The sequence below is a fragment of the Petromyzon marinus genome, unplaced genomic scaffold, assembly GCF_048934315.1.
Source record: "Petromyzon marinus isolate PM22_M1 ecotype Great Lakes invasive population unplaced genomic scaffold, UKy_Petmar_22M1.pri1.0 PM_G_Scaffold_15, whole genome shotgun sequence".
Lineage (NCBI taxonomy): Eukaryota > Metazoa > Chordata > Hyperoartia > Petromyzontiformes > Petromyzontidae > Petromyzon > Petromyzon marinus.
This window is the reverse complement of record NW_027422706.1, coordinates 2,716,111-2,788,199: the sequence shown is the minus strand read 5'-3', so window position 1 is coordinate 2,788,199 and position 72,089 is coordinate 2,716,111. Positions and strand designations below refer to the sequence as shown.

General features: G+C 47.8%; 3 protein-coding genes across 3 annotated transcripts; 1 reads left to right on the top strand and 2 right to left on the bottom strand.

Annotated features, from left to right (window-relative positions):
• Nucleotides 1–12,351: 12,351 nt before the first annotated feature.
• LOC142910728 (uncharacterized) lies at nucleotides 12,352–21,927 on the top strand. The gene is made up of 2 exons (XM_076060124.1): nucleotides 12,352–12,445; nucleotides 20,891–21,927. Exon 2 carries the CDS (start codon nucleotides 20,905–20,907, stop codon nucleotides 21,925–21,927), a length of 1,023 nt encoding a protein of 340 aa, XP_075916239.1. The 5' UTR covers nucleotides 12,352–12,445; nucleotides 20,891–20,904.
• Nucleotides 21,928–33,303: 11,376 nt separating this feature from the next.
• On the bottom strand, nucleotides 33,304–38,096 carry LOC142910743 (putative RNA-binding protein 46). Its single transcript, XM_076060138.1, has 2 exons — nucleotides 38,056–38,096; nucleotides 33,304–35,424 (listed from the first exon to the last, which is right to left on the bottom strand). The coding sequence occupies exon 2, from the start codon at nucleotides 35,259–35,261 to the stop codon at nucleotides 34,122–34,124; it is 1,140 nt and encodes a 379-aa protein (XP_075916253.1). The 5' UTR covers nucleotides 35,262–35,424; nucleotides 38,056–38,096; the 3' UTR covers nucleotides 33,304–34,121.
• Nucleotides 38,097–40,351: 2,255 nt separating this feature from the next.
• LOC142910727 (uncharacterized) lies at nucleotides 40,352–68,501 on the bottom strand. Its single transcript, XM_076060123.1, has 3 exons — nucleotides 68,381–68,501; nucleotides 54,408–55,547; nucleotides 40,352–40,372 (listed from the first exon to the last, which is right to left on the bottom strand). Exons 1-3 carry the CDS (start codon nucleotides 68,429–68,431, stop codon nucleotides 40,352–40,354), a joined length of 1,212 nt encoding a protein of 403 aa, XP_075916238.1. The 5' UTR covers nucleotides 68,432–68,501.
• Between the last annotated feature and the right edge of the window lie 3,588 nt (nucleotides 68,502–72,089).

The following is a 72,089-nucleotide window of genomic DNA, read 5'->3' as shown; positions in this document are numbered from 1 at the left end:
CAGATAAGCATCCGTATGGGTAGCTTTCCTGTAGACAGAGTGGCTCATTGAACCATCAGGTCTCTTTTTAATTAGGACATCCAAAAAAGGTATCTTGCCATCTATTTCGACTTCCATGGTAAATCTGATGGCTGGGTGTATGGAATTGATGTGGTCGAAGAATTGGTCTAGAGCAGGCCGGCCATGTGGCCAGATGACAAAAGTGTCATCCACGTACCTCTTCCATAAGGTTGGGCGCAGAGTGGCAGTCTGGATGGCGTCAGTCTCAAATTTCTCCATGAAAATGTTAGCTATAACTGGAGAAAGGGGGGAGCCCATTGGGGTGCCCTCAGTTTGTTTGTAGAAAGTTCCATACACCCAGCCATCAGATTTACCATGGAAGTCGAAATAGATGGCAAGATACCTTTTTTGGATGTCCTAATTAAAAAGAGACCTGATGGTTCAATGAGCCACTCTGTCTACAGGAAAGCTACCCATACGGATGCTTATCTGAAACCGGATTCCCACCACCATCCATCACAGAAGAATTCTCTCATCAAGACTCTGTATCATAGAGCCCAATGCATATCCGACCAGGAACACATAAGCAGTGAACTCAAGCACGTACACCAAGCTCTTAGGGCTAATGGTTACTCCGACTATACAATCCGCAAAGCTATCACTCAAACCATGAAGAAGAACCCTCTTGAGGAGCCTTTCAAAACCATCACTTTACCCTACATTGCTGGGATCACAAAAAAGATCTCCAAAATCTTGAATAAACACAAGATCCAGGTCCGTTTCAACACATTACATAAAATCCGTGATCTAGTTCCGTCTGTAAAAGATGTGATTCCGGACATACAATACCCTGGTGTCTACAAACTAAGTTGCCTCTGTGGTAGTAGTTACATTGGAGAAACCAAACGCCATATCTCGGACCGCATTCGTGAACATAAAGCAGACCTTAAACACGGTAGGACCAACACCTCGGCCGTAGCAGATCATTGTTCTAATTCAGTAGGCTCACATGCCATTGACTTTTCCAAGACGGAGGTTCTTTGTAAGCCATCTGGCTTCCATGAGAGATTCGTTCATGAGGCTATCCACATATACAAACACAGAGACAATTTCAACCGAGAAGATGGATTCTATCTTAGCAATCATTGGAAAGATTTGATAAATCATTTCAGTTCTTGATTGATTGTTCACGCTTACAGTGGCTTTCAGACAGCATACATAAAAACAAATTTCGTCTCCCCCCTCCTCTTTTCAAAAAAAAAATAGATGGACTAGTCCTGGCAAACAGCCAATCGTTGCGCGTGACGCAAACGTTATTTTTTTATATAAATAAATAAATATGCCGTTTTCAAAATAAATTTATGCAAACCGACACACCTGATGATGACCGTTTGAGCTATGGTCGAAACGTCGTGAGAATTTTTTTTTATATATATTTTGTTATTTTGTTGTTTCTCTTCAACGTGACTTTACCGAAAAAACTAAGAATATGAATTACTGCAGTCACGAAAGCTTTAAATCAAAATATAATTTATTCAGTTTGGAGAGCCGCTCTTGGGAGGGAAGTGACGTCATACTACTTCCTGCTGTCGCGAGGCAACAGGAAGCTGCCTTGTGCGCGCTTGCACTGAAATCCGACGTGAGAAATTCTCATCGTTGTGGTGGTGGTTGTTGTTGTTGTTTACCAAGGTAGAGCCTCGCTGTCTCTCTCGTAGGGATGTCAGTTGAGTAGCAGCGAGCATGGGAATCGATGTCCAGGGTGGAACTTTACAGCGCGGGGCCTAGCCACGCGGGGCCTTGCCTCCTGCCCTCGCCTGATTGCATTCACTTTAATTATCTCGCTTAAATTTAATTTGTCTTCACCCGGCTCGTCACTTTGTAACTTTGTTTTATTGTAAATATTCACGCAGTTTTTATTTTCTTTTGTTAGCAGGCCAAGCCCGCTTGAGCTGCTATACCGCTCTTGTTATCAGAAGCGACCTGCCCACAACAACACAAGGTGAGGCTTTGTCAACGTGTGTGAATGTTTTGACTTAAAACTTTGGTGACTGCAGGAATTAATATTCTTGGTTCTTTCGGTAAAGTCACGTAGATAGAAAATAAAATTGAAATAACATAATATTTTTTCTTTTTTTAAATGAAGCAAAAACCCCACGACGTTTCTATGGCAACATTAATGTTGAAGATGCGAGGGCTTACAGGAATGTTTATGACATTTGCCCTCTCATTGCGTGCCATGACAGTGCTGTTTGCACAGTCACACATAGTCACTGTAAGATGATTTTCTTGGTCGTGTTTTTGTTTTGTTGCTTGTTGTGGTTGCACCCGATTCAAGAGCCGAATGGCTCATGGGACTATAACCAAAATAAATCAAACTGAAAATCAAAAAACTGAAACCGCGTGATCAATTTGGTGAAGTTTTTCACTGCATCTCCAAATATATATAAAAGGCAAAGTTGTGATTGTGTGTTGTCTGTTCAAAATGTTTAGCGTACTTCCTGACATGCAACAAACTGGAAATTTGCCATGTGGGTACTTTCCAGACTGTACACCGTACAAACATTATACAAATACACTTTTGGTTTTTTTTGGGGGGGGGGGGAGGGGAGCTCAATAATGTATAGATTTTTTGCACGGCAAGTGAGCTGTGACGTCAAATTTGTCACGTGACCCTCGCACGTGGAAGCGAAACTCATTGTAGTGTAGTAGTTAGCGTTGTCTGTGTGTGTCTGTGTGTCTGTGTGCGTGTGTCTGTGTGTGTCTGTGTGTTTGTGTCTGTGTGTGCGTGTGTGTGTCTGTGTGTGTGTCTGTGTGTGTCTGTGTGTGTGTGGAAGAGTAACGCATTGTAGTGTAGCGGTTAGCGCTACGCTACGCTACAAACCCGGCGACCCGGGTTCGATTCCCGCTCACGGCCAACACCAGTGACGATTATGTGAACCGGTCTCGGGCCTCCCCTAGGTCGACTCAGCCTCAAATGAGTACCTGGTGCGGTGTGTAAACATTGCCACTAGGGAGACAAGGCGGTCGGGCGTGGTGCTGGCCACCCACCCCCTCGTGTACCGTTCCGGCCTTCATAGGTGCTCGCTAACAGCACTTGCCCCAACAGTCTGTCAAGGCTATACGGGGGATATTTGTCTTTGTGTCTGTGTGTGTCTGTGTGTGTGTCTGTGTGTGTCTGTGTGTGTGTCTGTGTGTGTCTGTGTGTCTGTGTGCGTGTGTCTGTGTGTGTCTGTGTGTTTGTGTCTGTGTGTTTGTGTCTGTGTGTGTGTGTCTGTGTGTGTGTCCATGTGTGTGTGTCTGTGTGTGTGTACGTGTGTGTGTACGTGTGTGTACGTGTGTGTGTACGTGTGTGTGTACGTGTGTCTGTGTGCGTGTGTCTGTGTGTTTGTGTCTGTGTGTTTGTGTCTGTGTGTGTGTGTGTCTGTGTGTCTGTGTGTGTGTGTCTGTGTGTGTGTCTGTGTGTGTGTGGAAGAGTAACGCATTGTAGTGTAGCGGTTAGCGCTACGCTACGCTACAAATCCGGCGACCCGAGTTCGATTCCCGCTCACGGCCACCACCGGTGACGATTATTTGAACCGCTTCTGGGCCTCCCCTAGGTCGACTCAGCCTCAAACGAGTAACTGTTGTGGTGTGAACATCGCCACTGGGGAGACAAAGGCAGCCGGACGTGGTAGATCCAAGTCCCGGGCGAAGCCGGGTAGTACAGCTAGTCATGAATACGTAAATGAATATAGACGTGTAAGTCACGTGTGACTGTATATATTCATTCCTCCATGGCTCGATACTGACGTGTAGATGGTGTGGATATTCTTATTTTCTGTCTGCAGCTGACGCTGGTCTGATGGAGCAAAGGCAGTCAGCACAGCAGCTGGGTACGACAAGTCAACAATGCGACCAGCGTGCATACAGCACGGATCGGACTGGACATTTGACACAGCACCAGAGAACTTGCACAGGAGAGAAACCCTTCAAGTGCACTGTGTGTGACAAGGCATTTTCAGATTCATCGACTCTTAAAAAACACCAGAGAACACACACAGGAGAGAAACCCTTCAAGTGCACTGTGTGTGGGAAGGCATTGTCACAGTCATCTGCTCTTAAAATTCACCAGAGAACACACACGGGAGAGAAACCCTTCAAGTGCAGTGTGTGTGGGAAGACATTTTCAGATTCATCTGCTCTTAAAACACACCAGAGAACACACACGGGAGAGAAACCTTTCAAGTGCAGTGTGTGTGGGAAGGCATTTTCAGATTCATCTACTCTTAAAAAACACCAGAGAACACACACGGGAGAGAAACCCTTCGAGTACAGTGTGTGGGGGAAGGCATTTTCAGATTCATTTGCTCTTAAAACACACCAGGGAACACACACGGGAGAGAAACCCTTCAAGTGCAGTGTGTGTGGGAAGACTTTTTCAGATTCATCTACTCTTAAAAAACACCAGAGAACACACACGGGAGAGAAACCCTTCGAGTACAGTGTGTGGGGGAAGGCATTTTCAGATTCATTTGCTCTTAAAACACACCAGGGAACACACACGGGAGAGAAACCCTTCAAGTGCAGTGTGTGTGGGAAGACTTTTTCAGATTAATCTACTCTTAAAAAACACCAGAGACCACACACGGGAGAGAAACCCTTCAGGTGCAGTGTGTGTCGGAAGACATTTTCAGGTTAATTTGCTCTTAAAACACACCAGAGAACACACACGGGAGAGAAACCCTTCAAGTGCAGTGTGTGTGGAAAGACATTTTCAGATTCATCTGCTCTTAAAACACACCAGAGAACACACACGGGAGAGAAACCCTTCAAGTGCAGTGTGTGTGGGAAGACATTTTCAGATTCATCTACTACACACCAGAGAACACACACGGGAGAGAAACCCTTCAGGTGCAGTGTGTGTCGGAAGACATTTTCAGGTTCATTTGCTCTTAAAACACACCAGGGAACACACACGGGAGAGAAACCCTTCAAGTGCAGTGTGTGTGGGAAGACATTTTCAGATTCATTTGCTCTAAAAACACACCAGAGAACACACACGGGAGAGAAACCCTTCAAGTGCAGTGTGTGTGGAAAGGCATTTTCACAGTCATTTGCTCTTCAAAGACACCAGAGAACACACACGGGAGAGAAACCCTTCAAATGCACTGTGTGTGGGAAGACTTTTTCAGTTTCATCTGCTCTTAAAACACACCAGAGAACACACACGGGAGAGAAACCCTTCAAGTGCAGTGTGTGTGGGAAGGCATTTTCACGGTCATCTGCTCTTAAAACACACCAGATAACACACACGGGAGAGAAACCCTTCAAGTGCAGTGTGTGTGGGAAGGCATTTTCACGGTCATCTGCTCTTAAAAAACACCAGAGAACACACATGGGAGAGAAACCCTTCAAGTGCAGTGTGTGTGGGAAGGCATTTCCAAATTCATCAAATCTTCAAGTACACCAGAGAACACAGAAGCATCAGAAGATCCACAAGGAGTGGAGTCTGAAATCAGCTTGTGAAAGTCAAAGTGCCGCAAATAGCCCATCCCTCATGAAACACGAACCGGAAGAAAATCCCAGCTTGGACACTTTTAAAGGTATCGAGGTGCAATATGAAGAGGTGATGGTGAAATGTGAAGAAGTGATGGTGAAGAGCGAAGAAGTGAAGGTAAAATGTGAAGATGAAGATTCAACTCCAAAATGGGACCTTCACATCGATGGAGGCAACGTGAAGCAGGAGGTGAATTCTGACTGTGAGGCAGAGCGAGGCAACTCCCAGCAGTTTGTGGAAGTGGAGGTGTGGGTGGACTTCCTCCGAGACAATACAAAGTCAAGTGGAGACCCGGTAGATGTGTAAGCCAGAGACGATGTCGCTCCAATAGATGCACCTTTGTCATGGGTCTTTAATGACAAGAATGTGAAGTTGAACACTCATTTCCTAGGTTCAACCTGCAGAGTAAGGGCGGCCAGTCTTTGTGGACCTGTGGGTTGGGTAGATCTCTCACCCGGAGCGAGAGACAAGCCCCCAAGCATTCACTATGTTCTAATAATTGCATTTACACGGTGCTTGCTTAACCGCCTCAGCAACTCGGAGTTTTGTATCTCGTCTGAAGCACTCGAAGAGCATCCCCAAGTAGCAGCTGCCCCTGTGTGGCACAAGGTGGTGGCCCTGCACCAGCCTGCATGTGGACAAGAGCCTGTCAGTAGGGGGCGATGATTGATGCGTCATCTGAGTTGTGTAGTTTGTAGGCAATCTTGATTCGAAGCTTTTGTGACTGCAGGAATTCACACTCTCTCTCTCTCGTTATTTCGGTAAAGTCACCACGTGGGTAGAAACATAACAGATCACGGCGTTTAGATCACAACACAAGCAATCGTCATCAGGTGGGACAACCACAGCAAGAGAAACTGCTGAAGTAGTAGGCGCCTACTACTTCAGCAGTTTCCTCTTATTGTTGCTGTGCTTGTCCTACCTGATGACGATTGCTTGTGTTGCGATCTAAACGCCGTGACCTATTATTTGTAGTGTAATGTTTAGAATTTGCTACATTTTGACCCAAACGCCAGCATGCAACGGCCTACTCGTTTTGAATGCCGCAATAGTACGTTGTACATACACTTTTGATTTAAAGCTTTCGTGACTGCAGGGATTCATATTCTTGGTTCTTTTGGTAAAGTCACGTAGAAGGGAAACAATAAAATAATACAAATATAAAACAATAGAATTCTCACGACGTTTCGACTGCAGTGAGAATTTTATTGTTTTATATTTTTATTATTTTATTGTTTCCCTTCTACGTGACTTTACCGACAGAACCAAGAATATGTACATACACTGTTAAGCAGACGGTGCGTATTTTTAAAAATAGCTTCTTGTGAATACGATGGAACCTGATCCAGGATATTTCACTGCAGTAATAAAATTGTGTTAATATGCCTGTCAATAATTAAGAATGAATACTTGTCTGATTGTGCGTGTACATGTAAAAAAATTTCTATGAGTGTCAAACATTGATTAAGTGTTCAAATCTAGATCAAGTGATGTTAGGACAAAGTGTGTGTGTGTTTGGAAGTAACCTGTACAGAGAACTCAGGTGAGACACGTTGTTCTTGTGATACAGGTCAAAGGGTACTTTTGTGTTTCACGAAGCGTCTGCCTCTGGAGCAACTCATTGTCTTTGAAATAGGGAGCACGCTCAGATCATTCATCAGTTACAAGGCATACCACTTAAAAGTTACACATAGCGGAGATACATTTTCTACAACACGAAGTAGTTTTGTCTTACGTGTTGACGTAGATATTGTCTAACTAGGACTAGAAATGCTCCTTGATGATTGACGTCTGGATGTTCGTTACCCATCGGTTGAAGCAAACCCCACTGCTGTTGTTGAGACGCTGTGCACCAATAAGGGTCCAACATATTGACGGCCTTCAGGCCAGTAAAGTCACAACATTTGCACATGACGGACGCATTCACGCAAGTACCCCATGCTCCGTTTTGAAGTTTTAAAATGAAGCATCTTTGAATTGTGTTGTGTTTTGAATTAGATGATTTTATTTCTTCATTAAAAGCTTGAATCAATTTACATCTGGAAGGCTTCATTGCAAAGGACATTTCGTGTGAATTTTCTCTCGTCGTTAAGTAGATGGCCTTGCCGGGGGTTCGGTTCGATGCGGACTTTCACCTGTTTGGGATTGCAGGATCGAGATAAGGCGACACGGAGCTGCTGGCCGTCTGCAGATCGATTCCAACGTAATCGAACGTCTGTCCCTGCGCCTCCGTCGTCCATGCAGGGGGTGCGTAGGTTTGCAGCGCCCCCTGCATGAAAACAACGGAAAGTGCAGCGCTCATCACAGATAGATAAAGTTGTGCGCTTATATTTAAAATGTTATTCTTTTATAAGGTGATGTTGAAATCGAAAAGTGTTTGGCCAGGTCATGATTTCAATCAGATTGATTCATTTATTATGAACCACATCTGAGCTTTTGTGGTCCTGTTGAGCTAAAGTTGGAAAAAGTCCGTGACTATAACTTCGCTCAATATTGTAATTGTGTTTCTATTATTTAGTTATTGTTTAATACAAACTACTTCAGATAATGGGTTTCAAGATGTACTTGAATGGCACGTTCGTTATTCCGGTGTTTAATGGCTTGGACGTCATGGCAAATGGCTTCCATCGATGTGGAAGTCAATGGTGGATGATAATTTGACATTTCGGTGTTGATTTGGAGTAGATTGTTTAACTGTTGCATACCGAGAGGTGAAATGCTTTGCCGAGTACCTGAACTGTTTGACCAAGTGAATTCATGAAGAGTTCGATACGAGTCTGAGCGTTAATATTCTTGCGGAACGACAAAGGTCTGATATTTTAAACATTCCTGATCGTACGTTTATTGCGACAATGTTCAAGGGGAACACGTGTGGAGGCGAGTTCCGGGTGAAGTCTCCCCTTACCTGGCAACCATGGTGGCTGTCCGCTGATCGCTCTCGCTCCGTCACAGCTACTAGCTGTAGGGATCGGGACTCTCCATGCTGGCGCTGTTTTAATTCACAGCGCCAAGAGCGGAGAGCCTCATCCCTGCAGTGCCCTCCTGTTGTGCCGCAGCATTTACCGCGTAACGAGGCAGTGTTTTCATGAGCAGTGCGTTCCAGTACACACCCACACGAGCGAACCATGTGCAACAGTGTGCGTACATACAGACACGAACAAACACGCGGGTGCACATACACACACGAGCGCTTACTTGCATACACGGATGAGTGGAGGTGCACGCACGAGTGTGGTCACCACCTGGCTAGCTACACTAGTCACGTGATAACTAGTATACTAAACTATACACTACACTATACACTACTATACACTTATACACTACACTATACACTACACTACTATACACTACACTATGCACTACACTAAACACTTATACACTACACTACTATACACTACACTATACACTTATAGACTAAAATATACACTACTATACACTATACAATACACTATTATACACTACACTATTATACACTACACTATGCACTTATACACTACAATATACACTACAATATCCACTACTATACACTACACTGTACACTACACTATACACTACAATATACACTACACTATACACTACAATATACACTACTATACACTACACTCTACACTACAATATGCACTACACTATACACTACAATATACATACACTATACACTACACTATACACTACTATACACTACACTATACTATACACTACAATATATACTACAATATGTACTACTATACACTACTATACACTACACTATACACTACAATATGTACTACTATACACTACACTACTATACACTACACTATACACTACACAACTATACACTACACTATACACTTATACACTACAATATACACTACAATATACGCTTCAATATACACTACACTATACACTACTATACACTAATATACACTACACTATACACTACTATACACTACACTATACACTACTATACACTACACTACTGTACACTACTATACACTACACTATACACTACACACTCGTACTGTACTAGTATACTACACTATACACTACACTACTATACACTACTATACACTACACTATACACTTATACACTACACTGTACACTACTATACACTACACTATACACAACTATACACTACACTATACACTACTATACACTACACTATACACTACACTACACACTACTATACACTACACACTATACACTACACTAGTGCTGCACACACACTACACTAGTGCTGCACTAGTCCCCAAACTGCAAAGACAAAGGCTCCCCAATGTAGACTGACGCATCCACAGACCCACACGTGGACCCACGGACTCGCACAGAAACCCACGGACTCATCGACTCCCACTGGGCGTGCGCTGTTAGCGAGCACCGGTGAGGGTCGCGATGGAACACCACCAGGGGCTGGTGTGGACAGAACCACGGCTGGCCGCTCGTCTCTCAAATTCTGATGTTAGCACCCCCACCCACCTCACCACCTCCTTAATTATGGCTGAGTCCACCTAAGTGACGCTCAGGACTGCTTCAGGTAAGGGGCGGACCTTAAATGACGTCACGCGATTTTAGAGGATTTTTGACCCCCCCCCCGCCCCCATCGTCACACGACGTCACAAAGTCAGACCCCTCCCCCTCAAATATGACGTCACAAAGCTCTGCCCCCCTCCGCCCTCCCCCCCCCAAAAAAGGTAAAACATGCTTCAAATCGCTTTAAACTATTGTTGTCATTGTAGTGCGTAGTTAATGTGGCGCTGCATACTGATGTAGGTAGAAAACATTTATTACAAAGTCTTATTAAGTAGAACGTGTTTATATTTATTTAAAGTTGCGCAATTTGATGTGACGTCACTTTTCTCAAACCCCCCCCCCCCCTTGTCACACATCGTCACAAACGTCTGACCCCCCCCCCCCCCTAGGTGCGTGACGTCATTCACGGACGGCCCCTAATTGTCGCTGGCATTGGCCGTGAGCGAGAATGGTGCAGCGCCGCTAACCGCTACGCCGTGATGGTGCCCTTACCTGCATGAACGGAGACGCGGTCAGACGATGGGTGAGCCGTTGGTGCGGGCAGGACGAGTGATCTCGGGCGTACCTCCTGACGTGGAAGGCGAGGGAGGTCGGAGTGCGCGTGTGAAGAGAGACGGCAAGGGGCGGGAGGAGAGGGGGGCCATCGGACTGAGCGGAAGCAGGAGGACGAGGGCAGGAGAGGCAGCGGAGCCGTGGAGGAGTCTGGGCGCGCTTGATGGTGAAAGTTGACGTGGACGCACGCTGCGGAAGAGAAGAAAATCTTCACGCTCGGCGCCACACACAGCCAGACGTAGCTCACCTCATCCGTCTTGCTGACGATGTGAAGGACGACTAGACTCTGATTGTCTTGTAGCTCTGTGGAAAGAAGGAGAGGTGTCTTGGGTCCAACAAGGCCCTCTGCCACCGGTGTGGGCGGGGGGGTACCCTAGTGGAGGGCTGAGCGTGGGAGTGAGTCGAGGGGAGGGTGAGTGGTGGTTGACATGAATTTGAATTCTTATACATGCTATGTATTGTAACGTTTATTGTCGTATGGGTTTACATATGGTAGAACATATAGGCTATTAGACGAGGACCAATTCAGTGCTAACATCGTTAACACGGACCCAAAGCGTCATCAGGGACCAACATCGTCAACAGGGATGCTCGCCTTGTCAATAGAGACCCACATCAAAAGGGACGCGCTCACCTCTTTAATCCGGACCCATATCTTCAATCGGGACCCATATCATCAACAGTGACCCACAACATGAATATGGACACTCACCTCGTCAGTAGGGACCCACATCGTCAACAGTGACCCACAACATGAATATGGACACGTTTTTGTTTTGTTGCGGTTGCACCCGAGTCAAGGGCCGCACGGCTCACAGGGCTATACACCTGACACGTGAAACTTAAATTAAACTGAAGACGACGTCTCGCCAGCATGCATCTATCCTCCACGCGTGGCTTCTGTCACGCGGCTTCCACGATTTCGCCTGAGAGTCTCCCGCCGCGTGCCCCCATAGGTCTTCTCCATCGGTCGCTCGACTCACGTAGACCATTCATCCGCGTGGTCCACGTGGTCAAAGAAGAAGTTGGTACCAGCCAAGACAGCACAACGCCAGTAACACAGACTCATGTTAATGGTCGATAAGAGTGAAGTACAGTACGTCATAACCCACTCATTTCAAATGCTTGCCACATTATTCGTTGCTATTGGTCACCTAAAGAACTTGGAATTGCTAATGCTGTGCCACCTCAGGTTCTAAGGCAAAGTGAAATGTCTGCTCTGGGCCGGTCAAGGACACCATTTCTGGGATGAAACTATCACATTCACGACACGTGATAAAGCATAAAAGCGGTATGCACTGCTGTAACCTTAGCAGGTACCACCACAGTCAGTATGCACTGTTGTAGTGAAAGCAGGTACCACCACAGTATGCCCTGCTGTAGTGAAAGTAGGTACCACTAGTCAGTATACCTGCTGTAATCATAGCAGGTACCACCACAGCCAGTATGCACTGCTGTTATAATAGCATAAAAAATATAACGATACTATCATAGAATGTTAACTAAACGAGCATACATTTTTAACTAATTTAGGATAAACATTAAACTTAATGAGTATGGATAAATGTACCGCATTAGCATACAGATTAAAATTAATTAGCATACCAAAATTTGCATAGGACAACCGTTGACCAATCGCTGCGCACCATCGCCCGAGACGCTCCCAGGTTTGCCTCTCGACCAATCGGATCGCTGGCCCTCCCCCCCTCCCCACTTTGGCACGCGGCGACCAATCAGATCGCGGGAAGGACGCTACCATTTTTAATGCCCTACGCTGAACGCCGCGCGCCCATGTGCGTGTGAGTGTTTAGTTTTAATTATTTTAATCATTAAAGTTCGCGAGTGTCAAGGTAAGCTACGTTGACTTTGTTTTTTAAAGCATTTTCTCAAGAGAACCGTTGTTGTTGCTGCTGCGGCTGTTGTTGTGAAAGGCCCGGTACACCCTGAGGCCTTGCCTAGACTAGGACAGCCTTGATGTCACGTGGGTCCACACTCTTTGTGTCTTTCGGTAAAGTCACGTTAAGTTTAATTTAAAATTTTAATTAAGTTGATTGAAACTTATACCTACGTATTTTTTTATAAATGAATATTTTTATAATTTAAATTAAGTTTATTTTATGTTATACCTACGTTAAATTAAATTTTGTAATAAATTAAATTTCATTTAAATTTATTTTATTTCATACCTATGTAAAATAAAATTGAAAATTTTAATAAATTAAATTTATTTAAATTAATTTTATTTTCTACCTACGTTAAATTACATTTTTAATAAATTAAATTTATTTTATTTAAATTTATTTTATACCTACGTTACATTTTTTATAAATCATTTTTTAATTTATTTTATTTTATACCTACGTTAAATTAAATGTTTTAATAAATTTAATTTATTTTATTTAAATTGCATTTATTTTATTTAATACCAACGTTTAATTTTTAAAATAAATAACATTTTATTTAAATTAATTTTATTTTATACCTACGTTAAATTAAATTTTTAATAAATTAAATTATTTTATTTAAATACTTTTTTTAATAAATTACATTTATTTTATTTAAATTACATTTATTTTATACCTACGTTAAATTAAATTGTTTTAATCAAATTTATTTTACATGTACAGTCATTTTAACTGCTCTGACTGCTACAAGCTAAGTGAGGCCTGGAAGCATATTATTAAGTAATACATTTTACAATTGCTTATAGAGGAACCCCATACTAATGAACTGACTACGTATCTATATAATTAAAAGACCGCATGCAGATATCGCAAAAGCGGACCCCGTTGTCAATGATATAATTCGATGTACATACAGCAGTTGCTGTATGTTGCTGTATGTACATTAAAATTACACCGATTGTAATACGTCACCAAAGACGACACAATTTTAATTTGACCCCCGGGTCTGATCGCGTTAACTGTGCAGGTGGCGGGTCGAGAGGTGACTTGCACGTGTGTGCAGCTTGTTGAATATTGACGTGCGATGACTTGTGGAGAGGGAGAATGATGATGATGGCGATGCAAGTCTTGAAGTCTGACGCTGTTCTCCGAGTCGTGTAGCCGACCGCGTGCCACTTTGGGGATTGCGTAATGTCATTTTAGTTTCCTCTGTGGAACTTTTTATTTTGTTGATCCTAACGATGTAACTAACGTAGGGCGGGCTTGGGAGCGGCGTTGACGATGTGTTTTGGCGTTGCACCAACCAGTACCTTTGCATTCAGAAGTTGGAGGTGCTTTGATTGTTACAGCGAGAGGTGGAATCATCACCGCCATCGTCATGGGTTTAAGTGGGCACGGAGCCCGTCAAGGGAATGGGTAGGTAGAGGAATGGGGTTGGAGAGTATACACAACTTGCATTTCTAGTAATTTCAACAATATATGGGCATGCACATCATTAACAGTATCCTGATTGATGAGCAAAACAAAATCGCAATTTAATCGTGAATCTATTGTCATAAATGAGTCTGAAATATGAATAGTCATGCTCAAAACTGCATTCCTATTATAAAAAAATCATTGTACCCCCATTCATGATGACAATTCCAATATGGTCATTATGATGCTCAGAATTACACTTATATTCTCAGAATCATGAACATTTATTAAAACAGCAGTGTGCTCAAAATGCTCATTTAACAATTTCAACATGTACACAATCAATTCCAAGATTCTAATCAAAGTAAGTCCTATGTATCGTGGTGTTTTCATGCTTATACATTATTGCGCGCCCCCCCAAAAAAATATACAAAAGTCTATTTTTATAATGTTTGCACGGTGTACAGTCTGGAAATTACCCACATGGCAAATTTCCAGCTTGGTGCGTGTCGGGAAGTACGCTAAACATTTTGAACAGACGCACACATTCACAACTTTGCCTTTGGTATATATGGAGATTAGTAATAAATTGTTAATTTAACTACTTTCAAGTTGACGGATTGGAAATAGGAATAGCACTGGCTCACCACGGGGCTTATCGCGTGGTATCTGGGCACTTTATTTGAAACGTAAACCCCACAGTTTGTGAGTACAATTCCTCGCAAGTTGCGTCCACAGAGACAGACAGACAATGAGGTTTCTAGGTAAGAGTAAGAAATTAATCTACGTGTCGAGGAGAGACGAGAGAGCCAAGAGGTCACCTCGGGAGACGGGGCGACGCGTCAACCTTAGTCATGTGACTGAAGGAGTGTGGGCATGCCGTGCGTACGTGTGTGTGTACCGTGTTGGTGTGGGCTACTCCAGAAACAACGAAAAGCCACTACGGGTGGCCACGTGGAATGTTCGAACGCTCACTGCAGAGGAGAGGCTGCCACTCCTCTGTCGGGAGCTGGACCGGTACCGCCTGGATCTATGTGGCATTCAGGAGGTCCGGTGGACCGGCTCTGGCTCCTGCCACCATGAGGGGTGGACAGTCCTCTACTCGGGGCAGCAGACTGCCAAACAACAGGGTGTGGGTCTTCTTTTGAACAAAAGAATGAAGGGGGCGTGGGAGCGTGGCGGTGAGGTGTGGGAAGCTGTAAGCCCCAGGCTACTTTGGGCTCGCCTTCCCATCAACCGGAGGCGAGGAATGGTGGTCATGGTTACTTATGCCCCCACCGAAGATGAACATCCGTGGAGGGATGCAGGCAAAGCCGATGAGTCAGATGCCTTCTATGACCTCCTGTCACAGGTGCTGGCTAAAGTGGCCCCTCGGGATAGAGTCATCATGTTGGGTGACTTCAATGCCCGAGTTGGTCATGATACTGGCACCTGGTCTGGAGTGATTGGAGGGCATGGGCCAGATCAGCTCAATAACAACGGTAGGAGGCTGCTAGATTTTTGTGCAGCCCATGAGCTTGTAATTACCAACACGCTGTTCCGGCATCGGCGCATCCACACAACATCATGGATGCATGCCGGGTCCAAGCAAGAACATCTGCTGGACTACATAGTGACGGACCAGCGAATGCGAGCCCATGTCCTTGACACCAGGACCTACCGTGGAGCTGATCTGCCCACTGACCATCGTCTAGTCATCTGTAAGATGCGCCTGCCATTCTTCCACTCCGGTGGTGGGTGTACACCCAGGACCCCATTCCAACCTAAAGTGGCCTGGTCTCAGTTATCTGATGAAAGTTGCAAGCGAGAATTTCATCATCGCTTGTGGCTGGGATTAGCATCGTCCCCGACTCCTCCTGATGTCGAGGGTAAATGGGCGAGGTTTAGGACTGTGACTCATGCAGCTGCAATGGCTGCTTTGGGAACGCGGTCCAGACCTCCCCAGACACCCTGGATGACAGAGGAGTTGTTCAGGATGGTTGAGAAAAAGCGACAGGCCCACTGTCATCGGCTACAGAATCCCACGTCAGAGAATGAGGAGGCTTACCGCAGCCTTCGCTCGGAGGTTCGGAGAGCCGTGAGGCGCTGCAAGGATGGGTGGTGGTCGCGGGTTGCTGAGGAGATGGAGTCTGCCTCAGTGGCCCGTGATCACAAATCTCTATTTAACTCCATCAAAAAAGTAACCTGCAGCGCCACACCTATTACCATCATTAGGGGAAAAAACGGTGATCCAATTTCCGACCCCCAGGAACAGGTTCGCAGATTTGCTGAGCATTTCTGTGAGGTCCTGGGGGAGGGAAAATCCCTCAGCCAGGAAAACATCGCGGCACAAAGTGAGGATGACCCTGCTGAGGCTGCGGTGCCTCAAATATTGGATGAAGTCACCCCCTGTGAGTGGCTGGCTGAGGTGCCATCTGCTGAGGAAGTATTGAAGGCGATCCGGAGTCTGAGACCAGGAAAGGCAGCGGGCAGAGATGATCTCCCAAGCGAAATGCTGAGGGAGGGTGGCGTTTGTGCACAGACTGCCCTATATGACATCATAACAACAGTCTGGACCACTGGACGGGTTCCGCAGGATTGGAAGGATGCCCTGGTGGTCCCCCTTTTTAAGAAGGGGGACCGCACAGACTGTAACAACTACAGGGGCATCTCACTCCTCAGTGTGCCGGGAAAGGTCCTGGCAAGGATTATTCAGCATCGCCTTGCCAGGCACGCTGAGGAGAGGCTTGCGGAGCCCCAATGCGGTTTCAGGAAAGGGCGGTCCTGCACAGATGCCATATTTTCTGTCCGTCTGCTACAGCAGAGGTGTAGGGAATTCCAACAAGACCTACATCTCTGCTTTATTGACCTGGTCAAGGCCTATGATACCATCAGTAGGCCTGGGCTCTGGGTCGTTCTTCGTGCTTTTGGAGTACCTGACCCTCTGCTCACGATCATTAAGGACCTTCATGATGGTGAGCGGGCCCGGGTAAAACTACGTGGCCGGGAGTCAGAGCCATTCCCTGTACACCTTGGGGTGCGACAGGGATGTCCTCTGGCTCCCACATTATTTAACATCTATTTTGACCACGTAGTTCGTGAAGCCTTCAATAGCTGTACCGGGGGAATCTCCATATGGTACAGATATAATGGGAGGCTAATCGATGCCCGGGTGCGGTCAAGGGATGGCTCCCTATTGCTCAACCACGTTATGTATGCTGATGACTTGGTAATAGCTGCTCAGTCAGAGGAGGAGTTGGAGACGCTGCTGCTGAGACTGGAGCATGCCACTAAGAGGTGGGGCCTTACCATCAGCGCCACCAAAACTAAGCACCTGCCTGGGTATTTTGTACCATCGGACACTCCACCCCCACAACTCCCAATCGGTGATGGGGCAGTTGTGGAGAGAGTGGAGAGTTTCCCATACCTGGGCAGTGTGCTTATGACTGGCTCCAGTTTAACAGCAGAGGTCTCACTCCGAATCAGTCGAGCGGCAATATCTTTTCATCGGTTGCGTAACGCTGTGTGGAAGCTACCTGGTCTGTCGCTCCGCACTAAGCTTCAGGTCTTCTCGGCCACGGTCATTCCCTCCCTTCTCTATGCTTGCGAAACGTGGACCCCCCTAATGGAACATCTTCGCCGATTAGAAACATTTAGGCTGGCCTGCCTACGATCCATCCTGGGTTTAACCAGACTGGATTGTGTGAGGAGCTCACAAATCCTTGAAAGATCTGGGCAGGGTCCCATCGGTGAGCTCCTCCGGCAGGCAAGGCTGCGATGGCTGGGTCATGTAGCCCGCATGCCCAGCCACCGCATGCCGAAACAGCTTTTGTTTGGCCGGATTGAGGGGGCTAAGCGGGCGCGGCACGGGCTAGAGAAGAGATGGAGTGATGTGGTACAGGAGGACGTGGAGCTGAGTGGACTTGCCGATGACTGGTACCAGCGGTGTCAAGATCGGCCTCTGTGGAGGAGGCTCGTGAAGGATGCTACTGGGCAGTTGGAGGCAGTCGCCCTCCAACAACAACGGAGGGCGGAGGAGCGACGCTCACAACAGCGAGCGGAGCGCCGGGTGGCTAAAGCACAGCAGGTTGGCACAGTAGGGGGCACAGGTGGTGCATCAGCCAGTCATCTCAGTCAGTCGTCCCGTGGCACCTGGGTCTGCCCCGTGACCTCCTGCCAGCGGGCGTTCGACACTTCACGTGGCCTCAGGGTGCACATAGCCTGGCACAAGCATCGTGGTGACGTCACCGCCACTTAGTGGCGAATGGCGGTTGTTGTTGTTGTTGTTGGTGTGTGTACTGTGCGTGTGTGTGTACTGTGCGTGTGTGTGTGTACCGTGTGTGTGTGTGTACTGTGTGTGTGTGTACTGTGCGTGTGTGTGTACTGTGCGTGTGTCGTGTGTGTGTGTACCGTGTGTGTACTGTGCGTGTGTGTGTACTGTGCGTGTGTACTGTGCATGTGTGTGTACCGTGTGTGTGTGTGTACCGTGCGTGTGTGTACTGTGCGTGTGTGTGTGTACTGTGTGTGTGTACTGTGCCTGCGTGTGTACTGTGTGTGTGTACTGTGCGTGTGTGTGTATTGTGTGTGTGTGTACCGTGTGTGTGTACACTGTGTGTGTGTGTACCGTGTGTGTGTAACGTGTGTGGCGGTAGTCTAGCGGTTAGTGCGCTGCTCTACAAACATGACGACCCCAGTTTGATTCCCGCTCACAGCCAACACCCAGTGACGATTCTTTAGGATATGTTTTTCAAACGAACAGTTGTTTGGGTTGCGTTGTGTTCATTAAAGTTACTTGCAATTCAAATACAGGTGTGTTTTTGGTGGTTGTGATGCCAGACGATAACATTGTGAGGAGCAATGCCTGAATCCTTACCCTTGGGGTTCCTCTAGAAATGGCAAAAAGTCACTGAGAGTGGCCACGTGGAGGAGAGGCTGCTACTCTGTACAGAGCTGGACCGGTACCGCCTGGATCTCTGTGGCATTCAGGAGATCCAGTGGACCGGCTCTGACTCCAATCATCATGAGGGGTGCAGAGTCCTCCACTCGGGGCAGGAGACTGCCAAACAACAAGGAGTGGCTCTTATTCTGAAAAAAAGAATGAAGGCGGCGTGGGAAGGTGGCGGCGAGGTGTGGGAAGCTGTAAGCCCCAGGCTACTTTGGGCTCGCCTCCCCATCAACAGGAGGCAGAGAATGGTGGTGGTGGTGGCTGCTTACGCCCCCACCGAAGACGAACATCAGTGGAGGGATGGAGGCAAGCCCGTGGATTCAGATTCCTTCTATGACCTCCTGTCACAGGTGTTAGCTAAAAGTGGCCCCTCGGGATAGAGTCATCCTGTTGGGTGACTTCAATGCCCGACTTAGTCATGATGCTGGCACCTGGTCTGGAGCGATTGGAAGGCATGGGCCAGATCAACTCAATAACAACGGTAGGAGGCTGTTAGACTTATGTGCAGCCTGTGGGCTTGTCATTGCCAACACGCTGTTCTGGCATCTGTGCATCCAGACAACATCGTGGATTCACGCCGGGTCCAAGCAAGAACATCCGCTGGACTATATAGCAGTGGACCAGCGAATGCAGGCCCATGTCCTTGACACCAGAACCTACAGTGCTGCTGACCTCACTGACCATTAGCATTTCATATGTAAGATCTGTGGGCTGGGTAAATCTGTGAGCAGGAGCGAGGGACAATTAAGCTCCCAAGCATTCACTACGTTATAAACAACATATTTGCACTCATAAGTCGCTTGCCTAATTGCCTCAGCAACTCGGTGTTTCGTATCAAAACTCAACTCAAACAATCGAAGGGTGCCCCCTAAGTGGCAGCTGCCCCTGTGTGGCACAAGGTGGCCCTGCACCGGCCTGCACGTGGCATGAGTCTGTCATTAGGGGGCGATCATTGACGCGTCATCTACGTTGTGGAGTTTCCGGATAATGTTTTGGAATTAACCACAATTTTGACGGTGACATCAACATGCAATGACCTGTGCGTTGTGAGTGACACAATACTCTGTTTTACATCCGCTGTGAAGCAGACAGCGCATATTGTGGTGAATGTTACTGGGGTAGCCAGGTGTGCCTGTCGGATTTGAACTTTGAACCTCTGCAACAAATAGAGAATGTGCTACCATATTCCTGGTTCTTTCGGTAAAGTCACGTAGATAGAAAAAAAAAATGTACAAAATAAAATATTAAAAAAATTAAAAAATACAATTTTTTTTAAATAAATTGATAAGATGCCATGGGTCGACTGACTCAGATGACTGGCCAATGCACCGACTTTGCCCCCCACTACCCACACACACACAGTGTACGTACACGTACACACACAGTGTGTACGTGTACGTACACACAGTGTGTACGTGTACGTACACAGTGTATACACACAGTGTGTACGTACTGAGCAGATGAAGGTGGCCAGACATGATTCTAGACACGCCACCGCCTGTTTACCCAGTGACAGTGTACAGTTTGTGTTTGCAGTAACGTCTATTAACTCTGTTGAACACGGAGGTTATATCATAACAATAGTTTACTTTTGTTTTCCTCTGGAACTCTTTATAATAATGGAAACAAGAAGTTAACAGCACACACACATTCAGCTGAAGTCGGAACTGTTCATCCCAGCATTCAAGGACATCTGAGCCTGGATTGACACCTCTGCCTAACACAAATACTATTTTTTTCAACACCCTTTGCTATGTCAGCTGAATATAGCTCTCATAAATATTCCTTTTGTAGCCAGACAGCCGAAATTGTGTGCTCGGAGTTTTTGGTGAACATTCATTTTGAATATACGAGGGCTTCCAGGCATGTTTATAACCATTTGCCCTCTCATTGTGTGCCATAACAGCCCTGTGATGAATTTGGGACACTTTTTCACTACATCATGAATATATGAATATAGACGTGTAAGTCACATGTGACTTTATATGCATTCCTCTGTGCCTCGATACTGTCGTGTAGATGGTATGGATATTATTTTTTTCTGTCTGCAGCTGACGCTGGTCTGATGGAGCAAAGGCAGTCAGCACAGCAGCTCGGTAGGACAAGGCAACAATGCGACCAGCGTGCATACAGCACGGATCGTACTGGAGATTTCACATGGCACCAGAGAACTCACACAGGAGAGAAACCCTTCAAGTGCAGTGTGTGTGGGGAGGCATTTGCACGTTCATTTACTCTTGTAGAACACCAGAGAACACACACAGGAGAGAAACCCTTCAAGTGCACTGTGTGTGGGAAGGTGTTTGCACATTCATCTACTCTTGGAACACACCAGAGAACACACACGGGAGAGAAACCCTTCAAGTGCAGTGTTTGTGGGAAGGCATTTACACAGTCATCTGTTCTTGTAGAACACCAGAGAACACACACGGGAGAGAAACCCTTCAAGTGCAGTGTGTGTGGGAAGGCGTTTGCACAGTCATCTGCTCTTGTAACACACCAGAGAACACACACAGGAGAGAAACCCTTCAAGTGCAGTGTGTGTAACAAGGCATTTGCACGGTCATCTGCTCTTAAAATACACCAGAGAACACACACAGGAGAGAAACCCTTCAAGTGCAGTGTGTGTGGGAAGGCGTTTGCACGTTCATCTACTCTTGTAACACACCAGAGAACACACACGGGAGAGAAACCCTTCAGGTGCACTCTGTGCAGGAAGGCGTTTTCACAGCAACCACATCTTCAAGTACACCAGAGAACACGGAAGCATCTGAAGATCCACAAGGAGTGGAGTCTGAAATCAGCTTGTGTAAGTCAAAGTGCCGCAATGAGTCCATCCCTCATGAAACAAGAACCGGAAGAAAATCCCAGCTTGGACACTTTTAAAGGTATCGAGGTGAAATATGAAGAGGTGATGGTGAAGAGGGAAGAAGTGATGGTGAAGAGCGAAAAAGTGAAGGTGAAATGTGAAGAAGTGATGGTGAAGAGCGAAGAAGTGAAGGTAAAATGTGAAGATGAAGATTCAACTCCAAAATTGGACCTTCACATAAATGGAGGCAACGTGAAGCAGGAGGAGAATTCTGACTGAGGCAGAGCGAGGCAACTCCCAGCATTTTGTGGAAGTGGAGGTGTGGGTGGACTTCCGAGACAATACAAAGTCAAGTGGAGACCCGGTAGATGTGTAAGCCAGAGACGATGTCGCTACAATAGATGCACCTTTGTCACAATCCTTTAATGACAAGAATGTGAAGTTGAACACTCAGCTCCTAGGTTCAACCTGCAGAGTAAGAGCGGCCAGTCTTTGTGGACCTGTGGGTTGGGTCAATCTCTCACCAGGAGCGAGAGCCAATAAGCTCCCAAGCATTCACAATGTTCTCATAATAATTGCTTTTACGCGTTGCTTGTTTAATTGCCTCGGCAACTCTGAGTTTCGTGTTTCGTCTGAGACTCTCGAAGAGCATCCCCAAGTAGCAGCTGCCCCTGTGTGGCACAGGGTGGTGGCCCTGCACCGGCCTGCATGTGGACAAGAGCCTGTCAGTAGGGGGCGATGATTGATGCGTCATCTCGGTTGTGTAGTTTGTAGGCAATCTTGATTTGAAGCTTTTGTGACTGCAGGAATCCACACTGTCTAATTATTTCGGTAGAGTCATCACGTGGGTAGAAACATAACAGATCACGGCGTTTAGATCACAACACGAACAATCGTCATCAGGTGGGACAACCACAGCAGCAAGAAGACAACTGCTGAAGTAGTAGGTGCCTACTTCAGCAGTTTTGTCGTCTTGCTGCTGTGGTTGTCTCACCTGATAACAATTGCTTGTGTTGCGATCTAAACTCCGTTATCTATTATTTGTAGCTAATGTTTATAATTTGCTACATTTTGACCCAGATGCCAGCATGCAATGGCCTACTTTTGAATGACACTACAATAGTACGTTGTACATACACTGTTAAGCAGGCGGTGCGTATTTTAAAAATAGCTTCTTGTTAATACGATGTAACCTGATGCAGTATATTTCACTGCAGTAATTAAATTTTGTTAATATGCCTGTCAATAATTACGAATGAATACTTGTCTGTGCGTATTTTAAATGTTATTCTTTTATAAGGTGATGTTGATATCGAAAACTGACACATAACCGGCGTGCCATTAATAGGAAATTAACTCTGCTTATTGGAATCAATGTATTCATATATGTTGATAAACTGTTTTCAAGCAGATTTTGTCTCTAACGGCGAATACAGGGACCACGTGATTGTTTAAAAATGTATTTGATTATAACTATAATTGCCTACAATTCGCCATGTGTAGCTTATTTAGACTATAATTTATTCACTACCCAAAATGTATTTACTTGAAAACATAGAGCTGATATTTGTAAGCAATGTCTGTTATTTATACGTTTGAAAAAAAATATTTGCACATATTTAACTTGTTCAGATACAAGGTGAATTCACAAGGCTTTGTAAAAAATCCAATATTTCAGAATTTTGCCTTAACAGAGAATATTTTTTAAAAGGTTGGTAAAAATAAAGATTCAGAAGTATATATTGTGCCGTGTCTACAATTTTACTGTAAAGTGGAATTGGTAAAAACAATTGATGGTTCAATGAGCCACTCTGTCTACGGGAAAGCTACCCATACGGATGCTTATCTGAAACCGGATTCCCACCACCATCCATCCCAGAAGAATTCCCTCATCAAGATTCTGCACTATAGAGCCCAATGCATATCCGACCAGGAACACATAGCCAGTGAACTCAAGCATGTACACCAAGCTCTTACAATCCGCAAAGCTATTACTCCAACCATGAAGAAGGACCCTCTTGAGGAGCATTTCAAAACCATCACTTTGCCCTACATTGCGGGGATCACAAAAAAATCTCCAAAATCTTGAATAAACACAAGATCCAGGTCCGATTCAACACATTACATAAAATCCGTGATCTGGTCCCGTCTGTAAAAGATGTGATTCCGGACATACAGTACCCTGGCGTCTACAAATTAAGTTGCCTCTGTGGTAGTAGTTACATTGGAGAAACCAAATTACATGTCTCGGACCTCATTCGTGAACAGAATGCAGACCTAAAACACGGTAGGACCAACACCTCGGCCGTGGCAGATCACTGTTATAATTCAGTAGGCTCACATGACATTGACTTCTCCAAGACAGAGGTTCTTTGCAATCCATCTGGCTACCATGAGAGATTCGTTCATGAGGCCATCCACATATACACAGAGACAATTTCAACCGAGAGGAAGAAATTGTGGCTTAGCAATCATTGGAAGGATTTGATAAACCATTTCGGGTCTTAATTGATTGTTCACGCTTACGGTGGCTTTCAGACCGCATTCCATTATTTTCATCTCCCCCCACCTCTATTCCGAACATAGATGGACTTGTCCATCTGAACAAACTGTCAAATCGCTCTCCGTGGTGCTAACGTTAAAAAAGCCCGCCACTTTTTTCAAAATTTCTTGCTGTGGTTTTCACACCTGACGTCGATTGCTTCTCGTGTTGCAGTCGAAACGTCGTGATAATTTTATTGTTTTATATTTTTATTATTTGATTGTTTCCCTTCTACGTGGTGGTGACTTTACCGAAAGAACCAAGAACATGAATTCCTCGCAGTCACGAAGCTTTAAATGAACATTTATTATTACTTCGTTAACATCTTTCACTTTCGCACGCCGCTAATTTTTCGCGACAAGAGGTTTCATTACCACAGGTGACACGTGCAGTGGGTCCAAGACGAGGCGAGACGGTTCGCTGGAGGCAACACATTTATTCAACAAGGGAACCACAGCACAGAGGGGTGACGACCCCTCACAGCCGATAACCTCAGGAGGCAGTCCCTCCACACTACGGTGCCCTTACTCTGGTTCTAGCGCTAACCCTACACTGGTTATGTCTGAACCCGACCCTAGCCAGGGTCACAGGGCTCTTCGCTTCAGGGTCTTCAGGGTCTTCAGGGTCTTCAGGGTAGCGCTCAGAGACTTCTTCAGAGCTTCAGGTGGACGAGGACCGCCAAACCCGTTCAGGGGTCCGGCTTTTATCCCCGTTCCAGGGTCTCTCCGCCCCTGGCCAAGCCTTCTGGAACTCTCTAGGGGGCCCTGGAACATCCCCCCCCCACCCCCCCTGGGGTCTGGGGGCCCTGTTCGTCACACCTGGTCTGTACACCACCCCCTGTTGACGCATGTCCGCTATTACAGGTCAGCTCCCGTGGTAATACACATACAGCCCAACAATGGCGCTACATCATCCCCCCCCCCCCCCCCCGTAGCATCCAGCCGTCTGCTACGTTCACAGGAAGCCCTAGACGCATGCACGAATATGCTCAAGGTGCCATGTCATACGTTTGAGCGTATGGATGTCCCCGACTTATTTATTACCTTTACATGTAATCCAACTTGGCCTGAGATAAAACAAAAATAATAATAACTTTCATTCGGCCAGACACCCAGCCGTCGATACGACTTCACAGCCAGGGTGTTCAGACAAAAGCAAGTCAAATTCATCGAGAGCATTCACTGAGAGTCGTGTTTTTTGGAGAAACAAGATGCTGGATGTACTCAACTGAGTGGCAGAAACGAGGACTTCCACATCATAGGGGTTTCCCCTTTTTTTGTGGCAACAAAACTGAAACCTTTTGGCGTCCTCTGGTCGAGCACCAATTGGGTCGAGGCTCTCAAGAAAGCCGTCCCTTGGTGTGGAACAAGCGGTTTCAAGGACAATGCCACATATATATTATCATAGTGCGTGATTTTTTGTTTGCATTTTGACTGCAGGTATTGTGGTTAATGCTGTAATATGAATCCTTGTAAAAAGGTTTCAGTTTTGTTGCCAGAAAAAAAAGGGGAAAAACCCCTTATATTTTGGTACTGCCAAAGGAGGTCTAATGATGTAGATGACTTCCCCACGCTCATATTTTAATCTGGCTGAAAGAAAAAAATCATCCAATCCAAATCGATGTTATATCTGTCGAGTTTCCAAATCCAGAGGAAGACCCACCACCCAGCCCCACCTCACCACCCTACACCTCACCACCAAGCCCCTCCTCACCACCCTACACCTCACCACCCAGCCCCTCCTCACCACCCTACACCTCACCACCCAGCCCCTCCTCACCACCCTACACCTCATCTGCTCCTCCTCACCCTGCATCTCCCCTCCAGCTGGTGTATCTCAGCCATGATGTCGTCTATCTGCTTGAGAATCTGGCACTCCTCCACCCTCTTGAGACTCGCCACCCTCTCCTCCTCCTCCTCCTCGACCTCGTCGCCCGACTTGCAGTCGCCATCATCGGCTGCACTGCGTGATCTCCGTAGTCCCCTCCTCCTCCTCCTCTTCTTCTTCTTCCTCCTCCTCGTCTTCCTCTCCTCCTCCTTCTCCTCCTCCTCGTTGTCCGCCGCCTCCTCCTCGTCTCGTGCTCTGTCGACGCCCGGCTGCAGGCGGCTGGCGCGAAACTTCAGCAGCAGCCTGCGGACACCCCCCGGAGACTCCACCACCTCCTCCTCCTCGTCCCTCCGCTCCTTCACCTCGTCACCCTCCACCACCACCTCCCCCTCCTCCTCCTCGTCGTCCGTCCGCTCCTTCACCTCGTCACCCTCCACCACCACCTCCCCCTCCTCCTCCTCGTCCCTCCGCTCCTTCGCCTCGTCACCCTCCACCACCACCTCCTCCTCCTCGTCCCTCCGCTCCTTCACCTCGTTACCCTCCACCACCACCTCCCCCTCCTCCTCCTCGTCGTCCCTCCGCTCCTTCACCTCGTCATCCACCACCACCTCCTCGTCCCTCCGCTCCTTCGCCTCGTCACCCTCCACCACCACCTTCTCCTCATCCCTCCGCTCCTTCACCTCGTTGCCCTCCACCACCACTTCCCCCTCCTCCTCCTCCTCGTCGTCCCTCCGCTCCTTCACCTCGTCATCCTCCACCACCACCTCCCCCTCCTCCTCCTCATCGTCCCTCCGCTCCTTCACCTCGTCACCCTCCACCACCACCTCCCCCTCCTCCTCCTCGTCGTCCCTCCGCTCCTTCGCCTCGTCCCCCTCCACCACCTCCTCCGGCGATGACGATGACGATGATGAAGACGACGACGACGACGATGCGTCCGAGAACGACCAACAGCTGGACGACGATGACGACGCTCTCTGCTGCCGGTATTGTTGCTGAATTTGTTTCCGTCGCTGCCGCTGCTTCTCCAGGGCGCGACCCCGGCGCCTCTCGGTGGGCGGCGGCGGCTCAGCCAGCGGCCGCGGCATCAGCGAGGAGAAGTGGAACGTCGCCTCACGCGGGGGCGAGCCCCGCTTGCCCGCGACCGCCGGCGCCGGCGGCGGCGGCGGAAGAGGAGCCGGCGGCGATGGAGGAGACGGAGGAGGCGGAGGAGGCGGAGGAGCGCGGCAGGTAGAGGAGCCCGGGCAGGGATCGGGATTCGGTCCCGCCGGGCAATCCGCCGCCGCCACCTCCCGCCGCTTGCTTAGCGGCGACCGCCCGGCCAAAACCTCCTCCTCTTCCTCCTCCGCCTTCATCACCGCCTCGGCCTCCTCTTCCCCTCCTCCTCCTCTCGCTCCGCCTCCTCCTCCTCCGCCCCTCCTGCTGCTCGCCCTCCTGCCCACGCCCTGCCACCAAAAGTCGAAGTGTCTCTTCCACGCCGCACGTGGTTCAACCGCGGCCTCCCTGCGTCTCTCCGCCTCCTCCACCTCCTCCTTGTCTGCCGTCTCGTCGGCACCGAGCGCCGGCCCCGACTCTCCGCCGCCGTCTCCGCGCTCCGGGGCGACCCTCGGGCCGATTCCCGGCGTCAGCGTCGGCCGGGCGCCGCCGCCGCCGCCAACGTGGGAGCTCTCCTGGGGGGGGCGCCGCCGCCGCCGGAGTCTCCCGGCGGCGGCGCCCCCCCTCGAGAGCCCGGAACTTCACGGGGCGACGAAGACGACGGCCGCGGCGGGGAGGCCCCGGCGTTGGCCCCGGCCCCCCGGCGTCGTCGTGGAGCGGGCGAGCGACCTTGGAGGGCGCCGCGTGAGACTCGGCTCCTCCTCCTCCTCCGGCGTCATCCGCGGAGCGCTTGGGCACCCGGATGGGCCGGGAGGAGCGAGCCCTCACGGAGGGGGCGGCCGTGGCCGTCGCCGTGGTCGGGGTCAGGGCCCGAGCCGGGGGAGGCCTTCTGGGAGGCCGCTGGTGAGGGGGGAGGGCCGGAGGAGAGGGAGGAGACGCGGGATCAGATTCCAGCATTCAGCACGCAAACATCCCGGTAGTGGTGGTGGTATTGGTGGTAGCAGTGGTGGTCAGTGATTGTAGTGATGTTGGTAATGGTGGTGGTGATGGTAGTGTATGGTAGTAGTGGTGGTGGAGGTAATGGTGGAAGTGGTGGTAGAAGTGGTGGTGGTGATGGTGCTAGTGGTGGTGGTAGTAGTAGTGGTGGTGTAATGGTGGTGGTAGCGTTGCTGGTAGTAGTGGTGGTAATGGTGGTGGTGGTAGTGATGGCAGTGTATGGTAGTAGTGGTGGTAATGGTGGAAGTGGTGGAAGTGGTGGTGGTGATGGTGCTAGTGGTGGTGGTAGTAGTGGTGGTGTAATGGTGGTGGTAGTGTTGGTGGTAGTAGTGGTGGTAATGGTGGTGGTGTCCGGCAAAACAACCCCCTACCTCCTTGTGGTGCCGGACGGGCAACGCTGCCGTGGGCAGTGCCGGGGGGGAGGGCCAATTCGGATTGGCCTTTCCCCTCATGGCGTTTATAACCACGACAGCGGCTAAGTGGGGGCTCTGGACAGGTGTGAGGGACTGGTAACCCCTCCACCTCCAATTAATTACCACTAAACCACGACCACAACATATTATAAATAAGCTTGTGCCGGAGGCCCCGGGGGGACAGGCATCTATGACGTCTCCTGGCCAAACCCCATTTGGCGGAGCCAGGAGACTGAATCCTTCCCCTCGGTGCTCCTCCATAAACAACAAAAAAAAACACTACGTGTGGCCACGTGGAATGTTCGAATGCTCACTGTGGAGGAGAGGCTGCCACTCCTCTGTCAAGAGCTAGACCGGTACCGCCTGGATCTCTGTGGTAATAAGGAGGTCCGGTGGACCGGCTCTGGCTCCTGCCACCATGAGGGGTGGACAGTCCTCTACTCAGGGCAGGAGACTGCCAAACAACAGGGTGTGGCTCTTCTTCTGAATAAAAGAATGAAGGGGGCGTGGGAGCGTGGTGATGAGGTGTGGGAAGCTGTAAGCCCCAGGAAACTTTGGGCTCGCCTTCCCACCAACCACAGGCGAGGAGTGGTGGTCATGGTAACTTATGCCCCCACCAAAGACGAACATCCGTGCAGGGATACAAGCAAGGCCAATGAGTCAAATGCCTTCTATGACCTCCTGTCACAGGTGCTGGCTAAAGTGGCCCCTCGGGATAGAGTCATCTTGTTGGGTGACTTCAATGCCCGAGTTGTCATGATGCTGGCACCTGGTCTGGAGTAATTGGAAGGCATCGGAAAGATCAGCTCAATAACAACGGCAGGAGGCTGCTAATTTTTTGTGCAGCCCATGGGCTTGTAATTACCAACACGCTGTTCCGGCATCGGCGCATCCACATCACATCATGGATGCATGCCGGGTCCAAGAAAGAACATCTGCTGGACTACATAGTGACGGAACAGCGAATGCGGACCCATGTCCTTGACACCAGGACCTACCGTGGAGCTGATCTGCCCACTGACCATCGACTTGTCATCTGTAAGATGCACCATCAATTCTTCCACTCCGGTGGTGGGTGTACACCCAGGACCCCATTCAAACCCTTAGTGGCATGGTCTCCGCTAGCTGATAAAAGTTGCAAACGAGAATTTCATCATCGCTTGCGGCTGGGATTGGCATCGTCCCCCACTCCTCCTGATGTCGAGGGTAAATGGGCGAGGTTTAGGACTGTGACTCATGCAGCTGCAATGGCTGCTTTGGGTACGCGGTCCAGACCTCCCCAGAGACCCTGGCTGACAAGAGGAGGTGTTCAAGCTGGCTGAGAAAAATCGACAGGCCCACTCTCATCGGCTACAGCATCCCACATCTGAGAATGAGGAGGCTTACCGCAGCCTTCGCTCGGAGGTTCAGAGAGCCGCGAGGCGCTGCAAGGATGGGTGGTGGTTGCGGGTTGCTGAGGAGATGGAGTCTACCTCAGTGGCCCACGATCACAAATCGCTCTTTAATTCCATCAAAAAAGTAACCTGCAGCGCCACACCTATTACCATCATTAGGGGAAAGAACGGTGATCCAATATCCGACCCCCAGGAACAGGTTTGCAGATTTTCTGAGCATTTCTGAGATCCTGGGGAAGGGGAAATCTCTCAGCCAGGAAAACAACGTGGGACAAAGTGGGGATGACCCTGCTGAGGCTGCGGTGCCTCAAATATTGGAGGAAGTCACCCACTGTGAGTGGCTGGCTGAGGTGCCATCCGTTGAGGACAGCAAGTTGGCACAGTAGGGGGCACAGGTGGTGCATCAGCCAGTCGTCTCAGTCAGTCGACCCGTGGCACCTGGGTCTGCCCCGTGACCTCCTGCCAGCGGGCGTTCGACACTTCACGTGGCCTCAGGGTGCACATAGCCTGGCGCGAGCGTCGTGGTGACGTCACCGCTACTTAGTGGCGGTTGTTGTTGTTGTCTGTCTCGGCGTGTGTCTGTGTGTGTCTGTATCGGTGTGTGTCTGTGTCTCTGCTTGTGTGTCTGTCTCTGCGTGTGTATGTCTCTGCGTGTGTGTGTCTATGTGTCTCTGTGTGTGTCTGTGTGTCTGTCTCTGTGTGTGTGTCTGTGGTTGCGTGTGTGTCTATGTCTCTACGTGTGTGTCTATGTGTCTCTGTGTGTCTATTTGTCTCTGCGTGTATGTCTATGTGTCTCTGCGTGTGTGTCTATGTCTCTGCGTGTCTGTGTCTCTGCGTGTGTGTGTCTATGTCTCTGCATGTGTGTGTCTGTCTCTGCACGTGTGTGTCTGTGTCTGTGTGACTGCCAAGTTGTCCTTATTTTCGTTGCTTTCTGATACGCCCAGCAGAGACACTCGCTGCACACACTCACCGTGCCGCGCACAGACAAAGATCCCCCGTATAGCCTTAACAGACTGTAGGGGCAAGTGCTGTTAGCGAGCTCCTATAAGGCCGGCACGGTACACGAGGGGGTGGGTGGCAAGCACCACGCCCGGCCGCCTTTGTCTCCCTAGTGGCGATGTTTACACACCGCACCAGGTACTCATTTGAGGCGGAGTCGACCTAGGGGAGGCCCTGGACCGGTTCAGATAATCGTCACCGATGTTGGATGCGAGTGAGAATCGAACTTGGGTCGCCAGGATCGTGGTGCAGTGTAGCGCTAACCGCTACCGTTCAGCTCTCCACACACGTCGTCGGTCACACACAGAACCGCAGAGGGCAAGAAGGATCTCAAGCGTGTGACACTGAGAACCACAAGTGGCAGAGACTCGGCCGAGAGAGTGGAGAGAGAGAGAGAGTGGAGAGAGAGAGTGGAGAGAGAGTGGAGAGAGAAAGAGAGTGGAGAGAGTGGAGAGAGAGAGTGAGAGAGTGGAGAGAGAGAGTGGAGAGAGTGGAGAGAGAGTGGAGAGAGAGAGATAGTGGAGAGAGAGTGGAGAGAGAGATAGTGGAGAGAGATAGTGGAGAGAGAGTGGAGAGAGAGAGTGGAGAGAGATAGTGGAGAGAGAGAGTGGAGAGAGAGTGGAGAGAGAGAGTGAAGAGAGAGTGGAGAGAGTGGAGAGAGAGAGAGTGGAGAGAGAGAGAGTGGAGAGAGAGAGTGGAGAGAGAGATAGTGGAGAGAGAGAGAGTGGAGAGAGAGAGAGTGGAGAGAGAGAGTGGAGAGAGAGAGTGGAGAGAGAGTGGAGAGAGAGTGGAGAGAGAGAGAGAGTGGAGAGAGAGAGAGAGTGGAGAGAGAGATAGTGGAGAGAGAGAGAGTGGAGAGAGAGAGTGGAGAGATAGTGGAGAGAGATAGTGGAGAGAGAGAGTGGAGAGAAAGAGATAGTGGAGAGAGAGATAGTGGAGAGAGTGGAGAGAGAGAGTGGAGAGAGAGATAGTGGAGAGAGATAGTGGAGAGAGAGAGAGAGTGGAGAGAGAGAGAGAGAGTGGAGAGAGATAGTGGAGAGAGAGAGTGGAGAGAGAGATAGTGGAGAGAGAGATAGTGGAGAGAGAGTGGAGAGAGAGTGGAGAGATAGTGGAGAGATAGTGGAGAGAGAGTGGAGAGAGAGTGAAGAGAGAGCGTGGAGAGATAGTGGAGAGAGAGTGGAGAGAGAGTGGAGAGAGAGATAGTGGAGAGAGAGATAGTGGAGAGAGAGTGGAGAGAGAGAGAGAGTGGAGAGAGAGTGGAGAGAGAGAGAGAGAGTGGAGAGAAAGAGAGTGGAGAGAGAGAGTGGAGAGAGAGAGTGTGGAGAGAGAGAGTGGAGAGAGAGTGGAGAGAGAGAGAGTGGAGAGAGAGAGTGTGGAGAGAGAGAGTGGAGAGAGAGAGTGGAGAGAGAGAGTGGAGAGATACTTTTAAAGGACTTTATTTCCACTGAAACATAAACAACAGAAACATTACCGGAAAAAAACACCTAAACTGAAAATCAATAAAACATCAAACTCTTAACAGCTCTATGTGTACTCTTTGGTTCTATTCGGTAAAGTCACCACGTAAGTAAAAAGATAAAACAAAAATCACGACGTTTCGGCCACAACGCAAGTAGCCTTCTTCAGGTGAAGGAACAGAACTGAAATACAAATGGCACCGGGATAGAGGCCGTGGAAACGAGGCGGTGCACGGACATCTCCGTGTGCAGCAAAGTTGTTCAAGGGTTTTTCAATTTGATAAACAATCAAATGTTCTGACATCAGAATGCGACGTGAACAAAATATATTTTTCTCCGGTGCATTTTCAAAAACGAAATGGCGTCGACATGTCAAAAAACCTGAATGAGTCTTTTTCTTCAAGGATTCTGTTGTCGGTTTTCATTAAAGTGTAATGACAGGGTAACACCTGCTGACATCACAGGGTGACACCTGCTGACATCACAGGGTGACACCTGCTGACATCACAGGGTGACACCTGCTGACAGGGTGACACCTGCTGACATGACAGGGTGACACCTGCTGACATGACAGGGTGACACCTGCTGACATCACAGGGTGACACCTGCTGACATCACAGGGTAACACCTGCTGACATCACAGGGTGACACCTGCTGACATCACAGGGTGACACCTGCTGACATCACAGGGTGACACCTGCTGACATCACAGGGTGACACCTGCTGACATGACAGGGTGACACCTGCTGACATCACAGGGTAACACCTGCTGACATCACAGGGTGACACCTGCTGACATCACAGGGTGACACCTGCTGACATCACAGGGTGACACCTGCTGACTTGACAGGGTGACATCTGCTGACATGACAGGGTGACACCTGCTGACATCACAGGGTGACACCTGCTGACATCACAGGGTGACACCTGCTGACATCACAGGGTGACACCTGCTGACTTGACAGGGTGACACCTGCTGGCCTGGCAAGGGCTTCAGGGGTACGGCCACAGAGGTAACAACCAATCAGGGAAGGAGGCACATCTGGGGCAAGGGCAACAGGTGGGGCTAGCCGAGTTACTCCGGTCACCTGCTCGAAGGGTTCCATGAGAGGGCGTGGCCGGAGGCAGGGCCTAGCCACGCCTCTGGCCACGCCCTCTCGTGGAACCTGCTGGAAGGTTACACGAGAGGGCGTGGCCAGAGGCGAGGCCTAGCCACGCCTGGGGGGATATAAGGGGGAGCGGCCCCGGAGCTCGGGCCTCGTGCGTGGGGTCCCGGGTCCTGGCGTGTCGCCGTTCGCCGACATCTCTCTCCGTCGCCGTCACGCCGCCATCCGGAATCGTGGCCAAGAAGGGCCGGCACAGTGACGAGACGTTAACGTGGAGAGTCATTTGGTGAGACGTGCGTAGCGAGCGAGGTAGCGGCGCGTGGTCCGGTGAGAAGGAGCGACAAGTCAAACGAAGTCAGGGGTGGTCCCCCCCCCCCACGAGGTAAAAAGGAAAGGGGACGGATGGCTGAGTGGAGAGCGTGCGGGGACGTGAACGTGGAGAGCGAGCGGCCGGGCAATTTGCAGTTTGGACGCCGCAATGGACGTGAGGTTCAAAGTGAACGCTAAGTGAGGGCTCGTGGGTAGAACATCGTCAGCGGTCTGACGAACGCCGCTGCAATGGACACATGTCGCTACGGGTACACGTCGCTTTTGATGCAGGTACAGTACATGGCGACCGCCTGCCGGGTCATGGGGAAGGAGCCGGGTTAAGCCGAGAGGTCCTGGAAGAGGCGGCTGGGAGGCGGTGTCGCGGCGGGGGCTGGGCACTTTCTCAGAGGATTCGCATCGCTGAGGATGTTGTGGATGAGCTGACACGCCACCTCCCGCGCTCCCTCCTCGCTTGAGCTCAGAAATGCGGGGAAGATGCCGGCGCCTTCTCCCATCCCGGGAACCGACACCTTATAGAGGAGGCCCGCGGGCATCCCGGGCCCCGAGTGAGCGTGCAGCTCGAAGGTCGGGTAGCTGACGCCGGTGGTCCAGCACAGCATCCGCAGCCGCCCCTCCCACGACAGGACGGCCGCCTCTGGCAGCGCCTCGAGAGCCACGGGCATGGGCCGCAGGTGGAGAGGTACCCACCACAGCCACGTGCGTGCCCCCCTGCTCCCAAATAGGCTGTGGGCGGCCTTGCCTGTGGCCGTGCACTCCGGCTGCAGCAGGTCTGGCACCGCCGGCTCCGTCTCCTCCACGTCTTCCGTTGCCGCCGCCGCCGCCGCGGCCGCGGCCGCCCGTTCCGGGATGGCCCAGTCCACCTTGACGGTCCGGCCCCACGGCCGGAAGGCGATTCGAAGGAGCTTCTTCCGGGCCATGGCGGCCGCGCGATGGCTCCCGTACTCGACGAACGCGTAGCCTCGGTTGAGGGTTTTGTCCCAGCAACAGACGCTCATCTTGACGTCCACCACGCCCTCCGTGGCACCGCTCATCGCCATCATCACCTCCGCTCGCTTCTTGTCCTCTGGCAGCCCCCCAATGAAGAGGCGGCGATTGTCCACGCTGAAGCAGACTCCAATGCGGCGTCCGGGACGGATCTCTACCTTGTCGAGTTTCTTGACGGCATCCGTGGCTTGGGCGAGCGTCGCGTAGGTAGCGAACGCGTAGCCGCGGGTCTCTCCGCTGTGCCCCGTCACGAGGCAGAGCTGGTAGAGCTTCCCCACCGTCTCCAGCACGGGCACCAGCTCATCCTCGTAGAGGTCGCGCGGGATCCTCCCCAGAAACACCTCGCAGCCACGGGCGGGAGGGGGCCCCCGCCAGTCGGGCGGCGGTCCGAACCTCCTCTGTCTGCTCTCCCGGACGATGTTGTACCCCGTGCGCAACATGAGGTCCGGCAGGACCTTCTTCATGCAGGCCATGCCGAGCACCGGTGGTTTGGCTGCTACGGTGGTGCTGGGGCGGCGCCTTGGGGCCCGGTGGAGCCCTTGACGCTCCGCGCGGTCGCCTCGTGCCGACAAAGTCACGGGGGGAATCAACTCCTGAAGAGCCAAATCCCCGGCAGGAACTCGCTCGGGCCCGAACCTACAGGGGATATGAAGAGAGGGAGAGAGTGAAGACAGAGATGGATGGAGAGAGAGAGAGAGACGCGTTTAAGCAGAGCGACCTATATAAACTCATAATAAAGGTTTTTGGGTTAGATCGCGTTATTTATAAATGTGTCGTAACCCTCCACCACCCGACACGGCCAATCAGCAAAAAAAAGTGTCACGTTGACAAAAGACAAATAATTCACATTAAAACCATCTTTTTGGTTTAGATATGTGGATGACACTTTGGTTGTCTGGCCACATGGTAAAGATACGCTTAATGATTTTCTAAATCATCTCAATGCACAAAACACGGCCATCCAGTTCACCATGGAAATGGAGGTGAATAACACACTCCCATTCCTAGATATTTTGCTTGGACATGGCCTAAACGATAAAATAACACACAGCGTTTACAGAAAGCAAATGCACACTGATGCCTATCTGAATGCAGATTCACATCATCATCCAGCTCAGAAATCCTCTCTTATCAAGACGCTGATACATCGGGCTAAAACAGTGTCAGATGGAGAGAGTCTAGTGAGAGAGATCAAACACGTTAAAGACGCACTAGGACAGAATGGCTACAATAATGCTCAAATCAACAGAGCACTGAATGCCAAATCACGATCGCAAAGCAATACTGCTGAAAGCGATCACATTGTTAAAACAATAAAAATTCCATATATCTCAGGAGTAACTGACAAATTAGCCCGTGTTTTGCAAAAGCAAAACATTACAGTAAGATTTGGTACAGTACACAAAATTCAAAAACTAGTATCTTACACTAAAAACGCATTACCTAAATTATCAACAGAAGGTGTATATCGGATTAATTGTTTATGTGGCAGATGCTATATTGGACAGACGGTACGTAACATGAGCGTAAGACTAAAAGAACATCAGAGAAATATAAAATTATCTCAAACACAACTGTCGGCAGTGGCAGAACATGCTTGTCAACAAGGACACTCAATTGATTTTGATAACGTTGAAGTGTTGTGTAAAACTAATTATTGCTGGCAAAGACTAATTAGAGAATCCATTGAAATTGAGAGGAATAAAAATAACTTTAATCGCTCTGACAGCTACAGGCTTAGTGCGGCCTGGAAGCGTATTATTAAATAATACATATTACAATTCCTTATAGGGGAAATACATACTAATTAACGGATTACTAACACACATTACAACTAATTGCTAATCTACAACTCATTACTAATCATAACCATTGACTGATTACTATTCGATTATATAATTACAATACCCCCCCCCTCAGCCTCAAATCACTGCACCTGATATGAGTTAAATGATGACGTCACCCTGCTGCTGCTCTATTTAAGACCGGGAGCAAGTGGAGAGGGCTTTACCATTCTGGCGAATTGCCCGATGATGCTGGATGTAATTACCAGCGAAACGTCACACTACTCAAACTGTAAATGTTGTGGATTCACTCTTCAACACACCGGTGGGCTAAAGTAGTGAATTATTTGTCTTTTGTCAACGTGACACTTTTTTTGCTGATTGGCCGTGTCAGGTGGTGGAGGGTTACGACACATTTATAAATAACGCGATCTTACCCAAAAACCTTTATTATGAATAATATTGGTCGCGAAAGCCTGCTACGTGTTAAACTATATAAACTCGAAAAATCACAATAAACTTAAAGAGAAACCCAAGAAACTGTGTCCTGACTTTTGTACCGCCCTGTATAATAATCATTACCCCTCACCCCTGGTACACCCCCCCCACCCTCCGCAGTACCCCTCCTCACTCATCCACTCACTCACCGAGTCGCTCACACATTCACCCACCCATTTACTCACCCACTCACTCAGCCACTCCCCAATCACTCACCTGCTGGCTCACCCACTCACCCACTCACTTGCTCACTTACTCGCCCACTCACTCAGCCACTCACCCACCCACACACTCACCCAACCACTCATACACTCACTCGTCCAGTCGCTCACATACTCATCTACACACACACCCACTCACTCACCCAGTCGCACACACACTCACTCACCCAGTTGCTCACCCAGTTGCTCACTCACTCACACAGTCACCCACCCACTCATCCACCCACACACTCACCTAGTCGCTCACCCAGTCGCTCACACACTCACCTCACACACTCACTCACCCACTCACCCACACACTCACCCAATCGCTCACACACTCACCACCCACTCACCCACCCACTCACCCAGTCGCCCACACACTCACCTCACACACTCACCCAGTTGTTCACCCAGTTGCTCACTCACTCACAGAGTCACCCACCCACTCATCCACCCACCCACTCACCCAGTTGCCCACACACTCACCTCACACACTCACTCACTCACCCACTCACTCACTCACCCACCCACACACTCACTCACCCAGTCGCTCACACACTCACCACCCACTCACCCACCCACTCACCCAGTCGCCCACACACTCAGCTCACACACTCACTCACCCACTCACTCACCCACCCACACACTCACCCAGTCGCTCACACACTCACCACCCACTCACCCACCCACTCACCCAGATGCCCACACGCTCACCCACTCACTCACCCAATCTCTCAGCCACTCACCCACTCACTCACCCAGCCACTCACCCACTCACTCACCTGCTCGCTCACCCAGCCACTCACCCACTCACTCACCTGCTCGCTCACCCAGCCACTCACCCAGCCACTCACAACAATCGCCACTAATTGGCGGTGACGTCACCACGACGCTTGTGCCAGGGTCACGTGGTTAGGGGTAATCAATTGAAGGTGGAGGGGTTAATTAATTGAAGGTGGAGAGGGGCTTAATTAATTAATTACTGCTAACCACGTGAGCCTGGCACATGCGTCGTGGTGACGTCACCGCCAATTAGTGGCGATTGTTGTGAGTGGCTGGGTGTGTGGGCGACTGGGTGAGTGGGTGGATGTGTGAGTGTCTGAGTGAGTGGGTGGGTGAGTGGGTAACCCCTCCACCTTCAATTAAGTAAATGAAGGTGGAGGGGTTACCAGCCCCTCCACCTTCAATTAATTAGCCGCTATGGTGGTCGCAAATGCCCTGAGAGAAGAGGCCGATTGGAATTGGCCCTCCACCCCACAGCACTATCCACGACAACGTTGCCCGTCCGGCACCACGCGGAGGTAAGGAGTTGTTTTTGCCAACAACAACAACCGCCATTCGCCACTAAGTGGCGGTGACGCCACCACGACGCTTCTGCCAGGCTAGGTGCACCTTGAGGCCACGTGAAGGGTCGAACGCCCGCTGGCAGGAAGTCACGGGGCAGGCCCAGCAGGTGCCACGGGTCGACTGACTGAGACGGCTGAGATGACTGGCTGATGCACCACCTGTACCCGCTACTGCGCCAAACTCACCCACTCACCCACCCACACTGTACACACTGTGTGTACACACACTGTGTACACACAGAGTACACACACAGTGTACACACACAGTGTAAACACAGTGCACACACACACGCAGTGTACACACACAGTGTACACACACACAGTGTACACACAGTGTACACACACAGTGTATATACACAGTGTACACACACACAGTGTACACACACACACACTGTACACACACAGTGTAAACACACAGTGTACACACACACACAGTGTACACACACAGTATACACACAGTGTACACACACACAGTGTACACACACACAGTGTAAACACACAGTGTACACACACACACAGTGTACACACACAGTGTACACACACACAGTGTACACACACACAGTGTACACAGTGTACACACACAGTGTACACACAGTGTACACACACACTCAGTGTACACACACATTGTGTACACACACAGTGTACACACACACAGTGTACACACACAGTGTACACACACACAGTGTACACACACACAGTGTACACACACACAGTGTACACACACAGTGCACACACAAAGTGTACACACACAGTGTACACACACAGTGTACACACACACACAGTGTGCACACACAGTGTATATACACAGTGTAAACAAACACAGTGTACACACACAGTGTACACACACACACAGTGTACACACACACAGTGTATACACACAGTGTACACACACACACAGTGTACACACACACACATTGTGTACACACACATTGTGTACACACACAGAGTGTACACACACACACAGTGTACACACACAGTGTACACACAGTGTACACACAATAGTGTACACACACAGAGTGTACACACACACAGTATACACAGTGTATACACACAGTGTACACACATAGACAGTGTACACACGCACAGTGTACACACACAGTGTACACACACAGTGTGTACACACACACAGTGTACACACACACAGTGTACACACACATTGTGTAAACACACAGTGTACAGTGTACACACACAGTGTACACACACACAGTGTACACACACACAGTGTACACACACACACATTGTGTACACATACACAGTGTATACACACAGTGTATACACACACACAGTATACACACACAGTGTACACACACAGTGTACACACACACACATTGTACACACAGTATATACACACACACAGTGTACACACACACAGTGTACACACACACTGTATACACAATAATGTCCACGTTGTTGTTGTAGCTGAGCCCACGCACCCAAGGGAGGGAGCAATGGAAAATGAATCTAAATCAACTTAAACTCCAATCCCGCTCTGTGACGTCATCTCTCAGCATTTCTTCATTGGCGTGAAACGCCAGGGGGAGGTGTACCTCGATAGTGACGTCATGTCACCAAGGTATTCATCCCTCACCCGTCCACTGCGCTCTTGAGCGTGACGTCACCTCCGCCTGCGTCACTGCCGATATCGTTCCAGTGCCAATCCTTATTTGGGCAAAGCTACGCCCAGTCACTGGCGGCTCATTAACATAATGTATCCGTTAAAGCCGTCGCGGGTTTATTGCGATGGGTTCAGCACCTACGATATATCGCATGTGACATTCACATAATTTAATCATACTCTAATTTTCTTCTTCTTTGGTTCTTTCGGTAAAGTCACGTAGAATGATAATAAAATAATAAATTGATAAAATAAAATAACACAATAATATTCTCACGACGTTTCGGCCACAACACAAGCGGCCTTCATCAGGTGAAGGGGGCGAGACTGTCTGGTAGGACAGCGCTGGAGTGAAAGAGCCACGTTCAGATACGGCCTTTAAGCTGTGTGAGAGGAACAAAGCGCCTTGACAAAGGAATTAGCATATAATTTAGCATTGAAATGGCTGAATGATTAGCTTGTGACTGGTCACAGAAATAGCTATGTTAAAAGTTAAAGCATACACACCCGCAGAGGCACCCATTGTTAAAGGGATTAGCATAGAATTTAGCATTGAAATAGCTAAGTTAAGGCATACACATCTTGACAATGGAATTAGCATAGAATTTAGCATTGAGATAGGTGAGTGATTAGCTTGTACCTGCTGCAGAAATAGAGCTTGTACCTGCTGTAGAAATAGCTACGTTAAAGTCAGAGCATACAGATTCACCGAGGCCCTTAGTACAAATCAAACAGGATAATTTAGCATTGAAATAACTAGGCGAATCCAGCATTGAAACAACTGAGTGATTAGCTAGTGACTGGTCACAGAAATGACTACACATCTGAGCTATTCACAGTACTATATAGTGAACCAATAAAAACTAAAATATAAATTACCTTCATGTTATCAATAAACTCTATATTCTCCAATCAGCTAAGCTACCAACAATAAGTCGTTATATATCACAATGCTATATGGCGAAAAAATGGGTGGATTCTTACCCTCAAATTTCAGCACCACGGATAGCTACGGGCCCCGTTCAGACGGACGAGTTCGTCCATGGTCGGAACAGAGGAGGGGGAGAGAGACAGCTGCGAGGCCCTAGTATGCTCCATATTGTAAAACTATACCATTAACCGTGGTGTGAGAGGTATTAAGAGGCAATGCTGGCGAAAGAGCTGCGGTCTGAAGGTCATCGTAAAAATACAATTAATTAAGAACAGAAATGATTTAAAATATCTTTCCAGTGGTTACTAAGCCTGAATCCATCTTCTCGGTTGAAATTGTCTCTGTGCTTGTATATGTGAATGGCCTCATGAACGAATCTCTCATGGTAGCCGGTTGGTTTGCAACGAACCTCCGTCTTGGAGAAGTCAATGTCATGTGAGCCCACTGAATTATAACAGTGATCTGCCACGGCAGAGGAGTTCGTCCTACCGTGTTTCAAGTCTGCTTTGTGTTCGCGGATGCGGTCCGAGATATGTCTTTTGGTTTCTCCAATGTAGCTACTACCACAGAGGCACTTTAGTTTGTAAACGCCCGGGTACTGTATGTCTGGAACAGCATCTTTTACAGATGGAATTAAATCACGGATTTTATGTACTGTGTTGAATCGGACCTGGATCTTGTGTTTGTTCAGGATTTTGGAGATCTTTTTAGTGACCCCTGCAATGTAGGGTAAGGTGATGGTTTTGAGTGGCTCCACAAGAGGATCCTTCTTCATGACTGGAGTGATGGCTTTGCGGATTGTGTAGTCGGAGTAGCCATTAGCCCTGAGAGCCTGGTGTACGTGCTTGAGTTCACTGGTAATGTGTTCCTGGTCGGAAATGCATTGGGCTCTATGGTATAGAGTCTTGATGAGGGAGTTTTTTCTGGGATGGATGGTGGTGGGAATCCGGTTTCAAGTAAGCATCTGTATGGGTAGCTTTCCTGTAGACAGAGTGGCTCATTGAACCATCATGTCTTCTTTTAATTAAGACATCCAAAAAGGGTAGTTTGCCATCTTTTTCGACCTCCATGGTAAATCTGATGGCTGGGTGTATGGAATTGATGTGGTCGTGGAATTGGTCTAGAGCAGGCTGGCCATGTGGCCAGATGACAAAGGTGTCATCAACGTACCTCTTCCATAAGGTCGGGCGTAGAGTGGCAGTCTGGATGGCGTCAGTTTCAAATTTTTCCATGAATACGTTGGCTACAACCGGAGATAGGGGGGAGCCCATTGGGGTGCCCTCAGTTTGTTTGTAGAAAGTTCCATTCCAGGTGAAGTAAGTGTTGGTTAAGCAATGTCTCACCAGGGGGGTACATCAGTATGCAGTCCTTGATGAACCAGGTCTTCAATGATAGCGATGGTGTCAGGTACCGGGACTTTGGTGAACAAGGACACCACATCAAAACTGACAAGCAGGTCGTTTGGGGACAGGGAAATGCCTTTGATTGTCGATACCAGGTGAGTAGAATTTAGTACCGCAGAGGTGGTTTTTCCAGTGAAAGGTCGCAGTATATCAGCAAGAAAACGTGCCAGTTTGTAGGTGGGGGAGCTGATAGTAGAGACGATGGGACGAAGGGGTGTATCTTCTTTGTGTATCTTTGGAAGGCCATATAATCTTGGTGGTCTGGCAGCAGAGGGCTTCAACGAGAACTGTTTGATCTCATCAATTAATGCTGTTGAATCGGAAATTATTTTGCTCGTTTTGGTCCCTATTTTTTAATTGAGATAATTCAAAACGTTCGTCTTTGCTGATGTTGCTGGGTGGCAACTTAGCGTTTTTGAGGGTTGCAGCGATTTCAGATCTTGCTACGTCTGCAGAGATGTGACTCAAGCCCTTGAGTGCAACGTCGACATGGGCAATGATATCATTAACCGGTAAGTGTTTCGGTGTGACAGCAAAGTTTAGACCTTTAGCTAAAACGGATTTCAGACCATCAGAAATGGAACTGTTACTGCGATTAATTACGACTTTGTTGACGTCTATCTTTTCGGTGTGTGGATCCGATTTTTTGCTGGAGAGGTGATTGAATTTGGAAATCAAATTGTCCCTACATTTGTTCGACATAGTGGCAGCCGAAGAGGTAGTCATATTGTCTACATGTTCCCAATCCGATGTAGACATTGTTGCTGTCAATTTTAAGTGTGATTTGTAGAGTGTCTTGTCTAACTGATCGAGTTCGGTGCGTGTAAGTCTGATTTTTTCCGAGATAAGAGCGAAGCTAGTTCTAGCTAGAATTCGTTTTGCATTGAGAGAAGTTGCAACAGCAGAGGTTAGTGTAAATGCGGTTGGTATTACCTTAGAGTCGCGGCATCTCTTCAGAAAGGTGAGAGACTCGATTAGTTGAGCCTTCTTATCCCGAAGTCTGTTGAATGATCTAAAGGATGTGTGGAATCCCTCCCCGAAGAGGCGGTTAAATTTCGATTTAAAGCTTTCGTGACTGCAATGATTCATCTTCTTTGGTTCTTTCGGTAAAGTCACGTAGAATGATAATAAAATAATAAATTGATAAAATAAAATAACACAATAATATTCTCACGACGTTTCGGCCACAACACAAGCGGCCTTCATCAGGTGAAGGGGGCGAGACTGTCTGGTAGGACAGCGCTGGAGTGAAAGAGCCACGTTCAGATACGGCCTTTAAGCTGTGTGAGAGGAACAAAGCGCCTTGACAAAGGAATTAGCATATAATTTAGCATTGAAATGGCTGAATGATTAGCTTGTGACTGGTCACAGAAATAGCTATGTTAAAAGTTAAAGCATACACACCCGCAGAGGCACCCATTGTTAAAGGGATTAGCATAGAATTTAGCATTGAAATAGCTAAGTTAAGGCATACACATCTTGACAATGGAATTAGCATAGAATTTAGCATTGAGATAGGTGAGTGATTAGCTTGTACCTGCTGCAGAAATAGAGCTTGTACCTGCTGTAGAAATAGCTACGTTAAAGTCAGAGCATACAGATTCACCGAGGCCCTTAGTACAAATCAAACAGGATAATTTAGCATTGAAATAACTAGGCGAATCCAGCATTGAAACAACTGAGTGATTAGCTAGTGACTGGTCACAGAAATGACTACACATCTGAGCTATTCACAGTACTATATAGTGAACCAATAAAAACTAAAATATAAATTACCTTCATGTTATCAATAAACTCTATATTCTCCAATCAGCTAAGCTACCAACAATAAGTCGTTATATATCACAATGCTATATGGCGAAAAAATGGGTGGATTCTTACCCTCAAATTTCAGCACCACGGATAGCTACGGGCCCCGTTCAGACGGACGAGTTCTTCCATGGTCGGAACAGAGGAGGGGGAGAGAGACAGCTGCGAGGCCCTAGTATGCTCCATATTGTAAAACTATACCATTAACCATGGTGTGAGAGGTATTAAGAGGCAATGCTGGCGAAAGAGCTGCGGTCTGAAGGTCATCGTAAAAATACAATTAATTAAGAACAGAAATGATTTAAAACATCTTTCCAGTGGTTACTAAGCCTGAATCCATCTTCTCGGTTGAAATTGTCTCTGTGCTTGTATATGTGATGGTCTGAAATCCGTTTTAGCCAAAGGTCTAAACTTTGCTGTCACACCGAGACACTTACCGGTTAATGATATCATTGCCCATGTCGACGTTGCACTCAAGGGCTTGAGTCACATCTCTGCAGACGTAGCAAGATCTGAAATCGCTGCAACCCTCAAAAACGCTAAGTTGCCACCCAGCAACATCAGCAAAGACGAACGTTTTGAATTATCTCAATAAAAAAATAGGGATGATATTGTCGTCCTCTCAGCCGACAAAGGCAATCCACCCATTTTTTCGCCATATAGCATTGTGATATATAACGACTTATTGTTGGTAGCTTAGCTGATTGGAGAATATAGAGTTTATTGATAACATGAAGGTAATTTATATTTTAGTTTTTATTGGTTCACTATATAGTACTGTGAATAGCTCAGATGTGTAGTCATTTCTGTGACCAGTCACTAGCTAATCACTCAGTTGTTTCAATGCTGGATTCGCCTAGTTATTTCAATGCTAAATTATCCTGTTTGATTTGTACTAAGGGCCTCGGTGAATCTGTATGCTCTGACTTTAACGTAGCTATTTCTACAGCAGGTACAAGCTCTATTTCTGCAGCAGGTACAAGCTAATCACTCACCTATCTCAATGCTAAATTCTATGCTAATTCCATTGTCAAGATGTGTATGCCTTAACTTAGCTATTTCAATGCTAAATTCTATGCTAATCCCTTTAACAATGGGTGCCTCTGCGGGTGTGTATGCTTTAACTTTTAACATAGCTATTTCTGTGACCAGTCACAAGCTAATCATTCAGCCATTTCAATGCTAAATTATATGCTAATTCCTTTGTCAAGGCGCTTTGTTCCTCTCACACAGCTTAAAGGCCGTATCTGAACGTGGCTCTTTCACTCCAGCACTGTCCTACCAGACAGTCTCGCCCCCTTCACCTGATGAAGGCCGCTTGTGTTGTGGCCGAAACGTCGTGAGAATATTATTGTGTTATTTTATTTTATCAATTTATTATTTTATTATCATTCTACGTGACTTTACCGAAAGAACCAAAGAAGATGAATCATTGCAGTCACGAAAGCTTTAAATCGAAATCTAATTTTCTTATTTACGGAGCAGCTCATTGTGGGAGGAGCGTGTCTCGTTCCCCTGAAGTGACGTCATGTCACCTGCTGCCGCGTGACGTCACGAGGAAACAGGAAGCTATCGCTTCCTGTTTCCTAAGCTATCGCTTCCTGCACTGAAATCTGATGTGAGAAATTCTCATTGCGATTGTGATTGTTGTGGTGGTGGTTGTGGTGGTTGTTGTTGTTTACCAAGATAGAGCCTCGCTCTCTCGTAGGGATGTCAGTTGAGTAGCAGCGAGCATGGGAATCGATGTCCAGGTTGGAACTTTACAACGCGGGGCCTAGCCACGTGGGGCCTTGCCTCCTGCCCTCGCCTGATTGCATTCACTTTAATTATCTCGCTTAAGTTTAATTTGTCTTCACCCGGCTCGCCACTTTGTAACTTTGTTTTATTGTAAACATTCACGCAGTTTTTATTTTCTTTTGTTAGCAGGCCAAGCCCGCTTGAGCTGCTATACCGCTCTTGTTATCAGAAGCGACCTGCCCACAACAACACAAGGTGAGGCTTTGTCAACGTGTGTGAATGTTTTGACTTAAAACTTTGGTGACTGCAGGAATTAATATTCTTGGTTTTTTCGGTAAAGTCACGTAGATATAAAGTTAAATTAAAATAACATAATAAAAATAATTTAAAAAAATTGTAAATAAAGCTAAAAAAACTGACGTCGTTTTGATCGCAACACAAGTGGTCTTTATTTAATGTAATTGTATTATCAGTTATGGTTATTTTCTGTCTACGTAACTTTACTGAAAGAAACAAGAATACGTGTGTCAATGTCTATCGGTCAAAGACGCTATACGGAGAGACGCGCAAACTCCAAATATACAGCAGGCGTCACGGTCGGGATCGAACCCACGACTTCCTGTACACCAGGTGAGGTAGTTAACATCTCACCACGGAGAGAGACACGCAAACTCCAGTTAGCCTCGGCTATGTTCGTTGATCCTCGATTAATTACTTGGTGTAGTGAGGAAGCATTAATGCTGAGCAGATGAAGGTGGCCAGGCATGATTCTGGACACGCCACCGCCAGTGTGTGACAGTGTCAAGTTTGTGTTTGCAGTAAAGTCTATCAACTCTATTGAACACGGAGGTTATATCAAAACAATAGTTTATTTTTGTTTTCCTCTGGAACTCTTTGTAAGAATGGAAACAGGAGGTGAACACAGCACGCACATGCAGCTGAAGTCGGAACTGTTCATCCCAGCATTCAAGGACATCTGAGCCTGGATTCACACCTCTAAGTTGCGATTGAACGTTAATTTATGCATTTCTGCCTAACACAAATAGTATTGTTTTCAACACCCTTTGCTATGTCAGCTGAATTTAGCTCTCATAAATATTCCTTTTGTAGCCAGACAGCTGAAATTGTGTGCTCGGAGCTTTTGGTGAACATTCATTTTGAAGATACGAGGGCTTCCAGGCATGTTTATAACCATTTGCCCTCTCATTGTGTGCCATAACAGCCCGTGTGATGAATTTGGGACACTTTTCCACTATATCATGAATATATGAATAAGTATAGACACACGTGTTACTGTGTATATATGCTTTCCTCTGTGCATCGATACTGACGTGTAGATGGTGTGGATATTATTTTTTTCTGTCTGCAGCTGACGCTTCCTCTGACGCTTCCTCTGCAGAATTGGTCTGATGGAGCAAATGCACTCAGCGCAGCTCGGTACGACAAGGCAACAATGCGACCGGTGTGCATACAGCACGAATCGGACTGGAGATTTGACACGGCACCAGAGAACTCACACAGGAGAGAAACCCTTCAAGTGCAGTGTGTGTGGGAAGGCGTTTGCAGATTCATCTACTCTTGTAGCACACCAGAGAACACACACGGGAGAGAAACCCTTCAAGTGCAGTGTGTGTGGGAAGGCATTTTCACGGTCATCTGCTCTTGTAACACACCAGAGAACACACACGGGAGAGAAACCCTTCAAGTGCAGTGTGTGTATGAAGGCGTTTGCACATTCATGTACTCTTGTAGCACACCAGAGAACACACACAGGAGAGAAACCCTTCAAGTGCAGTGTGTGTGGAAAGGCGTTTGCATATTCATCTGCTCTTGTAATACACCAGAGGACACACACAGGAGAGAAACCCTTCAAGTGCAGTGTGTGCGTGAAGGCATTTGCACGTTCATCTCTTCTTATAGTACACCATAGAACACACACGGGAGAGAAACCCTTCAAGTGCAGTGTGTGTGGGAAGGCGTTTGGAGATTCATCAAATCTTCAAGTACACCAGAGAACACAGAAGCATCAGAAGATCTGCAAGGAGTGGAGTCTGAAATCAGCTTGTGAAAGTCAAAGTGCCACCATGAGCCCATCCCTCATTAAACAAGAACCGGAAGAAAATCCCAGCTTGGACACTTTTAAAGGTATCGAGGTGAAATATGAAGAGGTGATGGTGAAGAGGGAAGAAGTGATGGTGAAGAGCGAAGAAGTGAAGGTGAAATGTGAAGAAGTGATGGTGAAATGTGAAGAAGTGAAGGTGAAATGTGAAGATGAAGATTCAACTCCAAAATGGGACCTTCACATCGATGGAGGCAACGTGAAGCAGGAGGAGAATTCTGACTGTGAGGCAGAGCGAGGCAACTCCCAGCAGTTTGTGGAAGTGGAGGTGTGGGTGGACTTCCTAGACAATACAAAGTCAAGTGGAGACCCGGTAGATGTGTAAGCCAGAGACGATGTCGATACAATAGATGCACCTTTGTCACAGGCCTTTAATGACAAGAATGTGAAGTTGAACACTCAATTTCTAGGTTCAACCTGCAGAGTAAGAGCGAGCGGCCAGTCTTTGTGGACCTGTGGGTTGGGTCAATCTCTGACCAGGAGCGAGAGCCAATAAGCTCCCAAGCATTCACGATGTTCTAATGATAATTGCTTTTACATGGTGCTTGCTTAATCGCCTCGGCAACTCGGAGTTTCGTATCTCGTCTGAGATGCTCGAAGAGCATCCCCAAGTAGCAGCTGCCCCTGTTTGGTACAAGGTGGTGGCCCTGCACCGGCCTGCATGTGGACAAGAGCCTGTCAGTAGGGGGCGATGATTGATGCATCATCTCAGTTGTGTAGTTTGTCGGCAATCTTGATTCGAAGCTTTTGTGACTGCAGGAATCCACACTCTCTAGTTATTTCGGTAAAGTCACCACGTGGGTAGAAACATAACAGATCACGGCGTTTAGATCACAACACAAGCAATCGTCATCAGGTGGGACAACCACAGCAAGAAGAAGACGCTGAAGTAGGCGCCTACTTCAGCAGTTTTGTCTTCTTGCTGCTGTGGTTGTCCCACCTGATGACGATTGTTTGTGTTGCGATCTAAACTCCGTGATCTATTATTTGTTGGCAATGTTTAGAATTTGCTACATTTTGACCCAGATGCAAGCATGAAATGGCCTACTCGTTTTGAATGACACTACAATAGTTTGTTGTACATACACTGTTAAGCAGGCGGTGCGTATTTTTAAAATAGCTTCTTGTTAATACGATGTAACCTGATGCAGTCAATTTCACTGCAGTAATTCAATTTTGTTAATATGCCTGTCAATAATTACGAATGAATACTTGTCTGTGCGTACTTTAAATGTTATTCTTTTATAAGGTGATGTTGATATCGAAAACTGACACATAACTGGCATGCCATAAATAGGAAATTAACTCTGCTTATTCGAATCAATGTATTCGTATATGTTGATAAACTGTTTCAAGCAGATTGTCTCTAACGGCGACTAGAGGGACCACGTGATTGTTTAAAAATGTATTTGATTATAACTATAATTGCCTACAATTCGTCATGTGTAGCTTATTTAGACTATAATTTATTCACTACCCAAAATGTATTTACTTGAAAACATAGAGCTGATATTTGTAAGCAATGTCTTTGTTATTTTTACGTTTGAAAACAAATATTTGCACAAATTTAACTTGTTCAGATACAAGGTAAATTCACAAGGCTTTGTAAAAAATCCAATATTTCAGAATTTTGCCTTAACGGAGAATTTTTTTTTTAATGTTGGTAAAAATAAAGATTCAGAAGTATATATTGTGCCGTGTCTACAATTTTACTGTAAAGGGGAATTGGTAAAAAAAAAATGATGGTTCAATGAGCCACTCTGTCTACGGGAAAGCTACCCATACGGATGCTTACCTGAAACCGGATTCCCACCACCATCCATCCCAGAAGAATTCCCTCATCAAGACTCTGCACCATAGAGCCCAATGCATATCCGACCAGGAACACATAGCCAGTGAACTCAAGCACGTACACCAAGCTCTTAAGGCTAATGGTTACTCCGACTACACAATCCGCAAAGCTATCACTCCAACCATGAAGAAGGACCCTCTTGAGGAGACTTTCAAAACCATCACTTTACCCTACATTGCGGGGATCACAAAAAAAGATCTCCAAAATCTTGACTAAAGACAAGATCCAGGTTCGTTTCAACACATTACATAAAATCCGTGATCTGGTTCCGTCTGTAAAAGATGTGATTCCGGACATACAGTACCCTGGCGTCTACAAAAAAAGTTGCCTCTGTGGTAGTAGTTACATTGGAGAAACCAAACAACATGTCTCGGACCTCATTCGTGAACAGAATGCAGACCTAAAAAACAGTAGGACCAACACCTCGGCCGTGGCAGATCACTTATAATTCAGTAGGCTCACATGACATTGACTTCTCCAAGACGGAGGTTCTTTGCAATCCATCTGGCTACCATGAGAGATTCGTTCATGAGGCTATCCACATATACACAGAGACAATTTCAACCGAGAGGAAGGAATTCTGGCTTAGCAATCATTGGAAGGATTTGATGAACCATTTCGGGTCTTAAATGATTGTTCACACTTATGGTGGCTTTCAGACCGCATCCATTATTTTCGTCTCCCCCCTCCTCTATCCCGAACATAGATGGGCTCGTCCATCTGAATGACTGTCAAATCGCTCTCCGTGGTGCTAACGTTAAAAAAGCGCCACTTTTTTCAAATTTTCTTGCTGTGGTTTTCACACCTGATGGTGATTGCTTGTGTTGCAGTCGAAACGTGAGAATTTTTATTTTATATTTTTATTATTTTTCTTGTTGTGGTTTTCACATCTGACGACGATTGCTTGTGTTGCAGTTGAAACGTCGTGAGAATTGTATTGTTTTATATTTTTATTATTTTATTGTTTCCCTTCTACGTGGTGACTTTACCGAAAGAACCAAGAACATGAATTCCTAGCAGTCACGAAAGCTTAAAATCAAAATTTATTTTTACTTCGTTAACACCTTTCATGTTCGCACGCCGCTAATTTTTTGCGACAAGAGGTTTCATTACCACAGGTTACACGTGCAGTGGGTCCAAGATGAGGCGAGACGGTTCGCTGGAGGCAACACGTTTATTCAACAAGGGAACCACAACACAGAGGGGTGACGACCCCTCACAGCCGATAACCTCAGGAGGCAGTCCCTCCACACTACGGTGCCCTTACTCTGGTTCTAGCGCTAACCCTACACTGGTTATGTCTGAACCCGACCCTAGCCAGGGTCACTGGGCTCTTCGCTTCAGGGTCTTCAGGGTAGCGCTCAGAGTCTTCTTCAGAGCTTCAGGTGGACGAGGACCGCCAAACCCGTTCAGGGGTCCGGCTTTTATCCCCGTTCCAGGGTCTCTCCGCCCCTGGCCAAGCCTTCTGGGACTCTCTAGGGGGCCCTGGAACATCCCCCAGCCCCCCCCTCCTCTTGGGGTCTGGGGGCCCTGTTCGTCCCACCTGGTCTGTCCACCACCCCCTGCTGACGCATGTCCACTATTACAGGTCAGCTCCCGTGGTAATACGCATACAGCCCAACAATGGCGCAACATCATCCCCCCCCCCCCCTTGTAACATCTAGGCGTCTGCTACGTTCACAGGAAGCCCTAGACGCATGCACGAATATGCTCAAGGTGCCATGTCATACGTTCGAGCGTATGGATGTCCCCGACTTATTTATTACCTTTACATGTAATCCAACTTGGCCTGAAATAAAACAAAAATAATAAAAACTTTCATTCGGCCAGACACCCAGCCGTCGATACGACTTCACAGCCAGGGTGTTCAGACAAAAGCAAGTTAAATTCATCGAGAGCATTCACTGAGAGTCGTGTTTTTTGGAGAATCAAGATGCTGGATGTACTCAACTGAGTGGCAGAAACGAGGACTTCCACATCATAGGGGTTTCCCCTTTTTTTTCTGGCAACAAAACTGAAACCTTTTGGCGTCCTCTGGTCGAGCACCAATTGGGTCGAGGCTCTCAAGAAAGCCGTCCCTTGGTGTGGACCAATCGGTTTCAAGGACAATGCCACATATATGATCATAGTGCGTGTGTTTTGTTTGCATTTTGACTGCAGGTATTGTGGTTAATGCTGTAACATGAATCCTTGTAAAAAGGTTTCAGTTTTGTTGCCAGAAAAAAGGGGAAAAAAACCCTATTATTATATTTTGGTACTGCCAAAGGTGGTCTAATGATGTAGATGACTTCCCCACGCTCATATTTTAATCTGGCTGAAAGAAAAAAATCATCCGAACCAAATCGATGTTATATCTGCCGAGTTTCCAAATCCAGAGGAAGCCTCAAAATCTGTTTGCAGTAGTGACCGCAAATATGATTCATGGGCCATGCGGAAACCTTAATGTCAATGCAGCAGCATGTATGAAAGACATAGAGAGCAGCAAGAAATATCCGAGACAATTGATTAAAGACACACAAACTGGAGATGATGGATATCCTCGCTATAGAAGGCGAGCTCCAGCTGACGGTGGATACACAGCAAGACTGAAGATTAGAGGCAACGCGGAAATCGAAATGTACAACAGGTGGGTTGTTCCGTATTCTCCGCTTCTTTCTAAAATGTTTCAGGCGTAGATGTGTTGACCACGCTCCACCTCCTCCAGTCAGTGTGTGTATCATGCTGTGTGTGTCAGTGTGTGTGTCAGTGTGTGTGTGTCAGTGTGTGTCTGAGTGTGTGTGTCAGTGTGTGTGTGTGTGTCAGTGTGTGTCTGAGTGACTGAGTGTCTGAATGAGTGACTGAGTGACTGTCTGAGTGACTGAGTGTCTGAGTACATGTCTGAGTGACTGAGTGTCTGAGTGACTGAGTGACTGTCTGAGTGAGTGTCTGAGTAAGTGTCTGAGTGAGTGACTGAGTGAGTGACTGAGTAAGTGTCTGAGTGAGTGACTGAGTGACTGAGTGAGTGACTGAGTGTCTGAGTGAGTGACTGAGTGAGTGACTGAGTGTCCGAGCGAGTGAGCGAGTGAGCCACTCCCAACGCCCTCACCCGCTGCCCTGGAGTCTCCTCACCCTCCTCCTCACCACCCTACACCTCACCACCCAGCCCCTCCTCACCACCCTACACCTCACCACCCAGCCCCTCCTCACCACCCTACACCTCACCACCCAGCCCCTCCTCACCACCCAGCCCCTCCTCACCACCCTACACCTCACCACCCAGCCCCTCCTCACCACCCTACACCTCACCACCCAGCCCCTCCTCACCACCCTACACCTCACCACCCAGCCCCTCCTCACCACCCAGCCCCTCCTCACCACCCTACACCTCACCACCCAGCCCTTCCTCACCACCCTACACCTCATCTGCTCCTCCTCACCCTGCATCTCCCCTCCAGCTGGTGTATCTCAGCCATGATGTCGTCTATCTGCTTGAGAATCCGGCACTCCTCCACCCTCTTGAGACTCGCCACCCTCTCCTCCTCCTCCTCCTCCACCTCGTCGCCCGACTTGCAGTCGCCATCATCGGTTGCACTGCGTGATCTCCGTAGTCCCCTCCTCTTCTTCTTCTTCATCCTCCTCGTCTTCCTCTCCTCCTCCTCGTTCTCCTCCTCCTCGTTGTCCGCCGCCTCCTCCTCGTCTCGTGCTCTGTCGACGTTTGGCTGCAGGCGGCTAGCGCGAAACTTCAGCAGCAGCCTGCGGACGCCCCCCGTAGACTCCACCACCTCCTCCTCCTCGTTCCTCTGCTCCTTCACCTCGTCACCCTCCACCACCACCTCCCCCTCCTCCTCCTCCTCATCCCTCCACTCCTTCACCTCGTCACGCTCCACCACCACCTCCTCCTCCTCCTCGTCCCTCCGCTCCTTCACCTCGTCACCCTCCACCACCACCTCCTCCTCCTCGTCGACCCTCCGCTCCTTCACCTCGTCACCCTCCACCACCACTTCCTCTTCCTCGTCCCTCCGCTCCTTCACCTCGTTACCCTCCACCACCACCTCCCCCTCCTCCTCCTCATCGTCCCTCCGCTCCTTCACCTCGTCACCCTCCACAACCACCTCCCCCTCCTCCTCCTCCTCGTCCCTCCACTCCTTTGCCTCGTCACCCTCCACCACCACCTCCCCCTCCTCGTCGTCCCTCCGCTCCTTCACCTCGTCACCCTCCACCACCACCTCCCCCTCCTCCTCCTCGTCCCTCCACTCCTTTGCCTCGTCACCCTCCACCACCACCTCCCCCTCCTCCTCCTCGTCGTCCCTCCGCTCCTTCACCTCGTCACCCTCCACCACCACCTCCCCCTCCTCCTCCTCGTCCCTCCACTCCTTTGCCTCGTCACCCTCCACCACCACCTCCCCCTCCTCCTCGTCGTCCCTCCGCTCCTTCACCTCGTCACCCTCCACCACCACCTCCGGCGATGAAGACGACGACGACGATGCGTCCGAGAACGACCAACAGTTGGACGACGATGACGACGCTCTCTGCTGCCGGTATTGTTGCTGAATTTGTCTCCGTCGCTGCCGCTGCTTCTCCAGAGCGCGACCCCGGCGCCTCCCGGTGGGCGGTGGTGGCGGCTCAGCCAGCGGCCACGGCATCAGCGAGAAGAAATGGAACGTCGCCCCACGCGGGGCCGAGCGCGGAGGAGGCGGAGGAGGCGGAGGAGCGCGGCAGGTAGAGGAGCCCGGGCAGGGATCGGGATTCGGTCCCGCCGGGCAATCCGCCGCCGCAGCCTCCCGCCGCTTGCTTAGCGGCGACCGCCCGGTCAAAACCTCCTCCTCCTCTTCCTCTTCCGCCTTCATCGCCGCCTCGGCCTCCTCTTCCCCTCCTCCTCGTCTCACTCCGCCTCCTCCTCCGCCCCTCCTGCTGCTCCCCCTCCTGCCCATGCCCTGCCACCAAAAGTCGAAGTGTCTCTTCCACGCCGCACGCGGTTCAACCGCGTCCTCCCTGCGTCTCTCCGCCTCCTCCTCCTCCTCCTCGCCCGCCGCCTCGTCAGCGCTGAGCGCCGGCCCCGACTCTCCGCCGCCGTCTCCGCGCTCCGGGGCGACCCTCGGGCCGATTCCCGGCGTCGGCGTCGTCCGGGCGCCGCCGCTGCCGCCGCCGCCGCCGTGGCAGCTCTCCCGGGGGGGCGCCGCCACCGCCGGAGTCTCCCGGCGGCGGCGCCCCCCCCCCTCGAGAGCCCGGAGCGTCACGGGGCGACGAAGACGACGGCCGCGGCGGGGAGGCCCCGGCGCGGGCCCCGGCCCCCCGGCGTCGTCGCCGAGCGGGCGAGCGACCTTGGAGGGCGCCGCGTGGGACTCGGCTCCTCCTCCTCCGGCGTCGTCCGCGGAGTGCTTGGGCACCCAGATGGGCCAGGAGGAGCGAGCCCTCGCGGAGGGGGCGGCCGTGGCCGTGGCCGGGGTCGGGGCCGGGGCCAGGGGAGGCTGTCTGGGAGGCCGCTGGTGAGGGGGGAGGGCCGGAGGAGAGGGAGGAGACGCGGGATCAGATTCCAGCATTCAGCACGCAAAAGTCCTGGTAGTGGTGGTGGTATTGGTGGTAGCGGTGGTGGTCAGTGATTGTAGTGATGTTGGTAATGGTGGTGGTGATGGTAGTGATGGTAGTGTACGGTAGTAGTGGTGGTGGTGGTAATGGTGGTAATGGTGGAAGTGGTGGTAGAAGTGGTGGTGGTGATGGTGCTAGTGGTGGTGGTAGTAGTGGTGGTGTAATGGTGGTGGTAGCGTTGCTGGTAGTAGTGGTGGTAATGGTGGTGGTGGTAGTGATGGTAGTGTATGGTAGTAGTGGTGGTAATGGTGGAAGTGGTGGAAGTGGTGGTGGTGGTAATGGTGCTAGTGGTGGTGGTAGTAGTGGTGGTGTAATGGTGGTGGTAGTGTTGGTGGTAGAATTGGTGGTAATGGTGGTGGTGTCCGACAAAACAACCCCCTACCTCCTTGTGGTGCCGGACGGGCAACGCTGCCGTGGGCAGTGCCGGGGGGGAGGGCCAATTCGGATTGGCCTTTCCCCTCATGGCGTTTGTAACCACCACAGTGGCTAAGTGGGGGCTCTGGACAGGTGTGAGGGGCTGGTAACCCCTCCACCTCCAATTAATTACCACTAAACCACCAACATTTTATAAATAAGCTTGTGCCGGAGGCCACGGGGGGACAGGCGTCTATGACGTCTCCTGACCAAACCCCATTTGGCGAAGCCAGGAGACTGAATCCTTCCCCTCGGGGCTCCTCCAAAAACAACAAAAAACCACTACGTGTGGCCACGTGGAATGTTCGAACGCTCACTGCGGAGGAGAGGCTGCCACTCCTCTGTCAAGAGCTGGACCGGTACCGCCTGGATCTCTGTGGCAATAAGGAGGTCCTGTGGACCGGCTCTGGCTCCTGCCACCATGAGGGGTGGACAGTCCTCTACACGGGGCAGGAGACTGCCAAACAACAGGGTGTGGCTCTTTTTCTGAATAAAAGAATGAAGGGGTGTGAGAGCGTGGTGATGAGTTGTGGGAAGCTGTAAGCCCCAGGCTACTTTGGGCTCGCCTTCCCATCAACCACAGGTGAGGAGTGGTGGTCATGGTAACTTATGCCCCCACCAAAGACGAACATCCGTGGAGGGATGCAAGCAAGGCCAATGAGTCAAATGCCTTCTATGACCTCCTGTCACAGGTGCTGGCTAAAGTGGCCCCTCGGGATAGAGTCATCTTGTTGGGTGACTTCAATGCCCGAGTTGGTCATGATGCTGGCACCTGGTCTGGAGTAATTGGAAGGCATCGGGCAGACCAGCTCAATAACAACGGCAGGAGGCTGCTAAATTTTTGTGCAGCCCATGGGCTTGTAATTACCAACACGCTGTTCCGGCATCGGCGCATCCACACCACATCATGGATGCATGCCGGGTCCAAGCAAGATCATCTGCTGGACTACATAGTGACGGAACAGCGAATGCGGGCCCATGTCCTTGACACCAGGACCTACCGTGGAGCTGATCTGCCCACTGACCATCGACTTGTCATCTGTAAGATGCACCTGCAATTATTCCACTCCGGTGGTGGGTGTACACCCAGGACCCCATTCAAACCCTTAGTGGCATGGTCTCAGCTAGCTGATGAAAGTTACAAACGAGAATTTCATCATCGCTTGCGGCTGGGATTGGCATCGTCCCCCACTCCTCTTGATGTCGAGGGGAAATGGGCGAGGTTTAGGACTGTAGCTCATGTAGCTGCAATGGCTGCTTTGGGTACACGGTCCAGACCTCCCCAGAGACCATGGCTGACAGAGGAGGTGTTCAAGCCGGCTGAGAAAAATCGACAGGCCCTCTCTCATCGGCTACAGCATCCCACGTCGGAGAATCAGGAGGCTTACCGCAGCCTTCGCTCGGAGGTTCAGAGAGCCGTGAGGCACTGCAAGAATGGGTGGTGGTCGCGGGTTGCTGTGGAGATGGAGTCTGCCTCAGTGGCCCACGATCACAAATCGCTCTTTAATTCTATCAAAAAAGTAACCTGCAGCGCCACACCTATTACCATCATTAAGGGAAAGAACGGTGATCCAATATCCGACCCCCAGGAACAAGTTTGCAGATTTTCTGAGCATTCCTGAGGTCCTGGGGAAATCCCTCAGCCAGGAAAACAACGTGGGACAAAGTGGGGATGACTCTACTGAGGCTGCGGTGCCTCAAATATTGGAGGAAGTCACCCCCTGTGAGTGGCTGGCTGAGGTGCCATCCGTTGAGGACAGCAAGTTGGCACAGTAGGGGGCACAGGTGGTGCATCAGCCAGTCGTCTCAGTCAGTCGACCTGTCGCATCTGGGTCTGCCCCGTGACCTCCTGCCAGCGGGCGTTCGACAATTCACGTGGCCTCAAGGTGCACATCGCCTGGCACAAGCGTCGTGGTGATGTCACCGCCACTTAGTGGCGAACTGCGGTTGTTGTTGTTGTTGATAGTGGAGCTGCTGGTAGTATATTTGGAGTGTGCGTGTCTCTGCCTCGTGGTTGCATGGATTTGTTTCTGGTTCCTCCGGTTTCCCCCCCCTCCAGATTTAGAATTAACATCACGCATTTAAAATATTTAACTGCGATACATTTCCACACGATGAAGTCACTTTGTGTTGAGCTTTCATTCGTGATGGCCAGGTCGCTTGTGAAAAAAAGCTACATAGCTCAGTGAGCCTTACCTTGTACAAGAAAATAGAAAAACTAGTTTATAGTTTAAGAGAGATGAGTTGGATCTGTCACGTGGGTTATTTAAAAAAAAGGTTATTCATTTCATCAGGTCATGTGCACAGATTACAATAACATTTGGAGGGAAAAAAAACATGCTGGCCGTTATGTGACTTCACCGAAAAAGCCAAAAAGTAAGTTATGGTCAAGTTTTATTTTAATTTTTTTAGGATATTTGCTCTTAATGTGCTTACTTTCCCCCAGCACATTCACTGCATTGTCATGGTGAATGCGAGGCATCGCGTGGTCATAACCCACCGGGATATTTTCCCCTTACGTGTCAAGAGATTGACATTCTCAATGGAAATCATTTCAGGTATTCACTGAAAGTGTCAGAGATGAATTTTCAGGATAAAACTGAACATTCGTGCTAAAGATTGGTGCCATATTGTACGATTATAATTGTGCAAAATGCAACCAAAACACAATTAGCACGGTTAGCTACGTACCGCTACAGTCTACATTATAGACTGTCAGTACACTCACTCAGCTTAATAACCAGGCTACATTCTACATTATAGCCTGTCAGTACACTCACCATACTTAATAACCATTACTACAGTCTACATTATAGACTGTCAGTACACTCACTCAGCTTAATAACCATTACTAAAGTCTACATTATAGACTGTAGTACACTCACCATACTTAATAACCAGGCTACAGTCTACATTATAGACTGTCAGTACACTCACCATACTTAATAACCAGGCTACAGTCTACATTATAGACTGTAGTACACTCACCATACTTAATAACCAGGCTACAGTCTACATTATATACTGTCAGTACACTCACCATACTTAATAACCATTACTACAGTCTACATTATAAACTGTCAGTACACTCACCATACTTAATAACCAGGCTACAGTCTACATTATAGACTGTCAGTACACTCACCATACTTAATAACCAGGCTACAGTCTACATTATAGACTGTCAGTACACTCACCATACTTAATAACCATTACTACAGTCTACACTATAGACTGTCAGTACACTCACCATAGTTAATAACCATTACTACAGTCTACACTATAGACTGTCAGTACACTCACCATACTTAATAACCATTACTACAGTCTATATTATAGACTGTCAGTACACTCACCATACTTAATAACCATTACTAAAGTCTACACTATTGACTGCCAGTACACTCACTCAGCTTGATAACCAGGCTACATTCTACATTATAGACTGTCAGTACACGCACCATACTTAATAACCAGGCTACAGTCTACATTATAGACTGCCAGTACACTCACTCAGCTTAATAACCAGGCTAAATTCTACATTATAGACTGTCAGTACACTCACCATACTTAATAACCATTACTACAGTCTATATTATAGACTGTCAGTACACTCACCATACTTAATAACCATTACTAAAGTCTACACTATTGACTGCCAGTACACTCACTCAGCTTGATAACCAGGCTACATTCTACATTATAGACTGTCAGTACACGCACCATACTTAATAACCAGGCTACAGTCTACATTATAGACTGCCAGTACACTCACTCAGCTTAATAACCAGGCTAAATTCTACATTATAGACTGTCAGTACACTCACCATACTTAATAACCATTACTACAGTCTACATTATAGACTGTCAGTACACTCACTCAGCTAAATAACCATTACTACAGTCTACATTATAGACTGTAGTACACTCACCATACTTAATAACCAGGCTACAGTCTACATTATAGACTGTCAGTACACTCACCATACTTAATAACCATTACTACAGTCTACATTATAGACTGTCAGTACACTCACCATACTTAATAACCATTACTAAAGTCTACATTATAGACTGTCAGTACACTCGCCATACTTAATAACCAGGCTACAGTCTACATTATAGACTGTCAGTACACTCACCATACTTAATAACCAGGTTACAGTCTACATTATAGACTGTCAGTACACTCACCATACTTAATAACCATTACTACAGTCTACATTATAGACTGTCAGTACACTCACCATACTTAATAACCATTACTACAGTCTACATTATAGACTGTCAGTACACTCACCATACTTAATAACCAGGCTACAGTCTACATTATAGGCTGTCAGTACACTCACCATACTTAATAACCATTACTACAGTCTACATTATAGACTGTCAGTACACTCGCCATACTTAATAACCAGGCTACAGTCTACATTATAGACTGTCAGTACACTCACCATACTTAATAACCAGGTTACAGTCTACATTATAGACTGTCAGTACACTCACCATACTTAATAACCATTACTACAGTCTACATTATAGACTGTCAGTACACTCACCATACTTAATAACCAGGCTACAGTCTACATTATAGACTCTCAGTACACTCACCATACTTAATAACCAGGCTACAGTCTACATTATAGACTGTCAGTACACTCACCATACTTAATAACCATTACTACAGTCTACATTATAGACTGTCAGTACACTCACCATACTTAATAACCAGGCTACAGTCTACATTATAGACTGTCAGTACACTCACCATACTTAATAACCAGGCTACAGTCTACATTATAGACTGCCAGTACACTCACTCAGCTTAATAACCAGGCTACATTCTACATTATAGACTGTCAGTACACTCACCATACTTAATAACCATTAATAACCATTACTACAGTCTACATTATAGACTGTAGTAATGGTTATTAAGTATGGTGAGTGTACTGACAGTCTATAATGTAGACTGTCAGTACAGTCTACATTATAGACTGCTTTTAAGCTGTGTGAGAGGAACAAAGAGCCTTGACGAAGGAATTAGCATAAAATTTAGCATTGAAAAGGCTGAATGATTAGCTTGTGACTGGTCACAGAAATAGCTATGTTAAAAGTTAAAGCATACACCTCCACAGAGGCACCCATTGTTAAAAGGAATTAGCATAGAATTTAGCATTGAAATAGCTAAATTAAGGCATTCGCTTGTAACTGCTACAGAAATAGTTACGTTGAAGTCAGAGCATACACATTCACCGAGGCACTTAGTACAAATCAAAACAGGAGAATTTAGCATTGAAATAACTAGGCGAATTTAGCATGGAGCTATTCACAGTACTATATAGTGAACCAATAAAAACTAAAATATAAATTACCTTCATGTTATCAATAAACTCTATATTCTCCAATCAGCTAAGCTACCAACCATAAGTCGTTATATATCACAATGCTATATGGCAAAAAAATGGGTGGATTCTTACCCTCAAATTTCCGTACCAATTCCGCGACCACATCAATTCCATACACCCAGCCATCAGATTTACCATGGAGGTCGAAAAAGATGGCAAACTACCCTTTCTGGATGTCTTAATTAAAAGGAGACATGATGGTTCAATGAGCCACTCTGTCTACAGGAAAGCTACCCATACAGATGCTTACTTGAAACCGGATTCCCACCACCATCCATCCCAGAAGAACTGCCTCATCAAGACTCTATACCATAGAGCCCAATGCATTTCCGACCAGGAACACATTACCAGTGAACTCAAGCACGTACACCAGGCTCTCAGGGCTAATGGCTACTCCGACTACACAATCCGCAAAGCCATCACTCCAGTCATGAAGAAGGATCCTCTTGTGGAGCCACTCAAAACCATCACCTTACCCTACATTGCAGGGGTCACTAAAAAGATCTCCAAAATCCTGAATAAACACAAGATCCAGGTCCGATTCAACACAGTACACAAAATCCGTGATTTAGTTCCATCTGTAAAAGATGCTCTTCCAGACATACAGTACCCGGGCGTTTACAAACTAAAGTGCCTCTGTGGTAGTAGCTACATTGGAGAAACCAAAAGACATATCTCGGATCGCATCCGCGAACATAAAGCAGACTTGAAACACGGTAAGACGAACTCCTCTGCCGTGGCAGATCACTGTTACAATTCAGTGGGCTCACATGACATTGACTTCTCCAAGACGGAGGTTCTTTGCAAACCAACTGGCTACCATGAGAGATTCGTTCATGAGGCCATTCACATATACAAGCACAGAGACAATTTCAACCGAGAAGATGGATTCAGGCTTAGTAACCACTGGAAAGATGTGTTAAATCATTTCTGTTCTTAATTAATTGTAATTTTACGATGACCTTCAGACCGCAGCTCTTTCGCCAGCATTGCCTCTTAATATCTCTCACACCACGGTTAATGGTATGGTTTACAACATGGAGTATACTAGGGCTTCGCAGCTGTCTCTCTCCCCCTCCTCTGTTCCGACCATGGACGAACTCGTCCGTCTGAACGGGGCCCGTAGCTATCCGTGGTACGGAAATTTGAGGGTAAGAATCCACCCATTTTTTCGCCATATAGCATTGTGATATATAACGACTTATGGTTGGTAGCTTAGCTGATTGGAGAATATAGAGTTTATTGATAACATGAAGGTAATTTATATTTTAGTTTTTATTGGTTCACTATATAGTACTGTGAATAGCTCAATGCTAAATTCGCCTAGTTATTTCAATGCTAAATTCTCCTGTTTTGATTTGTACTAAGTGCCTCGGTGAATGTGTATGCTCTGACTTCAACGTAACTATTTCTGTAGCAGTTACAAGCGAATGCCTTAATTTAGCTATTTCAATGCTAAATTATATGCTAATTCCTTTTAACAATGGGTGCCTCTGCGGAGGTGTATGCTTTAACTTTTAACATAGCTATTTCTGTGACCAGTCACAAGCTAATCATTCAGCCTTTTCAATGCTAAATTTTATGCTAATTCCTTCGTCAAGGCTCTTTGTTCCTCTCACACAGCTTAAAAGCCGTGATCTGAACGTGGCTCTCTCACTCCAGCGCTGTCCTACCAGACAGTCTCGCTCCCTTCACCTGATGAAGGCCGCTTGTGTTGTGGCCGAAACGTCGTGAGAATATTATTGTTATTTTATTTTATCAATTTATTATTTTATTCTCATTCTACGTGACTTTACCGAAAGAACCAAATAAGATGAATCATTGCAGTCACGAAAGCTTTAAATCGAAATTTAACCGCCTCTACGGGGAGGGATTCCACACATCCTTAAGATCATTCAACAGACTTCGGGATAAGAAGGCTCAACTAATCGAGTCTCTCACCTTTCTGAAGAGATGCCGCGACTCTAAGGTAATACCAACCGCATTTACACTAACCTCTGCTGTTGCAACTTCTCTCAATGCAAAACGAATTCTAGCTAGAACTAGCTTCGCTCTTATCTCGGAAAAAATCAGACTTACACGCACCGAACTCGATCAGTTAGACAAGACACTCTACAAATCACACTTAAAATTGACAGCAACAATGTCTACATCGGATTGGGAACATGTAGACAATATGACTACCTCTTCGGCTGCCACTATGTCGAACAAATGTAGGGACAATTTGATTTCCAAATTCAATCACCTCTCCAGCAAAAAATCGGATCCACACACCGAAAAGATAGACGTCAACAAAGTCGTAATTAATCGCAGTAACAGTTCCATTTCTGATGGTCTGAAATCCGTTTTAGCTAAAGGTCTAAACTTTGCTGTCACACCGAGACACTTACCGGTTAATGATATCATTGCCCATGTCGACGTTGCACTCAAGGGCTTGAGTCACATCTCTGCAGACGTAGCAAGATCTGAAATCGCTGCAACCCTCAAAAACGCTAAGTTGCCACCTAACAACATCAGCAAAGACGAACGTTTTGAATTATCTCAATTAAAAAAGAGGGATGATATTGTCGTTCTCTCAGCCGACAAAGGCAATGCCACTGTCATCATGGACAAAACAGAATATAACAACAAAATTCAAGAACTACTCAACGATGGCAGCTATACAAAAATAAAAAGAGATCCCACCAACAGCCTGGTCACCAAAACGAACAAAATTATCTCTGATTCAACAGCATTAATTGATGAGAACAAACAGTTCTTGTTGAAACCCTCTGCTGCCAGACCACCAAGATTATATGGCCTTCCAAAGATACACAAAGAAGATACACCCCTTCGTCCCATCGTCTCTACTATCAGCTCCCCCACCTACAAACTGGCACGTTTTCTGGCTGATATACTGCGACCTTTCACTGGAAAAACCACCTCTGCGGTACTAAATTCTACTCACCTGGTATCGACAATCAAAGACATTTCCCTGTCCCCAAACGACCTGCTTGTCAGTTTTGATGTGGTGTCCTTGTTCACCAAAGTCCCGGTACCTGACACCATCGCTATCATTGAAGACCTGGTTCATCAAGGACTGCATACTGATGTACCCCCCCTGGTGAGACATTGCTTAACCAACACATACTTCACCTGGAATGGAACTTTCTACAAACAAACTGAGGGCACCCCAATGGGCTCCCCCCTATCTCCGGTTGTAGCCAACGTATTCATGGAAAAATTTGAAACTGACGCCATCCAGACTGCCACTCTACGCCCGACCTTATGGAAGAGGTACGTTGATGACACCTTTGTCATCTGGCCACATGGCCAGCCTGCTCTAGACCAATTCCGCGACCACATCAATTCCATACACCCAGCCATCAGATTTACCATGGAGGTCGAAAAAGATGGCAAACTACCCTTTCTGGATGTCTTAATTAAAAGGAGACATGATGGTTCAATGAGCCACTCTGTCTACAGGAAAGCTACCCATACAGATGCTTACTTGAAACCGGATTCCCACCACCATCCATCCCAGAAGAACTGCCTCATCAAGACTCTATACCATAGAGCCCAATGCATTTCCGACCAGGAACACATTACCAGTGAACTCAAGCACGTACACCAGGCTCTCAGGGCTAATGGCTACTCCGACTACACAATCCGCAAAGCCATCACTCCAGTCATGAAGAAGGATCCTCTTGTGGAGCCACTCAAAACCATCACCTTACCCTACATTGCAGGGGTCACTAAAAAGATCCCCAAAATCCTGAATAAACACAAGATCCAGGTCCGATTCAACACAGTACACAAAATCCGTGATTTAGTTCCATCTGTAAAAGATGCTCTTCCAGACATACAGTACCCGGGCGTTTACAAACTAAAGTGCCTCTGTGGTAGTAGCTACATTGGAGAAACCAAAAGACATATCTCGGATCGCATCCGCGAACATAAAGCAGACTTGAAACACGGTAAGACGAACTCCTCTGCCGTGGCAGATCACTGTTACAATTCAGTGGGCTCACATGACATTGACTTCTCCAAGACGGAGGTTCTTTGCAAACCAACTGGCTACCATGAGAGATTCGTTCATGAGGCCATTCACATATACAAGCACAGAGACAATTTCAACCGAGAAGATGGATTCAGGCTTAGTAACCACTGGAAAGATGTGTTAAATCATTTCTGTTCTTAATTAATTGTAATTTTACGATGACCTTCAGACCGCAGCTCTTTCGCCAGCATTGCCTCTTAATATCTCTCACACCACGGTTAATGGTATGGTTTACAACATGGAGTATACTAGGGCTTCGCAGCTGTCTCTCTCCCCCTCCTCTGTTCCGACCATGGACGAACTCGTCCGTCTGAACGGGGCCCGTAGCTATCCGTGGTACGGAAATTTGAGGGTAAGAATCCACCCATTTTTTCGCCATATAGCATTGTGATATATAACGACTTATGGTTGGTAGCTTAGCTGATTGGAGAATATAGAGTTTATTGATAACATGAAGGTAATTTATATTTTAGTTTTTATTGGTTCACTATATAGTACTGTGAATAGCTCAATGCTAAATTCGCCTAGTTATTTCAATGCTAAATTCTCCTGTTTTGATTTGTACTAAGTGCCTCGGTGAATGTGTATGCTCTGACTTCAACGTAACTATTTCTGTAGCAGTTACAAGCGAATGCCTTAATTTAGCTATTTCAATGCTAAATTCTATGCTAATTCCTTTTAACAATGGGTGCCTCTGCGGAGGTGTATGCTTTAACTTTTAACATAGCTATTTCTGTGACCAGTCACAAGCTAATCATTCAGCCTTTTCAATGCTAAATTTTATGCTAATTCCTTCGTCAAGGCTCTTTGTTCCTCTCACACAGCTTAAAAGCCGTGATCTGAACGTGGCTCTCTCACTCCAGCGCTGTCCTACCAGACAGTCTCGCTCCCTTCACCTGATGAAGGCCGCTTGTGTTGTGGCCGAAACGTCGTGAGAATATTATTGTGTTATTTTATTTTATCAATTTATTATTTTATTCTCATTCTACGTGACTTTACCGAAAGAACCAAAGAAGATGAATCATTGCAGTCACGAAAGCTTTAAATCGAAACCAGGCTACAGTCTACATTATAGACTGTCAGTACACTCACCATACTTAATAACCATTACTACAGTCTACATTATAGACTGTCAGTACACTCACCATACTTAATAACCATTACTACAGTCTACATTATAGACTGTCAGTACACTCGCCATACTTAATAACCAGGCTACAGTCTACATTATAGACTGTCAGTACACTCACCATACTTAATAACCAGGTTACAGTCTACATTATAGACTGTCAGTACACTCACCATACTTAATAACCAGGCTACAGTCTACATTATAGACTGCCAGTACACTCACTCAGCTTAATAACCAGGCTACATTCTACATTATAGACTGTCAGTACACTCACCATACTTAATAACCAGGCTACAGTCTACACTATAGACTGTCAGTACACTCACCATACTAAATAACCATTACTACAGTCTACATTATAGACTGTCAGTACACTCACCATACTTAATAGCCAGGCTACAGTCTACATTATAGACTGCCAGTACACTCACCATACTTAATAACCAGGCTACAGTATACATTATAGACTGTCAGTACACTCACCATACTTAATAACCAGGCTACAGTCTACATTATAGACTGCCAGTACACTCACTCAGCTTAATAACCAGGCTACATTCTACATTATAGACTGCCAGTACACTCACTCAGCTTAATAACCAGGCTACATTCTACATTATAGACTGTCAGTACACTCACCATACTTAATAACCATTACTACAGTCTACATTATAGACTGTCAGTACACTCACTCAGCTAAATAACCATTACTACAGTCTACATTATAGACTGTAGTACACTCACCATACTTAATAACCAGGCTACAGTCTACATTATAGACTGTCAGTACACTCACCATACTTAATAACCAGGCTACAGTCTACATTATAGACTGTCAGTACACTCACTCAGCTTAATAACCATTACTACAGTCTACATTATAGACTGTCAGTACACTCACTCAGCTTAATAACCATTACTACAGTCTACATTATAGACTGTCAGTACACTCACCATACTTAATAATCATTACTACAGTCTACATTATAGACTGTCAGTACACTCACCATACTTAATAACCAGGCTACAGTCTACATTATAGACTGTCAGTACACTCACCATACTTAATAACCATTACTACAGTCTACATTATAGACTGTCAGTACACTCACCATACTTAATAACCATTACTACAGTCTACATTATAGACTGTCAGTACACTCACTCAGCTTAATAACCATTACTACAGTCTACATTATAGACTGTAGTACACTCACCATACTTAATAACCATTACTACAGTCTACATTATAGACTGTCAGTACACTCACCATACTTAATAACCATTACTACAGTCTACATTATAGACTGTCAGTACACTCACCATACTTAATAACCAGGCTACAGTCTACATTATAGACTGTCAGTACACTCACCATACTTAATAACCAGGCTACATTATTATTCACAAATTAAATCGTTTGTATTTTGTCAATGGCCATAGACTCAACACTGCCCCATAGACTCAACACTGCCCCATAGACTCAGCACTGTCCCATAGACTCAACACTGTCCCATAGACTCAACACTGCCCCATAGACTCAGCACTGTCCCATAGACTCAACACTGCCCCATAGAATCAACATTGCCCCATAGACTCAGCACTGCCCCATAGACTCAGCACTGCCCCATAGACTCAGCACTGCCCCATAGACCCAACACTGCCCATAAATTCAACAGTGCATATTTAAACTATCTGCGAATCACGGGCTGGACATTTGAGGCCACTTTTTACCTCACGTTTTCCCTCACGAGAGGCGATCTCGCACCCCTGGGGGGTCGTCATCGTCGTTAATTTCTGCTCCGAAATTAAAAAAATTCAAATCCGAACCTCACGACTCTCAAAATGGCGCCTGGCCGAGGAGGAGTCTCAAAAATTTGGCGGGAAAAAAAATCCCGCGTCACGTGGCTAGGGAGGAACCAAATCTGATTGGCTCCAAGTCGCCGCTTGGACCAATCAGAGAGCTCCAAGCGCCTCGCCTCACAGCAGCTCCGCTCCTGCACTGATAGATTACTGCAGGTCTCTCGTCTATAGTTGAATAGTGTAATAGTGTGTGTGTGTATCTGTGTGTATGTGTATCTGTGTGTATGTGTGTGTCTGTGTGTATGTATGTGTGTGTCTCTCTGTGTGTCTCTGTGTGGGTCTCTGTGTGTGTCTCTGTGTGTGTGTCTCTGTGTGTGTCTCGTGTGTGTCTGTGTGTGTCTCTGTGTGTGATGTGTGTGTGTCTCTGTGTATCTGTGTGTCTCGTGTGTGATGTGTGTGTGTCTCTGTGTGTGTCTCTGTGTGTGTCTCGTGTGTGATGTGTGTGTGTCTCTGTGTGTCTGTCTCTGTGTGTGTGTTGTGTGTGTCTCTGTGTGTGTCTGTGTGTGTCTCTGTGTGTGTGTCTCTGTGTGTGTGATGTGTGTGTGTCTCTGTGTGTGATGTGTGTCTGTATGTGTCTCTGTGTGTGATGTGTGTGTCTCTGTGTGTGATGTGTGTCTCCGTCTGTGATGTGTGTGTCTCTGTGTGTGTGTCTCTGTGTGTGTGTCTCTGGGTGTGTCTCTGTTTGTTTTATGTGTGTGATGTGTGTGTGTCTCTGTGTGTGTCTCATGTGTGATGTGTGTGTCTTTGTGTGTGTCTGTATGTGTGTGATGTGTGTGTGTGATGTCTGTGTGTGTGTCTTGTGTGTGTGTGATGTGTGTGTGTGATGTCTGTGTGTGTCTTGTGTGTGTGTGATGTCTGTGTGTGTGTCTTGTGTGTGTGTGATGTCTGTGTGTGTGTGATGTCTGCGTGTGTGTGATGTCTGTGTGTGTGATGTCTGTGTGTCTTGTGTGTGTGTGATGTCTGTGTGTATCTTGTGTGTGTGTGATGTCTGTGTGTGTCTTGTGTGTGTGTGTGATGTCTGTGTGTGTGATGTCTGTGTGTGTCTTGTGTGTGTGTGTTGTCTGTGTGTGTGTGATGTCTCTGTGTGTGTCTTGTGTGTGTGTGTGATGTTTGTGTGTGATGTCTGTGTGTGATGTCTCTGTGTGTGTGTTGTGTGTGTGTTGTCTGTGTGTGTCTCGTGTGTGATGTGTGTGTGTCTCTGTGTGTCTGTCTCTGTGTGTGTGTTGTGTGTCTCTGTGTGTGTCTGTGTGTGTCTCTGTGTGTGTCTCTGTGTGTGTGATGTGTGTGTGTCTCTGTGTGTGATGTGTGTCTGTATGTGTGTCTCTGTGTGTGATGTGTGTGTCTCTGTGTGTGATGTGTGTGTCTCCGTCTGTGATGTGTGTGTCTCTGTGTGTGTGTCTCTGGGTGTGTGTCTCTGTTTGTTTTATGTGTGTGATGTGTGTGTGTCTCTGTGTGTGTCTCATGTGTGATGTGTGTGTCTTTGTGTGTGTCTGTATGTGTGTGATGTGTGTGTGTCTCTATGTGTCTCATGTGTGATGTGTGTCTTTGTGTGTGTCTGTATGTGTGTGATGTGTGTGTGTGATGTCTGTGTGTGTGTCTTGTGTGTGTGTGATGTGTGTGTGATGTCTGTGTGTGTCTTGTGTGTGTGTGATGTCTGTGTGTGTGTCTTGTGTGTGTGTGTGATGTCTGTGTGTGTCTTGTGTGGTGTGTGTGTGATGTCTGTGTGTGTGTGATGTCTGTGTGTGTGTGATGTCTGTGTGTGATGTCTGTGTGTGTCTTGTGTGTGTGATGTCTGTGTGTATCTTGTGTGTGTGATGTCTGTGTGTGTCTTGTGTGTGTGTGTGATGTCTGCGTGTGTCTTGTGTGTGTGATGTCTGCGTGTGTCTTGTGTGTGTGTGTTGTCTGTGTGTGTGTGATGTCTCTGTGTGTGTCTTGTGTGTGTGATGTTTGTGTGTGATGTCTGTGTGTGTGTGATGTCTCTGTGTGTGTCTTGTGTGTGTGTGTGTGTCTTGTGTGTGTGTTGTCTGTGTGTGTCTTGTGTGCGTGATGTCTGTGTGTGATGTCTGTGTGTGTCATGTGTGTGTGTGATGTCTCTGTGTGTGTCTTGTGTGTGTGTGATGTCTGTGTGTGTGTCTAGACCACTACTCAACAACGGAGGGCGGAGGAGTGACGCTCACAACAACGAGCGGAGCGCCGGGTGGCTAAAGCACAGCAGGTTGGCACAGTAGGGGGCACAGGTGGTGCATCAGCCAGTCATCTCAGTCAGTCGACCCGTAGCACCTGGGTCTCCCCCGTGACCTCCTGCCAGCGGGCGTTCGACACTTCACGTGGCCTCAGGGTGCACATAGCCTGGCACAAGCGTCATGGTGACGTCACCGCCACTTAGTGGCGAATGGCGGTTGTTGTTGTCTGTCTCGGCGTGTGTCTGTGTGTCTGTATCGGTGTGTGTCTGTGTCTCTGCATGTGTGTCTGTCTCTGCGTGTGTGTATGTCTCTGCGTGTGTGTCTGTCTCTGCGTGTGTGTGTCTTTGTGTCTCTGTGTGTGTCTCTGTGTCTGTGTGTGTCTGTGTCTCTGCATGTGTGTCTGTGTGTCTGTTTCTGCGTGTATGTCTATGTCTCTGCGTGTGTCTATGTGTCTCTGCGTGTGTGTGTCTATGTGTCTCTGCATGTGTGTGTCTGTCTCTGCGTGTGTATGTCTATGTGTCTCTGCGTGTGTGTCTGTGTCTCTGCGCGTGTGTGTCACTGTGTCTGTGTGACTGCCAAGTTGTCCTTATTTTCGTTGCCTTCTGATACGCCCAGCAGAAACACTGGCTGCACACACTCACCGTGCCGCGCACGGACAAAGATCCCCCGTGTAGCCTTGACAGACTGTAAGGGCAAGTGCTGTTAGCGAGCTCCTATAAGGCCGGCACGGTACACGAGGGGGTGAGTGGCCAACACCACGCCCGGCCGCCTTTGTCTCCCTAGTGGCGATGTTTACACACCGCACCAGGTACTCATTTGAGGCGGAGTCCACCTAGGGGAGGCCCTGGACCGGTTCAGATAATCGTCACCGATGTTGGATGTGAGTGGGAATCGAACTTGGGTCGCCAGGATCGTGGTGCAGCGTAGCGCTAACCGCTACCCTTCAGCTCTCCACACACGTCGTCGGTCACACACAGAACCGCAGAGGAGGGCAAGAAGGATCCCAAGCGTGCGACACTCAGAACCACAAGTGGCACAGACTCGGCCGAGAGAGTGGAGAGAGAGAGAGTGGAGAGAGAGAGAGTGGAGAGAGAGAGAGAGAGTGGAGAGAGAGAGAATGGAGAGAGAGTGGAGAGAGAGAGTGGAGAGAGAGAGTGGAGAGAGAGTGGAGAGAGAGAGAGTGGAGAGAGAGAGTGGAGAGAGAGAGTGGAGAGAGAGAGTGGAGAGAGAGAGTGGAGAGAGACTTTTTAGGACTGTATTTCCACTGAAACATAAACAACAGAAACATTACCGGAAAAAACACACCTAAGCTAAAAATCAATAAAACATCAAACTTTTAACAGCTGTATGTGTACTCTTTGGTTCTATTCGGTAAAGTCACCACGTAGGTAAAAAAT

What these genes read in the sequence shown, in the direction of transcription:
- LOC142910743 (XM_076060138.1), bottom strand. Translation starts at nt 35,261, where the DNA reads ATGGCCTGCATGAAGAAGGTCCTGCCGGACCTCATGTTGCGCACGGGG.
- LOC142910728 (XM_076060124.1), top strand. Translation starts at nt 20,905, where the DNA reads ATGGAGCAAAGGCAGTCAGCACAGCAGCTCGGTAGGACAAGGCAACAA.
- LOC142910727 (XM_076060123.1), bottom strand. Translation starts at nt 68,431, where the DNA reads ATGACGACCCCCCAGGGGTGCGAGATCGCCTCTCGTGAGGGAAAACGT. An exon ending in CTCGTGAGGGAAAACGTGAG is followed by an intron (nt 55,548 to 68,380) that starts GTAAAAAGTGGC and finishes CCCCCTCACCAG; the next exon opens with CGGCCTCCCAGACAGCCTCC. An exon ending in ACGAGGAGGAGGAGGGGGAG is followed by an intron (nt 40,373 to 54,407) that starts GTGGTGGTGGAG and finishes GATATATCGTAG; the next exon opens with GTGCTGAACCCATCGCAATA.